This window comes from Choloepus didactylus, chromosome X, assembly GCF_015220235.1.
Source record: "Choloepus didactylus isolate mChoDid1 chromosome X, mChoDid1.pri, whole genome shotgun sequence".
In the NCBI taxonomy this organism is placed as follows: domain Eukaryota; kingdom Metazoa; phylum Chordata; class Mammalia; order Pilosa; family Megalonychidae; genus Choloepus; species Choloepus didactylus.
In genome coordinates, this window is record NC_051334.1 from 38747276 (window position 1) to 38819364 (window position 72089).

Genomic DNA, 72089 nt, shown 5'->3' on the forward strand with positions numbered 1-72089 from the left:
GAAACTTGTCGTACCTGGAGGGAAAGTGCAACATGTGTTCATTCTGCTGGCCTCTCTCCCCCACCCCAGGGTCCACTCAGGCCTTTTGATGATTTCAGTTTGTTATATATAAGTTCCCAATTGGAAGGGAATTGGTGGTGCCACTTTGCCCAGGGACTTCAGACTAGAACCGAGATGAGAATGACAATCTCAGTTTACTTGCTGTTTCCCTAGACCAGTGGTTCTTGCAGTGTAGTTCCCGGGCAACAGTGGGAACGTGATAGAAATGCACATACCCAGGCCCTGCCCCTAGACCCACTGAATCGGCCCCTCTGGAGGTGGGGCCCAGCAATCTTTGTTTTTACAAGCCCTCCAGGGGATTTAAGTAGGAGAACTGCTGTCCTTCCACTGTGCTGGAATAAGGAGAATTAAAAAGGGAAAGGAAGGGAGGGGAGGGGAGGGAAAGAGGGGCTGCCTTTGGTAACCATGCAAAAGCTTAAGTGGGTGATGCAAAGGTCTGGGATACAGAAGGTCACGGGTTTGGTTTCCCAGGAAGCAGGCCCTGCGGCCGAGTCTAGCCTCTGGGATGTTTATTAGGGAGTGCCCTTTGGATCCATGCTTATGGAAGCATGGGGAAGGAAGCAAAAGTGGGCAGAGGGAGAAGTCAAGCTGCAGTGCAGGCTCAGGGACAGCCTAAACTGACCCCATATGAGAGCTCTGCAGCTAGAATGGCCCTTCAGCATTGCGCTAAGCTAAGCCAGGATGGCTGGACCTGTGCCCCCAGAAAGCAGCGAAGGCAGATCCTGTAGGGCCTGACAGCTGCTGACCACACTCCCACAGCTGGGCGATGTTTCCTTCCTTGAAGGGGAATCTGGTTGTCACAACACAGCATCCATCACCCTGGACTGTATCATTTTAGTTGCTGCAGGGAAACAGGAAGCCAGAGTGAGCCCTCATCTTCACCCCCTCCGCACCCAGGGGCACTGGTCTCTCCCTTCTATCTGCATACTTCAGCCACCTTAAACCACCCAGAATGAGGCCTTGTACCCAGCCAGCAACCAACAGGGGAGTGGCTGTGTCTAGTGAGGAGGACTGGGGCTTGGGTCAGAGGGCCACTCACCAGCTGGGTGACCTTGGCCAAATTTCTCTCTGCCTGTTTCTCAGCAGAGCTTGCTATGAGTATTATATAGGGTGGTTCATAAAAGACATAGGAAATTGTAAATGCATTCATTCATTCAACAGATATTTACTGAGGGCCTAGTGTACACCAGACTGGGACACCCTTCCTGCCCTCATGGAGTTGAGAATCTAATGGGAGAATCAGATGTTCAATACACAAATATTTAACTACAAAATGCAGTGTTGCAAAGGAACAGAAGAGGATGCTGCCAAAGATAATCCAAAGGGGACTGATGGGGGAGGAAGCTTCTCTCCGGAAGTGACGTTAAAGTGCATATGGTATAGTGGGAGCAGCAAGTGCAAAGGGCCTGAGGCAGGAAGGAGTTTGGCTGTTTAAGGAATGCTACTGGATGAGGTGGGATGCAGAGCCCTGCAGGCCACACTAAGGAGTTTAGATTTTATGCAGAGTGAAGTGGGAAGTCACTGGAAGAGTTTAAGAAGGGGAATAACGAGGATCACTCAAGTCGCTGTGGGGAGAGCCGGTTGTAGGAGCAAAAGTGAGCCCAGTTAGGGGCTGTGGCCGCATCCCTGCAAGAGACGATGGTAGCTGGGACCAGGCGATGGCACGGAAGTGGAAAGCTGTGGATAGGTTTCAGCTAGACTCCGGTGGGAGCACAAACAGGACTTGGTGGTTGTTTGGAAGTGAGGGATGATGGAAAGGAAGGTGTCAACTTCAGTGCCTTGGTTCCTGGCTTGAGCAGCTAAGTGGCGGGAGGGGCAGTTCCAGACAATGGCCAGGGAGTGCCAGGTAGAAGAACCGAGAGGAGGGTGCTCAGTGAAGCTCCCACCCCTTGGCTAAATTTCTGTTGAACTGAACCAAGGAGGTGCCCTGAGGAGTCTCAGGGGCTGTTGCAATCCAGGCAGCAAAGAGTTGGGAAGCCTAACAGGAAGGCCCCTCTAGTGCACAGTGAGAAGCAGAAAAAGAAGGGAGAAAAGAGAGGGAGAAGACCTCGTAGCAAATCAACGACAGCAAATTGTGCTTACAATGGGCCAGGTGCTATTCTAAGCACTTTTTAATCTTCTTAATGCTGACAATCACTCTATGAAGCATATAAAATTATTTTCCTCATTTTACATGCAAGGAACTGGAGGACCAGAGAGGTTATGTAACTTGCCCAAGGTCACACAGCCAGGAAATGGTGGAGCCAGGATTCGAACCAATAAGGTTCTAGAGTCTTTGTTTGTACACACAATTCCTTGCTGCCTCTCACAATATCAGCCAATGCTGAACAGGCATCTACAGGAGCCTTGTGAGCAGTTTCACATACATCATCTCTACATCTTCCTCAGCCCTCATTTCACCAATAGGGAAATGGAAGGCTCAGAGGTCCAATAACTTTCCCAAGGTCACATGACTAGAAGATGGCTGAACTAGCATTCAAACACAAGCCTATCTGACTCCAAAGGCCCTGCCAACACACTGCACCTTTGCCCAGAGGTATACAGACTGTCTTCAAGAATAAGGATACAAAGTAAGTTTTCTGTATTTCATTTTAATGGCCAGCTTTTATGCCTCTGATGCTAACAGAGACTCACTGGATCTCTCTCCGTATTCTTTGATACCCTCTCACAATCTTGCTGGGATTCAAGTTTTCATCCCTTATCCATCTGGACACAAACTATATTTCCTAGCCTCCACTGCAGTCATGTATGGCCACATGCCTAAGTTCTTGTTAATGTGATATAAGTGGAAGTGTCATGTCACAGTTTCTGGGAGTTTGCCTTAAAGCCAACTGTAAGGCATCATTCTTGCTAGTTCTTTAGCCCTTCCTCCATTCTGCTGCCTGGAACACAGGTGTGATGACTGGATCTCAAGTCATCATGTTGTGCCCTGAGGACTAAGGGATGGTGGAGCAGTGGCATGGAATGAGCTTGGGTCTCAGAGGACCTTGTGTTGCACAGCCACCCATCCAGCCCTTGGCTTGCTACATAAATTTGACAAAGAAATAAACCTCTATCATACAGCATCACTACTATTTTGAGATCTCTGTTATTCACAATCAAACATAATCCTGATACAAGTTCATAGTTTTACATATGGAGTGTCGTTTAGATCAGACACAGTCCAGGCTGTAACTAAGTTCTAGATGACTGATAGCAAAGCAAATATCATAGGAGATGGAAGAAGAGATGCCTGTGGTCTGGCAGAACAGAGAAAGGGTAGTAGGTAGACATTTGGCAGGCAGATGTGAGGGGGAGGACTTCTGTATAGGGAGATAGGGATGGGTGACTGTATGCAGGGGTGTAGTGTGAGGTGTATGGAGGGAGAGAGCAGGGACATGTGCCTGGCTGGGACAGGAAGAATTATCTGGGGACAATGCTCCAGGTAAATGTGGAGAAGTCATCACGGCTGTACTGCAGCAGGCCTGCAAAGCCAGTCTGCTTCCAGTGGAGTGCCACCGAGGTTCTTATGTGAGCAGCTGGGCCTACTGGTGCTGGCTTCCTCGACTCTCCGACCCTGGCTGGGCAAAATGGGGTGTCCTGGGAGTGGAAGCCTATTTGAAATCTCAAAGCGAGTACTAAGCACACCCCTGTTTTGGAAGGTCCCAGGTGTGGATGAGGTGGTGACAATTAGGTGGTGACAATTCAACTCTAACTTATCCTGCGTGTGCAGGAAACAGCTGGTCTGTCTCCCCCCAACCCACCCCACTCCCCCCTCCACTTGCCTTGCAGGATCCTGAACACTCCCTTCCCAAATTATTAATATGCAAAGAAGAGACACACCCCTGTCCCCAACACACAGGTGCCCATGGTTGGTCAGCTCTCTCTCCTTCTCTGGCATCATGCATTCAGCACCTGGGAGGACAAAGCACTCAGTTACAGCCCCTGCCTTCAAAAAGCTCATGGTCCTGTTGCTAACGTTAGAGGGCGATGTTGGGTCACGTGGGCTGCAGGATATAGACTCAGGTGGGCATAGACCTAAATGAGAACATCGCTACTCAGAAGCATGAGACACAAGCTCTGGGCCCAGAGTTCATCCCTCATGGGGGAGACCTTGTGCAAATCACTCAATTTCTCTGTATGCCTTTTGACTCTGCAAGAAACAGAAATCATAGTGAGCCCACCAGAATGCCTTGTGGTGGTTGTGGGGTAGAAGGGATGGGTGATGGGAGACTCGTCTTTCCAACTCCAGGAGCCATGAGTTTCGATTAGATGCTCTCATTTAGCTGGAGGAGCTGACTGCCTGTGTGGAGTGTGTGTGTTTGTGTGTGTGTGAGCAGTGCACATCAGCAGGCACCTGCTTGGCTGGTCACCCTTGGGCTAATCTGGCCACAAGCAGCCTCTCCCTGCAGACCTTCATGAGCTTGGCACAGGAATAGTGATTGGTATGTGCCCAGCACTGTTTATGCATGGAAAAAGTGTTCAATAATATATATTAAAGATGGTGATTATGATGATGAGCTTTTACCAAAATGGGTGCCCTTACCTTCCCCCAGGGACCCAGCCTGTGGCGGGTCCTCATTTTCATCCCGGTTTGAATAGGCTCTTTCTGTGCATGTTTAAGTAATTAGGTCAGTGGCTTTCAAACTGTGTTCCTATGATTTGGAAGAGGTGTTTCAGGGCTGTTGTGAAGGAGCAAGATTTAGTCTCTCTGCCACTCCCACAGTAGCTGCTCTGGTGTTACATATTGGGATTCTACCCAGAAAGTCTTTCTAATGTGTGTATGAGTGCATGTGTCACTGTGAAAGAAGAAAATTATTTGAAAACCACTGATCGAGGTCTTTGATGGAAGCCTGTATCAGTCAGCTATTGTCACATTAATGTTGCCAAACAAACAGCCCCCAAATCTCAGTGTTTTGCAATAACATACATTTACTTTTCTGGCTTGTGGGTCTGCATATCTGCTGGGGTAGCATCGCCTTAGGCTGCAGATCACCTGGCTTAGTTCCAGGATGCTTGGTTCAGGTCTGTGTCATGTTTTCCTCATCCTGAGACCAGTGACTTCCTGGGGCATGCACTTTGTATGGTGGCTGATAAAAACAGAAGAGGCCAGGATAAATCACTCAACAAGTGATATTTCAAGTCTCTGCTTGAGCCATATCTACTAATATCTCTTGGCCAAAATAACTCATGGTGTGGCAGACACACACCCTAGAATGAATTCAGTGGGTCATGCCTTTTTATTTTATAATACCCTCCTCTAGAGGGCAGGTGGAATTGATTATTTGCTTCTAGCTAGTAGAATGTCGGAAAGGTGATGAGATGTCATTTCCTGATTACATAATGCTATATAAGAGTCCATCTTAGCAAATGGAATGAGACACTGTCCATTGCAGGCTTGGAAGAAATAAGTTGCTGATATTGTGAGAGGACTTGTGGCAAGGAACTGTGGGGGTCTCTCAGGAGCTGAGAGCAGCCCCCACCTGGGAGCCAGCATGAAAGCAGGGACCTCAGTCCTACAACCACAAGGAAATGAATTCTGCTAACAACCACACGAGCTTGGAAGAGGATCCTGAGCTCCAGAAAGGAATGCAGTCAGGCTGACATCTATATCACAGCCTTGTAAGAAGACCCTGAGTGGAGGACAGTTAAGCTATGCTCAAACCTCTGTCCCACGGAAATGGTGAAAATGTACGTTGTGACAAGCCGCTAAGTTTGTGGCCACTTGTTACACAGCATAGGAAACTAATGCCGAGGGACACGACATGTCCCATCCCACAGTCTCTTCTATGATGGGATCTTAGCACTCTTCCCATCAAGAGGTGGAGGAATCTAATTCCCCTTCCCTTGAGTCCATTGTCCTTTGACAATGGAGTTCAATGGAAGTGACACTGATTGCCATGACTGGGTCACAAAAGATGATGCAACTTCCGCCTTGTCACTGAATCACTTGCCCTGGGAGCCCTGGACTACCGGGTAAGAAGTCTGACCACTTGGAGCCTACCATGTTGTGAGAAAGCCCAGATTAAATGGAAAGGCTGCGCTGAGGCACTCTGGTTGGCCATCCTGATCTTCAGATTCTCCCAACCCAGGCTCTTGACATGTGGGAGAACAAACCTTGTGATGACCCCAGCTTCCAGCCATTGAGTCACTCCCAGCCTTCTAGTCTTTCCAACTGAGGTTCCAGCCACTGCGGAGCAGAGACCAGCTATCCCCACTGTGCCATAACCAAATTCCTAACCCGTGGCACCCATGAGCATAATAAAATGGTCATTGTTTTACATGACTAAGCTTGGGGACAGTTTGCTACCCAGTAGTAGCAATCAGAACACATAGCCAAACCCCAAATCCATGGGATAGAGAAGTGAGCTCTACCTACTCTAGTGCAAAGTACTGCAAATTCACACGGCAAAGAACCTAGAAGGGCATGGAGGATTGAGAGCAACAACACAATCTACTGGCGGTCTTTATATCCAATTATGTTGAAGATTCAGTTGAGGCCCAGAGAAGGCTCCTGCCCTGTCAGTGATCACACAGCACTGGCTTCGAGGCTTCAGAATCAACCCTGGTGGGCATCCAGGACTGTCTACATCTGTGGATTTGCCAGACCCTGAGCTGGGACTAGTCGAACAAACTTGACCTGAGGATGACCTTCCCAGTGAAAGAGGAGGAATCCAGCGAATGTAGACTGAGAACAATTTCTTCAGCTTTAAAAGCCCCGGGCTGGTACCTGTAATAAGTGGTTGCACAGTATCGATATTTATTGGACTCCAGCATCCTATGAGTCTGTTTTGTGGCTGCACACCCATGATGGGTCACCGTTTTTTTTTAAAGATTATAAATGTAACATGCAAAAATCATATTTGTTACATTTATACATATTTATATCATACATTTACAGTATAGAGAGGCACTCAGAATATATATTATTTATAAGCATCACTGCGGCTCAGGTTTGTTAGAAAGGCTCAGAGTGAGAGTGTGTTTGTAAAGTGCTCCAGGGTCCTCTGGGATGAGGGCAGCTATGTAAGTGTAAGTCATTATCATTAAACTAAACTGCCTGCCTCCGATTACTGACAGCACCGAAGAGCTTCTCCCGCCTCCCCGGCCCCTGCACACTGCCTGGTAATGCCGGCATAATATAAAGATAATATTACTGTAATAAGTGCTTTGCAGCATTTATGCCTTTATTAGCAGCAGCCATATTGTAAGAAAGGGAGAGGCCTGCAGAACGGCCAAGGGTTTGATGCCAAGGCTGGAAAACTCAGAAAGGCAAACAGGATTCTGGGTCCAAGCTACGAGCAGGGCAGTGTGACATGAAGTAGCATCCTCACCCATTATCCCTTCCTGTGGAGCCTAGTTCCAATTTCAGTTGATCCCCAAATAGGCTATCGAGTCCAGCCGGGTTTGGGGTAGGCTTGATAGCAGGGCGGAGGGGTAGGGGCTTCTGGACTTGTGGTCCCCAGGGCACCCCCACTGCATTTTAAGGAAACTCTGAAGTCAGGGGAGGCCCCAAATTGACTGTAGAGGTCCTCACTCTGATTGGGGTGTAACTGAGGGAGCCACGAGGCCTTGGGCTTCCCAGAATGAAATTAATCTCTGTGCCTGAACAGCCTCATCGGTTGCCCTCATTTGACTACAATGGAGCATGAAAAGAAGAAGGAGCTTCTGGGTGGTTCTGTAATTTAAAGAGGGCCTTTTCCTCTTAGAGTTGAATGGAGCTGTTCAGTGTCTGCATGTATGTAAGGCTTGTTGTAGGTGGCATATATCATATATCTTTCTTCTACCACTTACCATATCTTTTGAGGGAGACCCTCTAAAGAAATGCTATTTATAGATTTTGTATCTCAGGGCTTCGAGAAATCGAGGAGTCACCTCTGCCATTTAATTTGACCCTTCTAACATCTCTGTGAGGCGAGCCTCATCCAGGATCCCCATTTCACAGACATGGAAACTGAGGACCAGAAAGGTTGAGTGACTGGACCGAGGTGGCATGTCAGGAAGAATCAGAACTGGAACTCAGGCCTCTGGGCCTGAGCTTGGCAGCCCTTTCCTACGGGTTATGCTGCAGATGGAGGATTTGTACAGCAGAAAGGGATCTTCCTTCCATGGTTTGGCTTTATAGAAAACAAAAGGGAGGTCATTGTCCTGGTTACCTATTGCTACATAACAAAGCACCCCAGACCTGATGGTGTAGCACAGCAGTGAACATTTTATTACCTCTTACAGTTCTGGGGTGACCGGGTCCAGCGAGGCAGCTCTTTCTTGGGGTCTCTCACATCATTACAGTCAGATGACTGGGGCTGGGGGTCATCTGGAAGGTTCCTTCACTAACATGTCTGGCGCCTGGGCTGGGAAAGCTCAGCTCAGCTGGGGACTGGCACAACTGGGGCTCCTGGTCTCTTTACAGGGTCTGTCCCAATGGTCCGTCCAGCATGGTGGCTTCACGACAGCTGGACTTCTTACACGGCAGTTCAGGGTTCCCACCATATGTGTCCCAAGAGAGAAAGATCCTGGCGGAAGCTGTATCATCATCATAACCTAGTCTTAGAAGTCACATAGCATCATTTCCGCCTTATCTTATCCCTTAGAAGTGAGTCACGAAGGTCAGCCCAGATTCTAGCGGAGGAGGATTGGCTCCACCCCTTGACGGGAGGACTGTCAAAGGATCTGTGGACACGTTTTTAAACCATCACAGCTCTGTTCAGACCCTTCCTAATGGAAGCTCCTTTCAGGACCCTGACCAGGAATTAGGCAGGGGTTAATCAGCTCCTCCCAATGTTTTCTTCCACTGCCTCTTTGAGCCAGCCAAACTGGCCCCAACGTGGTCCGGAAGGTGACTGGGGCACTAGCCCGTGGCATCGTGCTCCTGCACTGATGTCGCCCAAAGGCCGCAGCCAGGCTGGGCTCCCAGGAATGACCCGTGTGCCCTGGAGAGGGTTAAGGCATCAGAGCAGCCCTTAATCAAAAGCCCCTGTAAAAGGGCCTCGGGGGTGGCAGCCTCAGCGCCAGCCCCTGGCCAGAGCTGCCGAGAAGGTGTGTTTGCCTTTTGCCTGAGACACTGTAAAACACCAGGGACTCGGTTTCATTTTGAACCTGACAGATAAAAGGCCGACTTTGACTGAGAATATTAACTTTCTGGCTCCCGCCCAAGAAAGCCGAACAGATGAGGAAATAATATAAAATAAAAGGCGTCTGCAAACACTGATTGTCAGCTGCTTTCCATAAAATACGCCCACTGTTACGTGTAACATTCTCTGAGCCCTTCATTTCTTGGTCCCCTCCCTCTTTTTTTGCTCCTGGTGCTGAAGGAACTGCCTTTTCTTATTTAGGAAAAATAAAATAAAAAGCCAGACAGAAAGTGAGGAAAGGGTGCATGTGCTAAAAACAGCCCCTAGCTCTTCTCCAGAAGGCATCAAGCAGGTGCACGTACAGGCTAATGCTTCTCTCTCCTTGATGAGGAAAGTGGATGGGAGATGCCCAGTGCCAGCCGCAGGAGAGCCCCGCCTCGAGAGGCCTGTGGAGAAGGTGGCATCTTAGGGCCTGTGCCTCCCCTGTCCCCTGCTGGCAGCTGGGGGAGCAATGGCTGTTAGGACAGGTGCTTCTGGCTGCAGGGTCTCCAGGCAGTGCAGAGGGGCCTGGAAAGTTCTCCTGTCTCATGGGCTGCAGCCACTCACCCGTGCTCTGCCCATGGCTGGCCCTGCAAGGAGAGTGGGAAAGGAGGGAGGAGGGCTGCTGGAAGGGCTCTGAGCCGGGCCTCTCTACTCCCCGCTCCCCAGTTGCTGCCCCTTAAATAAGAGCATGAGACCTGGACAAGGAGAGTCCTTGTCTGCAATCTAAAAATGTATGATAACTCCGTAAACTACTAATGAAAATAAAAATAGATCCATGCCCCCCGCCGTGTTTCAGAACATTCCAGACCCCGCACATCTGCTTCATGGGCACCTCACACTTGTCCCCCTGCCTTGGCCTGCCTTTGTGCCCGGCTGCCTCTGCTGTTTGTCCTCCTTCACCGCCTGGGTCAGCCGAAGCCTAGAGCTTGTGAGCAGGAAGTCAAGGGGCTCTTTGAAAGGCAGAATACTGGAAAGCAGCGACTTTCTGTGTCGCCACCCTGGACATGGCACAGCTGACCTGGTTCATGAGGGAAGGTCTCCGGGCTCTCCAGAAATATCAGATAGTGAGGAAAGCAAGAAATGGAAGGTGGCCGTCTGCCCTGAGCACTTCCCATGCATGGTCGGGGCAGCAGATGGAGAACTGAAATTTTGCCACCGTCTAGTTCTGGGATACTGGGCACATCTCCTTTGTTCTCCACAGCTAATTTTCTCTTCCATAAAACAAGGTAAAGGACATCTATCCATTTGTGATTGGAAACCTCATGAGTGGGTCTAGTTCATCAAAGTCTGGCTCCCTCTGATGGCTGGGCCCACGATGTCAGGGAAAAAGGTCTGAAGTTCCCATGAAGCTAGGACAGTGGCACTAGCTTGCCTCACACACTTTGTGGGCACACATTCTCACTCCTTTGGCATCCAAAAGCCAGAAGCAGTTGCAGGACCTCTGAGTCAGCCTTCAAGCAAACAGAACGAAGGGGAAATAGTATTGCTCTAAGAACATGCTTCTTAGGATTTTTTTTTTTACTATAGCCCACAGTAAGAAATAAGAAATATATTCACATCACAGCCCCTAACACGGACACACACACACACGCACACACACACACACTACAACCTGTACCTTCAAATCATGTCCAGGCCTGGCCACTTCTTACCACCTCCACTGCCTCAACCTTGGTTGACTCACAATCATCTGTTACCTGGATTCTCCCAGTAGCCTCCTAACAACTTCTCTCCCTGTTTCACCCCTTGTCCCTGATTCATTATTTCTTAACGCAGAAGTGAAAATAAGCCTGTTAAAAGGTAAGTCAGATTGTGTCACTCCTGGGCTTGAAACCTTCCCATGACACACCTCAGAGGAAAAACCCAATGCCCTCTGGGGACCAACAGGGCCCTCTGTGATCTGGCCCCTGCAACCTCTGACCTCACCTCATCCTATCTTCCCCTCACTCCTTCAGTTCCAGACACACTGGCCTCCTTGTTCTGCAGACATACCAGGTGGGAACCTACCACAGGGCCTTTCCACTGCCTAGAACATTCTTCTCCACCATGTTGGCTTCTTCTGAAAAGGTTATGAGTAGTGAGAGGGGCTCCACAGCTCTCTTTCTAGGGGCTGAGGGGAGAGTTAGAGTCCCTTCAGCCCAGGGCTCCCTGTGGCCACCCCTGCCCTGATCCCAGAATACCAAAAGGGGCCCAGTCCTTGCAACATCATCAAAAATCAATTATCTATAGGTCTATGAATTTATTTCTGGACCCTCTATTCTGTTCCACTGATCTATGGGTCTAAACCCTTCCCCAGTACCACACTGTCTTGATTGCCATAGCTATATAGTAAGTCTTAAAATCGACTAGTGTGACTTCTTTATTTTTTTACTCTTCTTTTTCAAATTTGTTTTAGTAATTCTAGTTACTGTGTCTTTCTATACAAATTTGTTTATATATGCAAAAATCCTGCAGAGGTTTTGATTGTTATTGCATTAAGTCTATAAATCATTGTGGAGAGAACTGACATATTTAGTGTCAAACTTTCCAATTTATAAACACAGTATGTATCTCCATGTTTTTTTTAGGTCTTCTTTGATTTCTTTCGTCACCATTTTGTAGTAGCATGCAGATCCTCTACATGTTCTGTGACATCTACACCTCAATAGTTCATTCTGTTGGAGCTATTATAATGGCATTGTTTTTAAAATTTTGGTTTACAGGCATTGCCACTGTGTAGAATTACAGTTTATTTTTATATGTTGACTTAATTTGTGACCTTGCTAAACTCACTTGGTTTTAGGAGTCATTTTTTAATTTAATTTTATTTTTGTAGATTCCTTGGATTTTCTATTCAGGCAATCACGTGCTCTGCAAACAGGGACAGTTTTATTTATTTGTTTATTTCCAATATACATGCCTGTTATTTTTCTTGCCTTATTGCACTGCCTAAGATTTCCCTTATGATGTTGAATTGGAAGGTAAATAGTGGACATCCTTGCCTTGTTCCTGATCAGAGGGAGATAGTATTCCATTTTTTACCACTAACTATGATGTTAGCTGTAGGATTTTTGTAGATGCCTCTTTATCAGGTTGAGGAAGATCCCTTCTATTTCTAGTTTGCTGAGAGCTTTTATCATGAATACATATTGAATTTTATCTAATATTTTTTCTGCATCAATTGATATGGTCTTGGGTTTTTCTTCTTTAGACTCTCAATATTGTGAATTACATTTATTCATTTTTAAATATTGAACCAGTCTTGCATTCCTGGGATAAACCCAGCTGGTTACAGTGTATTATTGTTTATATATTGATGGATTCAATTTGTTAATATTTTAGTGAGGTTTTTCATGTCTATTTTCAGGAGAGAGATTAGTTTTCTATTAGTTTTCAGGAGAAAAAATAGTTTTCTATTCTTGTACTCTCTTTGGTCCCTTTTTGGCATTGGTCCCTTTTGACATTGTGGGATCAGGGCTGGAGTGGCCTTGGGGGTGCTTTGGTATCAAGATAAAGTTGGCATCATAAAATCAGTTAGAAGGTGTTCTATACGCTTTTATTTTCGGGAAGCAGTTTCGTACAACTGGTATTATTACTTCTTTAAACATTTGGTAGAACTTACCAGTGAACCCGTCTGAGCATGGAGATTTTTTTGGAAGGTTTTAACTGCGAATTTAAATTATTTCTGTAATAGTGGAATGACAATTCAGGTTATCTATTTCATCTTGGATGAGTTTTGCTATTTTGTGCTTTGAAAAGAATTGGTCCATTTCATCTAAGTTGTCAAATTCAGATGAATTGAGTGTTCATAGTATTCTCTTATTATCCTTCTAATGTTTGCAGGGTCTGTAGCGATATTCCCTCTTTCCTTCCTGATACTGGTAATGTGTGTTTTCTCTCTTGTTTTCTTTGTCAGGCTTGCTAGAGGCTAATTGTTTCTATTGATCTTTTTGTTAAATCTTTTGTTTTGAAACATTTTCAAACTTACAGGATAGTAACAAAATGTGAATCCCATAAAGAGAATTCCAACATACACTTATCCCCCAGATACCGAGATGCACCAATTTTATCGTTTTGCTACATTTTCGGTATCATTCTATCTATCTATCTATCTATCTATCTATCTATCTTTCTATCTATCTACCTATCTATCCATTTGTCTATATGTTATCTATTTATAAATCCATTTTCTGGACACTTGTGTGTAGAAGTGTCATGTTCCTTGAACACTTAATACTTCCATGTATATTTCCTAAGAACAATGATATTCACTTATGTAACCACCTTAAGTGCAATTATAACATTCAATAAATTTAACATCAATATAAAGCTTATAGTCTGTATTTCAATGTTTTCTTATACCCCAATAATGTCCTTTTCAGCATTTCCTCCTCCCTTATTATATCCTGTCCAGGATCACATTTTACATTTAATTGTCATTGTCTCTTTAGTCCTTCCTCCCTTCCTTCTTTCCTTCCTTCCTTCCTTCCTTCCTTCCAGCTTAATTGTTTGAATATATACACAATGTAAACTTTCCCTTCTCAGCCACTCCCAAACATGCCATTTTGTGGGATTAATCACATTCACAATGTACCCTCACCAATTTCCATTACTAAAACTTTCCTATCTTCCTAAACAGAAGCACAACACCCATTAGGCATTAACTTTTCATTCCCCTTTTCCCCTAACCCTGGCAACCTGTACCCTAATTTCTGTCTCTATGAGCTTGTATATTCTCTGATGTTTTCTTAATAATTACCACAGGGTTTAAATTTTATGTCCCAAATCTACAACAATCTTGTTTGCTTTGATAACAGCTTAACTTAAATAGCAAACACAAACTATGTTCCTATGCCCCTATGAACCCCCACCTTTATGTAGTTCTTGTCTCAAATTATGTATTTATACATTATGAGTCCCAAACCACTGATTTATCATTAAACTTTATGGATTTACCTTTTAGATCCTGTAAGAAGTAAAAAGCGGTGTTACAAACCAAAAATACAATAGTACCAGCATTTATGTTTACCCATGTTGTTACCCTTACCAGAGATCTTTATTTCTTCATGCATCTTAGCTCTATTGTCTATTGTACTTTCCTTTCAAACTGCAGAACTCTCTTTGGCATTTCTTTTTTTTTTTTTTTTTTTTTTTAATCTTCATTTTATTGAAATATATTCACATACCACGCAGTCATACAAAACAAATCGTACTTTCGATTGTTTACAGTACGATTACATAGTTGTACATTCATCACCTAAATCAATCCCTGACACCTTCATTAGCACAAACACAAAAATAACAAGAATAATAATTAGAGTGAAAAAGAGCAATTGAAGTAAAAAAGAACACTGGGTACCTTTGTCTGTTTGTTTCCTTCCCCTATTTTTCTACTCATCCATCCATAAACTAGACATAGTGGAGTGTGGTCCTTATGGCTTTCCCAATCCCATTGTCACCCCTCATAAGCTACATTTTTATACAACTGTCTTCGAGATTCATGGGTTCTGGGTTGTAGTTTGATAGTTTCAGGTATCCACCACCAGCTACCCCAATTCTTTGGAACCTAAAAAGGGTTGTCGAAAGTGTGCGTAAGAGTGCCCACCAGAGTGACCTCTCGGCTCCTTTTGGAATCTCTCTGCCACTGAAGCTTATTTCATTTCCTTTCACATCCCCCTTTTGGTCAAGAAGATGTTCTCCGTCCCACGACGCCAGGTCTACATTCCTCCCCGGGAGTCATATTCCATGTTGCCAGGGAGATTCACTCCCCTGGGTGTCTGATCCCACGTAGGGGGGAGGGCAGTGATTTCACCTTTCAAGTTGGCTTAGCTAGAGAGAGAGGGCCACATCTGAGCAACAAAGAGGCATTCGGGAGGAGGCTCTTAGGCACAACCATAGGGAGGCCTAGCCTCTCCTTTGCAGCAACCGTCTTCCCAAGGGTAAAACTTATGGTAGAGGGCTCAACCCATCAAACCACCAGTCCCCTATGTCTGTGGTCACGTTAGCAACCATCGATGTGGGGTAGGCGAATACCCCTGCATTCTCCACAGGCTCCTCAAGGGGGCACTACATCTTTTTTTTCCTTGTTTTTCTTTTTTTTTTTTAACTTTCCCTTCTTTTTTAAATCAACTGTATGAAAAAAAAAGTTAAAAAGAAAACAAACATACAATAAAAAAACATTTCAAAGAGACCATAACAAGGGAGTAAGAAAAAGGCAACTAACCTAAGATAACTGCTTAACTTCCAACATGTTCCTACTTTACCCCAAGACAGTTACATAATATAGCAACATTTCTGTGAACTTGTTCCTACTATATCCATCAGAAATTAACAGACCATAGTCATTCCTGGGCATCCCCAGCACGTTAAATAGCTTATCTGTTCTTCTTGGATTATTGTTCCCCCTTCCTTAATTGCTCTCTATTGCTAGTTGCCCTACATTCTACATTATAAACCATTTGTTTTACATTTTTCAAAGTTCACATTAGTGGTAGCATATAATATTTCTCTTTTTGTGCCTGGCTTATTTCGCTCAGCATTATGTCTTCAAGGTGCATCCATGTTGTCATATGTTTCACGACATCGTTCCTTCTTACTGCCGTGTAGTATTCCATCGTGTGTATATACCACATTTTATTTATCCACTCATCTGTTGAAGGACATTTGGGTTGTTTCCATCTCTTGGCAATTATGAATAATGCTGCTATGAACATTGGCGTGCAGATAACTGTTCGTGACACTACTTTCCGACCTTCCGGGTATATACCGAGAAGTGCAATCGCTGGATCGAATGGTAACTCTATATCTAGTTTTCTAAGGAACTGCCAGACTGACTTCCAGAGTGGCTGAACCATTATACAGTCTCACCAACAATGAATAAGAGTTCCAATTTCTCCACATCCCCTCCAGCATTTGTAGTTTCCTGTTTGTTTAATGGCAGCCATTCTAACCGCTGTTAGATGGTATCTCCTTGTGGTCTTAATTTGCATCTCTCTAATAGCTAGTGAAGCTGAACATTTTTTCATGTGTTTCTTGGCCATTTGTATTTCCTCTTCAGAGAACTGTCTTTTCATATCTTTTGCCCATTTTACAATTGGGCTGTCTGTACTATGGTCATTGAGTTGTAGGATTTCTTTATATATGCAAGATATCAGTCTTTTGTCAGATACATGGTTTCCAAAAATTTTTTCCCATTGAGTTGGCTGCCTCTTTACCTTTTTGAGAAATTCCTTTGAGGTGCAGAAACTTCTAAGCTTGAGGAGTTCCCATTTATCTATTTTCTCTTTTGTTGCTTGTGCTTTGGGTGTAAAGTCTAGGAAGTGGCCGCCTAATACAAGGTCTTGAAGATGTTTTCCTACATTATCTTCTAGGAGTTTTATGGTACTTTCTTTTATATTGAGATCTTTGGTCCATTTTGAGTTAATTTTTGTGTAGGGGGTGAGGTAGGGGTCCTCTTTCATTCTTTTGGATATGGATATCCAACTCTCCCAGCCCCATTTGTTGAAAAGACCATTATGGCTCAGTTCAGTGACTTTGGGGGCCTTATCAAAGATCAGTCGGCCATAGATCTGAGGGTCTATCTCTGAATTCTCAATTCGATTCCATTGATCTATATGTCTATCTTTGTGCCAGTACCATGCTGTTTTGGCAACTGTGGCTTTATAATAAGCTTCAAAGTCAGGGAGTGTAAGTCCTCCCACTTCGTTTTTCTTTTTTAGAGTGTCTTTAGCAATTCGAGGCATTTTACCTTTCCAAATAAATTTGATAACTAGCTTTTCCAAGTCTGCAAAGTAGGTTGTTGGAATTTTGATTGGGATTGCATTGAATCTGTAGATGAGTTTGGGTAGAATTGACATCTTAATGACATTTAGCCTTCCTATCCATGAACATGGAATATTTTTCCATCTTTTAAGGTCCCCTTCTATTTCTTTTAGTAGAGTTATGTAGTTTTCTTTGTATAGGTCTTTTACATCTTTGGTTAAGTTTATTCCTAGGTACTTGATTTTTTTAGTTGCTATTGAAAATGGTATCTTTTTCTTGAGTGTCTCTTCAGTTTGTTCATTTCTAGCATATAGAAACATTACTGACTTATGTGCATTAATCTTGTATCCCGCTACTTTGCTAAATTTGTTTATTAGCTCTAGTAGCTGTATCGTCGATTTCTCAGGGTTTTCTAGATATAAGATCATATCATCTGCAAACAATGACAGTTTTACTTCTTCTTTTCCAATTTGGATGCCTTTTATTTCTTTGTCTTGCCGGATTGCCCTGGCTAGCACTTCCAGCACAATGTTGAATAACAGTGGTGACAGCGGGCATCCTTGTCTTGTTCCTGATCTTAGAGGGAAGGCTTTCAGTCTCTCACCATTGAGTACTATGCTGGCTGTGGGTTTTTCATATATGCTCTTTATCATGTTGAGGAAGTTTCCTTCAATTCCTACCTTTTGAAGTGTTTTTATCAAAAAGGGATGTTGGATTTTGTCAAATGCTTTGTCAGCATCTATTGAGATGATCAATTGATTTTTCCCTTTTGACTTGTTAATGTGTTGTAATACATTGATTGATTTTCTTATGTTGAACCATCCTTGCATGCCTGGAATGAACCCCACTTGGTCATGGTGTATGATTTTTTTAATGTGTCTTTGGATTCGATTTGCAAGTATTTTGTTGAGGATTTTTGCATCTATATTCATTAGGGAGATTGGCCGGTAGTTTTCCTTTTTTGTAGCATCTTTGCCTGGTTTTGGTATTAGATTGATGTTAGCTTCATAAAATGAGTTAGGTAGTGTTCCATTTTCTTCAATGTTTTGAAAGAGTTTGAGGAAGATTGGTGTCAGTTCTTTCTGGAAAGTTTGGTAGAATTCCCCTGTGAAGCCATCTGGCCCTGGGCATTTATTTGTGGGAAGATTTTTGATGACTGATTGGATCTCTTTGCTTGTGATGGGTTGTTTGAGGTCTTCTATTTCTTCTCTGGTCAGTCTAGGTTGTTCATATGTTTCCAGGAAATTGTCCATTTCTTCTACATTATCCAGTTTGTTGCCATAGAGTTGTTCATAATATCCTCTTATAATTTTTTTAATTTCTTCAGGATCTGCAGTTATGTCACCTTTTTCATTCATTATTTTGTTTATATGGGTCTTCTCTCTTTTTTATTTTGTCAGTCTAGCTAGGGGCTTGTCAATCTTGTTGATCTTCTCAAAGAACCAACTTTTGGTGATATTTATCCTCTCTATTGTTTTTTTGTTCTCTATGTCATTTATTTCTGTTTTAATCCTTGTTATTTCTTTTCTTGTACTTGCTTTAGGATTGGTTTGCTGTTCATTTTCTAACTTCTTCAGTTGATCCATTAGTTCTTTGATTTTGGCTCTTTCTTCCTTTTTAATATATGCGTTTAGTGCTATAAATTTCCCCCTTAGCACTGCTTTTGCTGCATCCCATAGGTTTTGGTATGTTGTGTTCTCATTTTCATTTCTCTCTATATATTTAGCAATTTCTCTTGCTATTTCTTCTTTAACCCATTGATTGTTTAGGAGTGTGTTGTTTAACCTCCAGGTATTTGTGAATTTTCTGTCTCTGATGGTTATTGACTTCTAATTGTATTCCATTGTGGTCAGAGAATGTGCTTTGAATAATTTCAATCTTTTTAAATTTTTTGAGGCTTGTTTTATGTCCCAGCATATGATCTATTCTGGAGAAAGTTCCGTGAGCACTAGAAAAGTATGTGTATCCTGGTGATTTGGGATGTAATGTCCTGTATATGTCTGTTAAATCTAATTCATTTATCAGATTGTTTAGGTTTTCAATTTCCTTATTGGTCTTCTGTCTGGTTGATCTATCTATAGGAGAGAGTGATGTGTTGAAGTCTCCCACAATTATTGTGGAAACATCAATTGCTTCCTTTAGTTTTGCCAGTGTTTCTCTCATGTATTTTGTGGCACCTTGATTGGGTGCATAGACATTTACGATTGTTATTTCTTCTTGTTGAATTGCCCCTTTTATTAGTATGTAGTGGCCTTCTTTGTCTCTCAAAACATCCCTGCATTTGAAGTCTATTTTATCTGAGATTAATATTGCTACACCTGCTTTCTTTTGGCTGTAGCTTGCATGAAACATTTTTTTCCATCCTTTCACTTTCAGTTTCTTTGTGTCCCTGTGTCTAAGATGAGTCTCTTGTATGCAACATATTGATGGTTCATTTTTTTTGATCCATTCTGCGAATCTATATCTTTTAATTGGGGAGTTTAATCCATTTACATTCAACGTTATAACCGTGAAGGCATTTCTTGAATCAGCCATCTTATCCTTTGGTTTATGTTTGTCATATTTTTCCCCTCTGTCTATTAATATCCTTTATTGTACCCATACCGAATCTCTTTATTACTGAACCTTTCTCCAAGTCTCTCTGTCCTTTCTTTGTGTCTCTGTCTGTAGGGCTCCCTTTAGTATCTCCAGTAGGGCAGGTCTCTTGTTAGCAAATTCTCTCAGCATTTGTTTGTCTGTGAAAATTTTAAGCTCTCCCTCAAATTTGAAGGAGAGCTTTGCTGGATAAAGTATTCTTGGTTGGAAATTTTTCTCACTCAGAATTTTAAATATATCATGCCACTGCCTTCTTGCCTCCATGGTGGCTGCTGAGTAGTCACTACTTAGTCTTATGCTGTTTCCTTTGTATGTGGTGAATTGCTTTTCTCTTGCTGCTTTCAGAACTTGCTCCTTCTCTTCCGTGTTTGACAGTGTGATCAGAATATGTCTCGGAGTGGGTTTATTTGGATTTATTCTATTTGGAGTTCGCTGAGCATTTATGATTTGTGTATTTATGTTGTTTAGAAGATTTGGGAAGTTTTCCCCAACAATTTCTTTGAATACTCTTCCTAGACCTTTACCATTTTCTTCCCCTTCTGGGACACCAATGAGTCTTATATTCCCACGTTTCATATCATCTATCATATCCCTGAGGTCCATTTCGATTTTTTCAATTTTTTTCCCCATTCTTTCTTTTATGCTTTCATTTTCCATTCTGTCATCTTCCAGGTCACTGATTCGTTATTCAACTTCCTATAGTCTTGTACTATGAGTGTCCAGAATCTTTTTAATTTGGTCAACAGTTTCTTTAATTTCCATAAGATCATCCATTTTTTTATTTAGTCTTGCAATGTCTTCTTTATGCTCTTCTAGGGTCTTCTTGATTTCCTTTGTATCCCATACTATGGTCTCATTGTTCATCTTTAGTTCTTTGAGTAGCTGCTCTAGGTGCTGTGTCTCTTCTGATCTTTTGATTTGGGTGCTTGGGCTTGGGTTATCCATATCGTCTGGTTTTTTCATATGCTTTATAATTTTCTGTTGTTTTTGGCCTCTTGGAATTTGCTGAACTTGATAGGGTTCTTTTAGGATTTGTAGACCAATTGAAGTCCTTATCTCTAATTTATCAGATCTACCGCTTCGTGGAGTACAGTTTCTCTAACTAACCAGCAGGTGGTGTCCACGAGCCACCTGTTCTCCACAGGCATTTCTTAAATAGGGTAAGTATAATGATGACAAACTCCCTCAACTTTTGTTTATCTGAGAATGTCTTAATCTCTCCCTCATTTTTGAAAGACGGTTTTGCTGGATATAGAATACTTAGTTGGCATTTTTTTTCCTTTTGGAACTTTAAATATGTCATCCTACTGCATTCTTGCCTCCATTGTTTCTGAAGAGAAATTGACTATCTTATTGAGGCTCCTTTTTGTGCGACATTTTGCTTCTCTCTTGTGATTTTCAAAATTCTCACTTTATCTTTGGCATTCAACCATTTGGTTATAATATGTCCCAGTATGGGTCTATTTAAGTGTATTCTGTTTGGAGTTCATTGAGTATCTTTTGTTAAATTTGGGAAGTTTTCAGCCATTATTTCTTTGACTGTCCTCTCTGCCCCTTTCTCTTGTCTCCTTCTGGGACTCCCACAATGTATATATTGGTATACTCGATGGTTCCCGACAAGTTCCTCAAGCTCTGTTCACTATTCTTCATTCTTTTCCTTCTTTCTGCTCCTCAGACTGTGTGATTTCAATTGTCTTCTCTTCAAGGTCACTGAGATTCTTTCTCCTACCAGCTCCAATCTGCTGTTGAAACCTCATTTATGTTACTGTGGTCTTAAGTTCTGTTTGGTTCTTTTACATAATTTCCTTCTCTCTGTTGATATTCTCTATGTTTATCTTTCATTTTCCTGATTTCTTTTAGTTCTTTGTTCATGTTTTCCTTTAACTCTTTGAGGGTATTTAGGACTGTGTTTTAAAAGTCTATGTCTGTGCTTGCTTCGGCAGCACATATACTAAAATTGGAACAACACAGAGAAGATTAGCATGGCCCCTGTGCAAGGATGACATGCAAATTCGTAAAGCGCTCCATATTTTTTTTTTATTTTTCATACAGTTGATTTAAAAAAAAAAAAGTTAAAAAAAAAAAAAACAAGGAGAAAAATATGTAGATCCCCCTTGAGGAGCCTGTGGAGAATGCAGGGGTATTGGCCTACCCCACCTCGATGGTTGCTAACATGACCACAGACATAGGGGACTGGTGGTTTGATGGGTTGAGCCCTCTACCACAGGATTTACCCTTGGGAAGACTGTTGCTGCAAAGGAGAGGCTAGGCCTCCCTATAATTGTGCCTAAGAGCCTCCTCCCGAATGCCTCTTTGTTGCTCAGATGTGGCCCTCTCTATATACCTAAGCCAACTTGAAAGGTGAAATCACTGCCCTCCCTGCTACGTGGGATCAGACACCCAGGGGAGTGAATCTCCCTGGCAACGTGAAATATGACTCCCGGGGAGGAATGTAGACCCGGCATCGTGGGACGGAGAACATCTTCTTGACCAAAAGGGGGATGTGAAAGGAAATGAAATAAGCTTCAGTGGCAGAGAGATTCCAGAAGGAGCCAAGAGGTCACTCTGGTGGGCACTCTTACGCACAATTTAGACAACGCTTTTCAGGTTCTAAAGAATTGGGGTAGCTGGTGGTGGATACCTGAAACTATCAAACTACAACCCAGAACCCATGAGTCTCGAAGACAATTATATAAAAATGTAGCTTATGAGGGGTGACAATGGGATTGGGAAAGCCATAAGGACCACACTCCCCTTTGTCTAGTTTATGGATGGATGAGTAGAAAAATAGGGGAAGGAAACAAACAAACAAACAGACAAAGGTACCCAGTGTTCTTTTTTACTTCAATTGCTCTTTTTCACTTTAATTATTATTCTTGTTATTTTTGTGTGTGTGCTAATGAAGGTGTCAGGGATTGATTTAGGTGATGAATGTACAACTATGTAATGGTACTGTGAACAATTGAATGTACGATTTGTTTTGTATGACTGCGTGGTATGTGAATATATCTCAATAAAATGAAGTTTAAAAAAAAAAGTCTATGTCTGGTGAGGTGATGTCATCAACATGGTGACATAAACAGCTACTGAAAACTTCTCTCCAGAGGTTCAATGATAAAAAGGACAAGTCTGAATTGTTTGATACTCTGGAGGAGGATACAGACTGGAGAAGGACCCTGAAAATGCCAAATTGAAGAAAGAGAAGAAATATCAGGTAGGAATCTTCCATCCTGGAAGATTTTCTATAAAATCTCTCACAGCAGAGAGACATACCCCCACTGTTTGAAGACCTGGGGGACAGGGGAGGACATTTCAAGTCCCAAGTCAGTGAGGGACAAAGAGACAGAAAACTTGGACAGAGACTGTGTTTCCAGCCCTGGATCTGAAAGCCCTTGCCCCATCCTTGAGGGAAGCAGCAGCAGGTGGCTTGGCATGGAATTGGCCCAGACTCCCAGTGTAGGTTTTTTCTGGTTTGCTAATGCTGCCGTTATCCAAAATGCCAAAAATGGATTGGCTTTTATAAACAGGATTTATTAGGTTACAAATTAACAGTTCTAAGGCCATTAAAGTGTCCAAACTAAGGCATCAATAAGAGGATACCTTCACTGAAGGAAAACTGATGGCGTCCAGAATACCTCTGTCAGCTAGGAGCTTTTCTGGTTGCCTTTCTGCTATTTATTTCCAATTTAATTCCATTATGGTCTGAAAACACAGTTTGTATAACTTCATTTTTTAAAATTTGTTAAGATTTGTTGTATGTGGTCTACTTTGGTGACTGTTTCATGTTCACTTGCAAAAAGTGTGTATCCCACTGTTGTTAGATGGAACATTCTATAAATGTCAATTTGATCCAGTTGGTTGACATCATTGCCCAGTTTTTCGACATGCTTGCTTATTTTCTGTCTACCAGTTCTATCTACTGCTGAGAATGGTATTGAAAGTTTCTAACCATAAATGTGGACTTGTCTATTTCAGTTTTCAGTTGTCAGTTTTTGCTTTGTGTTATAGAAACTCTTTTGTTAGGTGCATGCATATTTAGGACTGTTACATTTTCTTGCTGAATTGATACTTTTACTGTTATGTAATGTCTCTGGTTATTTTCTGTGCTCTGAAATCTCTTCTGTTGCAAATTAATAGAGCCAATACAGCTTTCTTGTGATTGGTGTTTGTATGGTATATCTTTTTCCTCCTTTCACTTTTAACCTCCCTATAGCATTATATTTGAAATTAGTTTCTTGTAGACAGCATATGATTGGGTCATGTTTTTCTTTTCTTAATCCCTTCCATTTTCCTTTTAATGGTTGTGTTTAGACTATTTATACTAATGTCATTATTGACATGTTGGATTAATTTTACCATTTTATTATTTGATTTCAAGTTTTTTCCTTTTTTGTTCTTCTGTTTCCTCTTCCCTGCCTAATTTTGGGTTATTTAAATATTTTTAAATAAACTTTTTATTTTGGACAAATTTTAGATTTACTGAAAAGTTGCAATGATATTAGAGAGCATTTTTATGTATCCCCCTTGCCCAGCTTACCCTAACATTAACATCTTACATTACCATGGTTTATTTATTAAAATTGAGAAACCAACATTGGTATATTACTGTTAACTAAACTCACAACTCTATTTGGATTTCACCAGTTTTCTCACTAATCTTCTTTCCCTATTCCAAGATTCCCTCCAGGATTCCACATTGTATTCAATCATAATGTTATTTGAACATTGTTTTAGCATTCAATTTTAATTTATCTATTGTGATTTTGACTATATCTCATGTAGCTATTTTAGTGGTTGCTCTAGGGAATAACAAAATACATACTTAACTTTTCACAGTATGCTTAGGATTAATATTTTGCCACTTCAATTGGAATGCAGAAAATTTACCACTTGATAGGGTTCTTTAACCTCCTTCTTTTGTGCTATATTTGTTGTATATATTCCATCTATGTACACTGAAAATCCCAGCAGACAATGATATAATTTTTGCTTTAGATGATCAAACATATTTTAAATTTCTCAAAAGAGAAGAATAATCTAGTATATTGACATAGTCATCGACCATTTCTGTTGCTCTTCCTTCATTTCTGGTATTCCAAGTTTCCTTCTGTTATCATTGCTTTTTGCTTGAAGAACTTCCTTTAGAAATTTTTTCAGAGTAGATCGACTAATTACAAATTCTCTCAGTTTTCCCTCATCTGAGAATATCTTTATTTCACCTTCTCATTTCTGAAGTATATTTTTGCTCGATTTAGAATTCTGTTTTGACAGTTCTTTCCTTTCAGCACTTTAGAGAAATTTTGTGTCACTTCTTTCTGGCTGCCATCATTTCTGGTGAGCTATCCATAGTCATCAAAATGGTTGTTCCTCTACACATAATGCAGCTTTCAAGAGTTCTTCTTCATCTTTAGTTTTCATCAGTTTATGATGTGTCTGCACATGGATTTCTTTGGGTTTATCTTATTTGGTGTTCTCTCAGCCTCTTGAATATGTATGTTTACTTCATTTGCAAACATGGGAAGTTTTTCAACTATTATTTCTTCAATTTTTTCAGCATGGCACTTTCTCCTCTCTTCTTGGTCTCCAATGATTTTTTGTTATTGCCCCACAAGAGACAGAGGATTTGCATTTTTTTCAGCCTTTTTCCTGCCTTGTTTCTCAGACTGGATGGCTTTCATTGATCCTTTCTCCTGTTCATGAACTCTTTCCTCTGTTATTGAGTTCATCCCACAAGTTTTAATATTTCAGTTGCAAAACTTCCACTGGTTTTTCTTCGTATCTTCTATTTCCTTATGGAGACTTTCTATCTTAACATTTGTTCCAAGAGTGTTTGCAATTGCTTGTCTTAACATTTATTCATAGCTGGTTTAAAATCTTGGTCTGATAATTCCAACAAATGTGTCAACTCATCTTTGTCATCTATTGATTGTCTTTTCCCATTTGAGTTGAAATTTTCATGGTTCTTTGTATGCTGAATACTTTGGAGTTGGATCCTGAATATTTTGAGTATTACATTATGAAATTCTGGATCTTATTTAAATTATATGGAGGATATTGATATCTTTGTTTCAGCATGCACTTCATCTAGTTAGGTACAGGCTACAAGTTACAATCCACATTCTGTGGCCTATGGTTCCCATGGCAGTCCAGTTTTCAAAGGCTTTAGATCTGTGCTTTTCATATCTGTCCTGGGTATGAATCACCCAGTGGTTAGACCTAGGCAGTGCTCTATCTCTTGGTTCAGATTTCAAAATCTTTGGAATGCAGCTTAAGGGTGATTAACAATAAACTTTTGAGAACTTTTTGGTGGGGTGGTGGGGGTGGCACAATGAAGTAGGACAGAATTCTAGGGAAAATGTATCAGCATCTTTAGATAAAACAGGGCCACACCAGGGAGTTCGGAACCTCAGAAATGGGGGCTGCTTTATCCCCATCACAGGGCATACCCTACTGACCACCAAACAGTGACACCAGAGGAAGTCCTTGGCAACTGAATGGAAAAAGGAAAAAATTAATTCTCATAGAAAAACAGTAAAATAAATTCTTCCATCCATAGATACCAGGTCAGGGTTCTTAAACATCTCTCATGCTGCCATCCCTTGGTTGGTTTTCTCCTTGTAGCCTAGGTAAGCTGGAAAATAAGTGCTACCCGACTGTCAGTTATCTTCACAATTACTGCCATCTGAAGATAATTTAGCATGTTTTACTCTGGCCACTTGTTTGTCTGTTTGTTTTTCAAGAAAAAAAATATGCTCATTGAAGGGATTTTCTTAAGAAAATATTTTAACCATTGTGGTAGATTGAGTTACATGCCTCAGAGAAAACATGTTCATAACCTTAATCTGCATTCCTGTGGGTGTGAACCCATTGTAAATAGGATCTCTTGAAAGTGTTTTTCTTAGTTAAGATGTGGCACAACAGAATGAGGTCTTAATCTGGATTACTGAAGGCCTTATAAAGAGGACCCGGAAGTCACAGAAATAAGAGATACGAGGGGAAAGCAGAGATATAATCCAAGGAACCCCAAGATTGCCAGCAGCCAGCACTAGGATGCTTCAGGAATGGGGAAAAAGCAAATCTTGTCAGTATCTTGATTTTGGAGTTCCGCTAGCCTCAGAATTGTGAGCCAATAAATTCTCATTGTTTAAGCCAACCCATTGTGTGGTATTTGTCCCAACAGCTCAAGCAAACTAAGACAGCCATTTAATATTTGAGTGACACAGGTCTGAGTTCTCGGTCCTCCTCTTCTCTATCTCCATTCACAAACTTCATCATTCAAACCAGTCTCATGACCTTAAATATGTCAGTATTATACCAAATTTATATCTCTGGCCCAGACCTCCCCCTTCGACTTCAGAACTGCATATCCAACCCCCCTACTCAACACCTCATTTGAATGTCCATTAAGTGTATCAAAATTGAAATGTTCCAAATTGTAGTCTCCCTGCTTCTGCCATTGCCCCCCACCTCCACCACAGTCTGTTCTTAGCACAGCAGCCAGAGTGGTTCTTCCAAAGCCTAAGTTGGAGCAAGTCCCTCCTCTTCCTAGAACCTTCCAATGGTGCCTGTCTTGATTTGCCTGGCTGCTATGACAAATACTACACAATGCGTTGACTTAAAAGCAAGAACTTTTTGGCTCACTGTTTCAGAGACCTGAAGTCTAATCAAGGCATTTTCTAGAAGGCTTACTTCTTTCTGGGGTTGGTAGCATTCTGGTTGGCCAGAAATCCTTGGGTTCCTTGGGTTCCCTGTCACATGGCAATGTCCTCTCCTTTTTCTTCTGGTTTCCTGCTGACTTCCAGCTTCTCCCTGTGGCCTTCTCTGACTTTAGCATCTGGTTTCTTTCTCTTTATAAGGCTTCTAGTAACCTGGACTAAGATGCAACCTCATTCAGTTGAGCCACACGTTAACTTAAAACGGCATCTTCATGAGATTCTGTTTACAATGGGTTCACCCCCACAAGAATGTGGATTAAAGTTAAGAACATATCTAAATTGGTGTACATAATTCAATCTACCGCAGTGCCCATCTCACTCATAGTAGAAACCTAAGTCTTTCAATGGCCTGCAGGGACCTAAACAATCTGGCCCTTATTTCATCACTATTTTCTTCTCACAGTTCTCGTCCCCCTTGCTCATTTGGTTCTAGCCACATTGGACGGTTTGCTGTTTCTTGAAAACTCAAGCATGTTCCTGCCTCCTGGCCTTTATACTGCCTAGTCTCATTCCCTGGGAATGTCTTCCCAGATATTTACAGAGCCAACTCCCTAACCTCTGTCAAATCTTTGTTCAGGTGTCCCCTTTTCAGTTAGGTTTTCCATGACAACTCTATCTAAAAATGCAGCTCTTCCTTTGCCTTTCTCTGCTTTATATTTCTACTACTATGCTATTATCTAATATAATATGATTTACTTATCCATTAATCCTCTATAATGTGGGCTCCAAAAGGGCAGGGAGTTTTCTTTTCTGTTTTGTTTCCCAATGTATGCCCAGGGCAGACACATAGTAGAAGCTCAATAAAGATACGTTGAAAGAATTAATGAAAATATTCTGTGGGTATGTCTTAACTGTAGCTTCTAGAAGACAGACATTTTAGCTCTTTATTGAGTGTTTCCTGTGTGTGGACATTGAAACGTTCCTGAGTATGCAAGAGGAGATCTGATGTCACTGATGGCGTAGGCTCTTTTAAAAGAAATCAATGGTTTTAGGTACCTGCTGTTACTGCATCCTCCTAGAACTGAGTATCAGAAATGCCAAGAGCGTGAGGTTCTGCACAGATTGACTCTTTGCAAGGTGTTGGAAACAGGTACCAAATTAGCAACCGAGAGCTTTGTACTTGGATTGATTCACAGGTTTCAGCTTTTCAACTTACCAACTGCTGCAGCGGCTGCTAGTTTCTAAACTATCTGGCAAACCTCCACCACAGCTCTTGCTGGGGTGTGCACGTGCATCCACAGGAACACACACATGCTTTCCTACACCAGGTGCTGCTCCCGACACAGCCCATTCCTGTCCCGGCTTAGGTCTGCAGTGCTGAGACGATTGTTCAAGGAGGCTCTTGCCAGGACAGAATTTCCCAAGCTCCCCGGTTCCCGAGGGACAGAGATGTCTGATGCTGTCCGCAGTTCCCTCCCACATCTGTCAGCACAGTAATATATGGTACATAATAGGATTTCACTGCGTCGTGATGATTTAAACAGGCATTACAAGATTGTGATTTCAAACCTGTGTAAGTTGTAGGCACCTGAGCGACTGTGGCTTCTCCTCCAAGGTTAAAGAGCCTGGTGATTCTTCAGTCTTAGAAAGGGTCCTCGACCCTTCCTTCTCATCCACTGTGCAAGGCTGGCCTTTCAGAATCTTCCTCCATTTCCGCCATGACCTGGTGTCCCCAGGAATCTAGCCCCCAAGGGCTCCAGAGTTCTGGGAAGGAAACCGTCTGCTGGATTTGTAACACAGGTTGGTTATTTGAGATGCTGCGTTTCTTGTGTGTTTATATTAAGTGAGTTGGGGACACTCTTGTAGAAGTAGATTCTGAGGAAAAGTCAAACACTTTTTCTGTAAAATGCACCCAGGCTCACAAGGGTGCATGTAGTTTTATGGATGCTTGAGACTCCTGGAACTCCAGGTTAAGAATATCCAATCTACTGTGTCAGGGACTCACTTTTTGGATCAGCTTGATCGAAGTATAACTAACATATGACAAAATGCACCCATTTTAAGGGTACAGTTTGATGAGTTTTGACAAATGCATACACCCATGTAACCGTCACCCCCAGCAGAACACAGAACATTTCTATCCTAGAAAGTTCCCTTGCACTCCTTTCCAGTCCAAACCTCACCCCATCAAGTCAAACACTCTTCTGACCCCTATCCCCATAGATTAATTTTGCTTATTCTAGAACTTCATATAAATGCAATAATACTGCATGTATTCTTTTGTATCTGGCTCCTTTCCCTCAACACGGTTGTGAGATTCATCCATGCTGTTGCATGTATTGATAGTTCCTTTTTATGGCTGAAAACTATGGATATACCACATATCCATAGTCACCTGTTGATGGACATTTGGGTTATTTCTAGTATTGCAAATAAAGCTGCTATGAACATTTATGTACAAGTCTTTGTGTGGACGTATGATTTCTTTTCTCCTGGGTCAATACCTAGGATTGGAACTGTAGGTGTATACTTAGCTCCTTAAGAAACTGCCAAACTGTTTTCCAAAGTGGTTCTGCCATTTCTCATTGCCACTGGCAGTACAGAAGAGCCCCCAGTTGCTTCTTTATGCATGCCAAAATAAGATTCCAGGGAGAGGGCAATGATTAGCTTTCAGGGCTAACTTAGTGGCGAAATGTTAGATGTTAGTGATGGGGGTGGCACATAGAGCTTAGGGTGCTTCCCAGAGCCCCACAAATCACATCACATGAGTAATCTTCCAGTTGGTACCCCTGATGCCTCCAGGAAAGAACTTCCGGATACACAAGTGCAACAGGAAGGGAGCCAAGGGAAGAAGGTGGCTGCAAGGAGAGAAGGGCACAGGGGAAAGAGAGTTCATTACTGGACTAAATTCAGCTCTGCCATGTACCAACTGGTGATGTTGACCTGTACCTTGTGCCTGTGTTTTCACCTGTGAAACAGGGATAAGAAGGCCCATTCTGTCTGATTCACAGACTACAGTGAGGCTTTAATTGTGAAAGCCGGGCCACATGTGCAAGGGATTTACCAAGGATACGGATTGGGATGGTGTTGATGGTGCTAGTGCAATTGTCCCTCCCCAGATCTTAGAAATCCCAGATTCTCCCAATTCTGGAGACTTGGGGTTCTGGGAGAGAGGTAAAGCAAAGGTGCCAAATGGCATCACTTTCTGGGTAGGGGCAAAATGTTATAGAGAAGAGCATCCTGCCCTGCTCCCAACTAAAAGGCCTTGGCTGGTGGGAAATTGGGGTGGGCAATTTCAGGGCATTGGGCTTAGAAATGGAAGATCTGGGTCTGAGTCTCTGCTCTGTTACCAACAAACAGGGCAACTCCTTGTAACCTCCCTGAGTTTAAATTTCCTTGCTGGCAAAACGGAGATAGTATTACCTTCCTTTCCATACCTCACCAGGAGTGGAAAGAACTCCATGAAGTAGGAGCATCTTTGCAAACTGCTGCACTGTCACATGGATGGGTTGGCTTGGAGAGACAGCTGGGGCTGGGGTTGAAGCTGCCAGAGAGCCAGGGCTGTGGGGCCAGAGAGATCCACGCTCAAATCTCAAGCCTCAGGTCCCCAATATGTAATATGAGGGTAGTGATACTGCCAATGTTGAAAGAGTAAATGAGTCAAAGCATTTGGATAAAACTCCAGGCCCAGGGTTGAGCAGAGAGAAGTTGCTCAGTAAGTGAGGTAGTGGCCACTGAGTAAGGAAGTTAAAAAATCCTCCATCGCCCACTAGCCATGTGATCTTGGCAAGTTTTATGTTACTTAAACCTCCTACGTCAGGGAAACCTGCCCTGAGACGGACATATGAGTGCAAGAGGTTTACAGAGGAATGCTCTCGGCACCAACACCAGTGGGAGAGAAAAGGACGCCAGATTGGGCTGCGGGAGAAGTTGAGGAGTGATGCAGGCGCAAAGAGGGCTTCAGCTGAGCACCTGGAGAGCTTCAGGACTGGGGTGGCCCTGCCAAGTTCTCTCAAATTGAGGGAAGGGGGCTGGGCTGGCCCTTGCATGGTCCCATTTCTGCAAATGGCCTGCCCCCGGAAATGGAGCATGACTTTGAACAAGGCAGTTCCGTTTCCCGGTTTCTCTGGAGGGGCATGCAGTGTGAATTGTCTCCTGCCCAAACGCCCAGCCACTGGGAAGAATGTGTGCCTCAGACCTGGGGGGCACCTGGGCAGCACACCACAGCATCCATGTGACCCACTGTGTGCCTCCGTTTCATCCTCTGCAAAATGGGAATAATAGTAGTGCCTAGTTTATAGGGTTAACATGAGGATTAAAAGAGTTAATAGATATAAAGTGCTTAAAACGGTGGTTCGTGCATATTATTAGCAGTACAGGCATTTTAGAAAACATTCAATAAATCCTTCTTTAGCAAATGAATGAGCTCCGGAATTAAAAAAAAAAAAAAACAAAAAAAAAACACTAGCCAGGTGTCAAAGCATTTGGCTGGAAATATATATTTTGAACCCTGAGACTCATGCTCAGAGGGCATTTAAATCTCCTTTTCAAAACACTTGCTGCACCTGAGGGTCCGGTGTCCCCCAGGTGGGCATTGCCAAAGTCCTTTCCCTTCAATGTGTTGAGCTGCAGGATAGGGATTTGACAGCTAAAGACAGCTCAGCAGGGTGTGGGAAAGCAGACATTTAATGTGCTTTGACAATACAAAGGGTTATATAAACGACCCAGTTTCTGTAATTTTGCTGTAACTGTCATGAGAATTGCTATAGACAGATACGGAGCAGGCCCTGTTTATGCACTTAAACTTTAAAAGGTTTAACCACTAAACAAACAATCTCTTTCTCTTTGCCCTCCCCTCCTCACAATCCTGCATTTAAATTGCACTGTAGTGGGGGGATTGGTGGAGGGGGGCAGGTGGAGCTGGAGGGGAGAGGGGATGGGGCGGGAGAGGGGAGGGACTGGCAGTTGAAATAAAGGGTTGACTTTATCTGCCATTACCCTGAACCAGAGCCCCACTTTCTGCCTGCCCCTGCCCAGCCTCCTCTGGGAGATTTCCCTACCTGCTCTCAGCAACAAGATGCCCAGGACGGGTGTGTGTGTGTGGGTGTGTGTGTGTGTGTGTGTGTGTGTGTGTGTGTGTGTGTGTGTGACAGGAAGTGAAATGCACTCACTCTGAGCTCATGGCTTTTGCCCAATTTAAATCTGGTTCCTGTCCCACTGTTCAAAGCACGCTGCTGTTTGATTCTTGCCATCTCATCTTGGGAAGACTTTTCCCAAGATGGGGGTGGGGATAGTTCTAAAGCCAGAGAGGCAGGAGGCGGGAGGGTTTACACAGGCAGATACCACAGGCCTCCAAGCTAAGAGCCTTAGTGGGGAGAGCTCTCGGCCGCCGCTGCTGCTGCTGCTGCTGCTGACATTTCTCAGACAGGAGATCGATAAATGGGCAGAGCTTGAAAAGCAAATCATGCTTTGACCTGCCCTGGGGAACCCTCAGCAACTGTCATGGCAGAGGAGGCGTCCCAGAGGAGGCCAGGAAAGACAGGGGGACGCAGATATCCTTGATACAGCTGGGGGGTGGGTGTCAGGGAAATCAGGACTGCCCAAGGAGATGAAAGGGGCAGATGCTATGATCCCCCCACCTCCTCCTTCGTGGTTCTTGCTGAGTGTGTTAAGAGCCCTGACTTCTGCCTCTCAGGTGAAGCCAGACACTTAGAGGCAGTTTGCAGATGGTGTGGCATTTATAGCCCAAACCAGCCTGGCTTGAGCATGGAACGCTGCCCCAGCTGGAAGACCCTGTGTCTGTGGCTGGGACCCTCCTAGAGACGGAGGCCTAAGTCCCTGCCCCACCAGCATCCATGAGGAGTTTAACTCTTGGCTCAGCACATAGCCTCGAATGTACACCTGTAGGTTTGCAGACATCTCCACTCTTCACTCAGATGTGCAAAGGAATTTTCTAAAGCAGACCCGAACTTTCTCATGAGTTCTACCTGCCTCTTGCAGACACAAGGATGTGCACACACATACACACACATGTGCACATACACACAAGGAAGTGGGCTCTTTCTGATCTGTTTAGACCGGTCTACTCCAATAATTTAAACAATCTCTCTAGAAACTCAGCTTCTTTTGCTTTAAATAGTCACTCTTTGCATTTTGTTCTCCTTCCCTCGATCTTCTCCAAGATGGCACCTGAGTATGGGTTGGGCGCCCTGCATGTCACCATGGCAATAGAGGTTCACAATGCTGGCAAGCACCAATGTCTACTGTTCATGAACTTGTGCTGTCCTTTCCCAGGGCCTTGAGGTCCTCCCTGCTGATTCAGCCTCTCCTCAACCCAGGCAGCTACTGAAGACCCCTGAGGTATGGCCATGACCCCTATTTAGTCTCCCCTCTAGGTAGCCCAATCAGTTCCCTTGGCTCTAGGATCCTTTTTACTCCATGGTGGTAACTCCTTCTGGTGAGTTCTCCAGCCAGTTTCTTGCCAACATCTTTGTTCTCCCAAGGGCCCATAGACATTTGGGGGATCTCTTGCAAGCCAAATGGGAGTCCAGGCTATCTCAGGAACACTAACGCAGGCTTGCTCTCTGCCTGACCAGCAGCTGCCCTAGGTTATCGCAGGCGCTCCCTGCTGGGCAGGCTCCTCCTGGAGTCCCAAACAGAGAGCAAGGCGACTGTGCTTCCACCTCTAGTGCTTCCTTTCACCCTCATCTGACAACTCCCCACTCTGAAGCTTTGGCACAGAGAGGGCCAGGAGGAGCAAGCTTTTCCTGCCTAATTGGGACAGTCCCTGTTCCAGTTTGCTAATGCTGCCAGAAATGCAAAATACCAGAAATGGATTGGCTTTTACAAAGGGGACTTATTTGGTTACACAGTTACAGTCTTAAGGCCATAAAGTGTCCAAAGTAAGGCATCATCAATAGGGTACCTTCACTTGAGAAAGGCCATTGTCATCTGGAAAACCTCTGTTAGCTGGGAAGGCACGTGGCTGGCATCTGCTTGCTCCCAGGTTATGTTTCAAAATGGCATTCTCCAAAATGTCAGGGTCAGCTTTCAATGGCCATCTTCAAAATGTCTCTCTAAGCTGCAGCAGCGAGCTCCTTCCGTCTGAGCTTTTATAGGGCTCTGGTAAACTAATCAAGACCCAGGCTGAATGGGCAGGGCCACACCTCCATGGAAATAATCTAATCAAAGATATTACCCACAGTTCCATGGGTCACATCTCCATGGAAACAAACTAATCCAAAGATTCCAACCTAATCAACACTAATACATCTGCCCCCACAAGATTGCATTAAAGCGCATGGCATTTTGGGAGACATAATACATCCAAAACAACACATCTCCCATGTCATATTCTCTGTCTTCCTGACCCAAGCCTTTTTGTGGGATAGTTTTTTTATCCTTCTTTTTTTATTAGAGATGTTGTGGGTTTATGGAACAATCATGCATAAAATATAGGATTCCCCTATGCCACCCCATGGATCAGTCTTAATGGCAAAACAATGGGCCAGGAAAGAAATGTCTTCCCATCTTAGTTTGGGTTCTCCTGAAAGCAGAAAATGACACAAGGTTTTGAGTGCAGGCAGTTTATTTGGGAGGTGATCCCAAGAATCAAGAGGGTGATGCAGGGATGAAGGAGTCACCAATAGAAAGGAAGGAAACGGGCTGATTTCAAAGGGATGTGTAGAGAATGCCTTGCAGAATTGGTCACCAAAAAGACAGACAGCTGGGGCATTTATCCACCAACTGCCAGCTGCCATTGGTTGAGATTGCCCCTGGGGCTGTGAATTCCCCCATGAAGCAGACCCAGCAAGCTGCCACAGCGGTGGAGAAGGCCCCGGACAGAAAGCAGACAGACACTGTCAGGTTGAGGTGAGTCTGTCCAGTGCAGCTGTGGCTGAAATTAGAACTGGATCAAAGCAGTGTGACGAGGGTCACCAGAGGAGTCCAATAAACATTCCCAAAAGGAATTGAAAGAAGGGATTTATTTTTTAAGAGCACATTGCTCATTACAGTAGCATTGAAGATCTTCTAGTCCAAGCCCCTTGTTTTAAAGGAGGAAAATTAAGGCCCAGGAAGTTATGGTTTTGCCAAGGCTAAAATGGGTTGGCCCCACTGAGCTAAAACAAGAACTTGAGTGCCAGAGACTCACCTTGATCCATTCAGCCAATGATTGTGTATTTTTGCTTTTTTTTACTACCTATGGAGTTCACTGCATGGTGAAGTATATGGCATAGTTCCTGTTTGTGCTGGTTTGAAACTGTTATGTACCCCATAAAAGACTATGTTCTTTTAATCCAATCTTGTGGAGGCAGACCTATTGTGGGTGGGACCTTTTGATTAGGTTATTTCAATTGAGATGTGACCCACCCAAATCAACGTGGGTCTTAATCATCTTTACTGGTGTCCTCTATGAGAAGATAAAAGGCAGAGACATTTTGAAGGAAGCTCAGAGTTTCTTAGACAGAAACACCCTGGGAAAAACAAGCAGAGAAGCTGAAAGAGACATTTTGAAGAGAAGCTAAGATATGTAATTCAGAATTTGCCCCCGGGAGAAGCACAGAAACTCAGAGAAGCTAAGAGAGACAAGAAGCCCAGAGACATTTTGGAGAAAGCCATTTTGAAACTAGAACCCAGGAGAAGAAGGACCAGCAGACATCGCCATGTGTCTCCCCATGTGACAGAAGAACCCAGATGCCATTGGCCTTTCCTCAGAGAAGGTATCTATCTCTTGATGCCTTGATTTGGACATTTTCATGGCCTTAGAACTGTAAATATGCAACTTAATATATCTCCATTGTTCAAAGCCAATCCATTTCTGGTATTTTGCACTTTGGAAGCTTTAGCAAACCGGAACACTGTCCTTAAGGAATTTTCACTCTGGATGTTGAGAGAAGTTTGGTCTTTTACTCATGATACATACTGGCTAGAAAGATTTGCAAGTACTAGCAAAATATAGGTGCTAGAAAGGCTTAAATGCCCTATTTAATCAGATGGTGCTCCAGAAATATAAGGAAGAAACAAAAAGGCAAGCATTAAGTATTCATCTGAACTAGGAAGGTGGGGTAGGAAGCCTGGAAGATACCTCCCAATGACCCCAGCCTCCTGGTATTTGTGCCCTTATGGAACCCTCTCCTCCTTGAGTGTGGGCTGGACTTGGTGACTCACTTCTAATGGACAGACTTCCAAGATTAAGTTATAAAAAGACTATAGCTTCTGTCCTAGGTGCTGTCGCTCACTTGCTCTGTGTTGCTTGCTCTGGGGGAAGCCAGCTGCCGGGTCATGAGGCAGCCCTGTGGGAAAGGCCCATGTGAGCCAGCCTGGGAGCAGAGCCTCCCCAGTTGAGCCTTGGTGTGAGTGTGACTGCAGCCCCAGCCAACACCTTGATTGCAGCCTCGAGAGAGATGCTGAGCCAGAGAACCCAGCTAAGCTGCACCCAGATCCCTGATCCTCAGAGACTGTAAGATAATACCTGGTTTGGGTGTTTAGCTGCTAAGTTTTGGAGAAATATTTTTACACAGCAATAGATAGCTGATACAGAAGGCATTGCTTTAGGTGTTGACAAAGAAAGAAGTAATGTGTGAACTTAAGAGCAAGCAACAGAAATCTATGCACACTCTCTTAAGCAGAAAGGAGCATGTATTTTAAGGATATGTGGTTGTCTCCCAAAACTCAAGACTCGTGAGGACTGGAATCAGAATTTATAATCCCTTGGGAACCTGGTAGTGAGTCACTTTCTTCCTGACTCTATCTGCGAGGACATAAAGTCTCCTGAGATGGCCCTTCTCCCTCAGTGACTGGAATTTTCTGTTTCTCCAGGTGCATGGGAAAAATCAGGCACCCAGGGAGCCTTATATGCCCACTTCAACTAGGCCCAAGAGATACTTGAGATGCTGTGATCAAATTCTTGATTTCTGGAAGGGAATGTATCAATTGACACAACTTGAGTCAGCTGTTTGGTTTTGGTGCCCCCACAGAGGCTAGCAAATCGGGTTATAAGGTGCCTAGTCGGAAGGGACTTTGAAAAGAACACATGAGGAGTGCAGGCAAAGCAACTAACAAGTTGCTTGATTGAAATGCCCTTAAGGAACTTGCAATTTATTTGGCTGGTTAGTGAAGAAAGCAATCAGGACCATGACATATTTTATTGGCACATTCTTAACTGGAGAGCTGGGAGTCTAATAATGAGAATTTGTAGGGAGGTCATCTAGCTGGGTGGCTTCTTGAGAGTCACTACTCTTTACTTGGTTTCCGTTTCTTTGTCTATATGAGCAAGGTGACCTTAGATGAACCCTAATGATCCTCCCATCTTCGAGATTCTGGACTCTAAGGAAAAGAGAATGCAGAGGTGGCATCTCCAGATGTCCTTATGGAATTGTGGTACTTGGCATTGCATAGCCTGATGGCTTAGGTCTACAGCATGCTCTGGAGGTACTCAGCACAGGGAAAAGGGTAGGGTAAGGGCACCTAGTCAACACTGGGATAGCCTTTAGAACAACCAAACCACCAAGCTCCATCTTTTAGACCAAAAACACATATTTGGGGGTGAAGATGCAGTTACACAGAACAACAGAAGCAGCTCAGTGGCCTTAAGCCCTTGTATAGTCAATGGCTTCCTGGAGAAATTAAAAAGCAGAGCATTTTAAAAATAGAAAACTAATTTTACCTCCAAAGCTGTGCCATCTATCTTGCAGAAGGGAGTTGGGATGACCGGAGTTGATTTTCAAATGACAGGCTGGGGCACACTCACATGCAGTGTTGGTCTTGTGCACTGGCCCTCCCACTTCCCCTTTACACACACACACACACACACACACACACACACACGTGTTCTCCTGAGTCTTGATTTCAATACTTCCTGTCAAGGCTTTATCCTAGCCACTCAGAGCTCAGCCTGCTATTGATGTCAACAAATCTGGAGAGCCAAACCCATCAGCCTCTGCCACGGGCCTTGGGCCAATTTGCATGTCACTTCCAGTGCTGCTGGATATTTGGGATTTTGTTTGCTTCATCTCAGTGTAGGAACGCCCTCCTACCCTTTGCAATCCCATGAGCTCAAAGGAGAAATGGATGAAAATAATCACCTCTCTTCAATTGAAGCCTGAAACAGAAGAAGGTGTGACTGAGGTCTGGAATCTGACAAGGGGGTGCCTTTCTAGGAAACAGGGCTTGCATGAGGGACACCAATATAATGTGGCAAACACGTTCCTCCCCTCCCCTCCCCTTGTTTTTCTGCTCCTCTCATAAAGTACAGCATGGAGCATGCTAAGGGGCTGAGAACTGGCAACATCTTTGTGATAGTGGAAGCCACCTCCTCACTAGTGAGGATGTAATAGTCAATGCCTGTCAGATGCTTTGAAATGAAATGGCTCCTGCACCCAAATACTCAATGTGATTATAGCCCTAGGTCTGGTACCACAGGAGACAAATGTAGTTCCTGGCTGACATCACAACTGTCAAAGTGGGCCTTTTTTGTATGTGGGAGCTGTGATTGTGGCTTCTTCCTAATCAAAGGATGACATATGGGAGAGGGGAAATGACACCAGGGCCTTGTGCACTGGTGAGGGATGGGATAGGAGGAGGGCATAGAGAGAGACATGGGGGGAAGATTGTGAGAGAAAGGAGGTGCAGGTGGAGTAAGAGAAAAAAAATTCCAATTATTATCAGGATCAGGGAGTTGTGGCCTACTCTTATATTTTCGTGACACCTGCTGAAAACAAATGTAGTTTTGGAAAACATAAGGTTTCCACTAAAACAAGGAGACCTGCTTTTCAAACTTAAGTATCAAGGATTGTTCTACTTGGCTTTGCTTGATCTGTTTGCTTATTTGTTGAGTGAGTTGCTTGGTTGGCTGCATTTTGTTATTTTAGTTTAAAATCCAGCAAAACATGACTCTTTTGTATTGTTTGCCAAGGTGGCCTTTTCTTTTTTGCTTTTAAATGTGCCTCATCTCCTGCCCCAGTTGTGGGAAGACACAGGCCTTCCCTCATGTTAAATGGCAGGTCCTGTTTGCCTGGCCCCTCTTGGATTCTGTTCCTCTCTTCATCTGGCTTGGACAGAGCTGTGCCCAGGTCATTCCAGCTGCCCTCGGGTTGCCAGCAGAAGCTTGCTCTTACCCGACAGTCATGCTGAGCTGGATTCCCTTCTTTATCTGTAGGAAAGAGGACACAAGGCAACTCAGAGAAAAGATAATGAGGAATGACACAGAGGGTTCCTGTCAGGGAAAATCTGACAGAAGATGTGAGTAATGCTGAGTCTGGGAGTTCTCCACCGTGAAGGCTGTCAATACTCAGGCTGGTGGATGCTCACCCAGAATGCTCTGCAGGATGCTGAGCATTTGCTTGCCCTTCCTTCCTTTCTGTGCCAGTTTGGATGTATTATGTCCCCCAGAACGGCATGTTCTTTGATGCAGTCTTGTGCAGGCAGACATATTAGTGTTGATTAGGTTGGAATCCTTTGATTGAGTGATTCCATGGAGGTGTGACTCAATCAACTGTGAGTGAAACGTTTGATTGGATAATTTCCATGGAGGTGTTACCCCACCCATTCAGGGTGGGTGGTAATTAAATCACTGGAGTCATATAAAAGAATTCACAAACAGAAGGACCTCAGAGCAGCTAAGAGTGACATTTTGGAGAGCAAATGAGAGCAGCTGCAGCTGACACAGACATTTTGAAGATGGCCGTTAAAAGCTTATGCTGACATTTTTGCCATTTTGAAACGCAACCTGGGAGCAAGCAGACACCAGCCACGTACCTTCCTAGCTAAGAGAGGTTTTCCAGATGCCATTGGCCATCCTTCAGTGAAGGTACCCTATTGTTGATGCCTTGCCTTGGACACTTAATGGCCTTAAGACTGTAACTTTGTAACCAAATAAACCCCCTTTATAAAAGCCAATCCATTTCTGATATTTTGCATTCTTGCAGCATTAGCAAACTGGAACCCTCTCTCTCTCTCTGTATTCTCCTTTATTTTATTATATGTTCAGCCATTCCTTCTGCATTCATTAATTATAATATTTATTCATTTTGCCTTTGTTATATATCTATTCTTCCAACAAACATGTATTAAGTATCTTGTATTTGCTGGGTACTATTCTTGATCCTGCATTTACAATTATAAATATGACAAGGATTCTGACTTAAAGAATCAAACACATACCCAAATAACCATAATGTAGGTTAAACATAACACTTGTCCTAATATAGGGGTACCAACAAAGTTCTCTGGGTACTCAGAGGAGAAGGGTTAGATCAAGCTGGAGGGTCCTCAAACTTCTGTAGAGGAGGTAGAATTCGAATTAAGCCTGGCGGGATGGAAGGGATTTTCCCACATGGAGATAGGAGGCTGACAAGAAATACAATTGGCAGCAGGTCCAGCTCAAGGAAAGGCACAGAGGCAAGAAGTTGGATAAACGGCAGGACTGGTAAGCCATGCAGGATGACTGGAGCACTGAGCAGAACAAGTGGGAGACAGGAGATGACACTGAAGGCTAGGGAGAGCCCCAGGAGGCTGCACCCCTTTCCTCACCAATGCGGCCCATAGTATCTAGTATTAAGGGTGCACTTTCCAGATGGGCAGAAGTGTTTCCAGAGTTTAAACATGGTCGCTTGAGAGAAGCAAGAGGGAAGACGGTGTGGACGGTGGGTGGGCCTCCTGGAGTCGTTTCCCATTGGCAGTTCAGCCTAGTTGAGCTGATCACATTTGCTAATTTTTATCAAAGTATCATCCTAGCCCAAGCTTGCATGGCAAAATGATTAAGAGCAGTGGGTCTGGATTTTGGATTTCACAGATCAATACAATTTTTTTTTAATCAGAGGGACTGCCATAATAATGTCAACTTTTAATTTTGGCAAGAAAGAATATACTCAGAATTTGCCCATTTATCAACACCTGCGGCAAAGACTGCTAATTGCCTACCAAATATCCATTCTCCCCTTCTTCCTGACAGATTCCTCTTTTATTTGAGGTGGCAATATGGCCAAATCAAAACCCCATTTTCCAGCTCTATTGGTTACCTGGCAGAGCACCTGAGAAAGCTCTAAAAGGGGACTGATTTTGGTGGCATGTGTCTTGCTCCCCTCCCCTCTTGTTCCTTCTTCCAATTCCAAACTGCCACCTTTGTGGAACCACGATGTCCCAGCATCATGCTGATTATGGGGCTCACTCTGAGAGGCTTGAAACTTTCTCCAGTAAGCAAAGAGAGCTGAGAGTTCTCCAAAGCTCTCTGTTTCCATCCCCCTCCATTGCTGCCCTCCCCGTATTTGGCCCTTGCGGGGATGTGAGCTGAGCGACCTCTGGTCATTCTCTCTCTAAGACTCCTCTTTCCATCACCACGTGAGCCTTCGTTTGCTCCCCCCCATCTGGTGCCAACTGTATTTGAATCGCGCCCTTCTCATTTCATGGTGGCACTATGCCCTCTGCGCTTTGTATCAGTTAATGGTCAGCCAGGAAAGCCTAAGCCACTCTAGGTGTTTCAAAACAGAAGGGCCCCCTTCTCCCCAGTGGTTAGTGCTGACAGTGTGGAGTGTGTGTTCTGGGCTCGGAATACACACTTATTATTTTAAAAAATCCAAGAAAATCTTTTAAAAATCTTTTAAAATATCCAAAATTTTTTACCAAAAAAATCCACGTCTCCCCCACCAGAGACTTTAATGTTTTCCTTCCTCTTTTTATAAAGTAACCCAGTGAAGCAGCCAAGACCTGCCCGCCCGCCCGCGTCTTTGCAGCAGCTCCAAGAAGGAATCAAGGGCCCGAGGCCTTCCCGCTGCCCGGACCCGACACCGAGACCGCCACCCCCGCTCCGCAGCTAGCAGCCAGGGACAGGGGATCCGCCCCGTTCTGAGGCCGAGTGGTTTGCGATTCCGGCTGATGTTTGTCCCTCTGCGCTTGCCGCCCCCACCCCACCCCACCCCACCCCCGCCCCCAGGCTCCGGCCCCGCCCCCAGCCCGCGCTCTCCTCTCGCGGGAAGGTCGGGCCTGTGGCCCTGTGGGCCGCCTTGCCAAGATGGACCCCATTGCCCCTAAGCTACCCTACCGCCTCGCTCTACGTGGGGGACCTACACCCCGACATGACCTAGGCGATGATCTACGAGTTCAGCTCGGCCGGGCCCATCCTCTTTATTCAGGTCTGCAGGGACATGATCACGTGAGCTCCTTGAGCCACACGGATGTGAACTTCCAGCAGCTGGCGGACACGGAGCGTGCATAGACACCGTGAATTTTGATGTTATAAAGGGCAAGCCAATACCCATCTTGTGGTCTCAGCGTGATCCATCGCTTCACAGAAGTGGAGTGAGCAGCATATTCATGAAATATTTGGACAGATCTGTTGATAATAAAGAACTATAGGATACGTTTTCTGCTTTGGTAACATCCTTTCATGTAAGGTGATTTGTGATGAAAATGGTTCCAAGAGCTATGGATTTGTACATTTTGAGACACAGGAAGCAGCTGAAAAAGCTATTGAGAAAATGAATGGGATGCTTCTAAATTATCTCAGAGTATCTGTTGGACGATTTAAGTCTTGTAAAGAATGAAAAGCCGAACTTGGAGCTAGGGGAAAAGAGTTCACCAATGTTTACATCAAGAATTTTGGAGAAGACATGGATGATGAGTGCTTTAAAGATCTCTTTAGGAAGTTTGGACCTGATGAAAGTGGAAAATCCAAAGGTTTTGGATTTGTGAGCTTGGAAAGGCATGAAGTTGCACAGAAATCTGTGAATGAGTTGGATGGAAAACAAGCTTAGTTTGGTTGAGCTCAGAAAAAAGAGGAATGACAGATGAAACTTCAGCACAAAATGAACAGATGAAGCAAGATAGGATCACCCGATACCAGGGTGTTAACCTTTACGTGAAAAATCTTGATGATGAACATCTTTGGAAAGAGTTTTCTTCATTTGGTACAATCACTAGTGCAAAGGTTATGATGGAGGGTGGTGGCAGCAAAGGGTTTGGTTTTGTAGGTTTCTCCTCCCCAGAAGTAGCCACTAAAGCAGTTGCCAGAATGAATGGTAGAATTGTGGCGACCAAGCCATTGTCTGTAGCTTTAGCTCAGTGCAAAGAAGAACGCCAGGCTCACCTCACTAACCAGTATATGCAGAGAATGGTAAGTGTAAGAGCTGTGCTGAACCCTGTAATCAACCCCTACCAGCCAGCACTTCCTTCAGATTACTTCACGGCAGCTATCCCACAGACTCAGAACCATGCTGCATACTATCCTCCTAGCCAAACTGCTCAACTTAGACCAAGTCCTCGCTGGACTGCTCAGGGTGCCTGACCTCATCCGTTCCAAAATGCACCCAGTGCTATCCACCCAGCCCCTCCTAGACCACCGTTTAGTACTATGCAACCAGCTTCTTCACAGATTCCACAAGTCATGTCAACAAAACGTGTTGCTGATACATCAACACAGACAGTGGGTCCATGTCCTACAGCTGTTGGTGCTGCAGCTACTACTGCTGTCTGCACCGTTCCATGGTATAAATATGCTCTGTGAGTCCGCAGTCCTCAACATCTCAGTGCACAGCCACAAGTTAATTTACCACGCAGCAGCCTGCTATTCATGTACAAGGTCAGGAACCTTTGACTGTTTTCATGTTAGCATCTGCCCCTCCTCAAGAACAAAAGCAGAGGTGGGGTGAATGGCTCTTTCCCCTTATTCAAGCCATGCACCCTATGCTTGCTGGAAAAATCACTGACATAATTCAGAACTTCTTCATACGCTTGAGTCTCCAGAGTCTCTCCATTCTAAGGTTGATGAAGGTGTAGCTGTACTACAAAGCCCACCAAGCTAAAGAGGCTGCCCAGAAAGCAGTTAGCACTGTCACTGGTGTTCCAACTGTTTAAAATTGGTCAGGGACTACGAAAAGAAACTCATGCTTCACTGATGAAAAATATTTAAACATCAAAAACTTAAATATTGTGGAAAAAAACATTGCAAAATATAAAATAAAAAAAGGAGAGGAAACTTTGAACCTTATGTACCCAGCAAATGCCAGGTCTAGCAAACATAATGCTAGTCCTAGATTACTTATTGATTTAAAAACAACAAAATACCAAAAAATACAAATAAAATATAAAAACAAATTAATGTTTTATAGACACTGGGAAAAAGAATTTTCAGCAAAGTACAAAAATTTAAAGCATTTCTTTCTTTAATTCTGTAATTCTTTACTGTGGAATAGCTCAGAATGTCATTTCTGTTTTTAGATAACAGAATTGATGACTGAGTGAGGAAACATAATCGGGATTATAAAATTCTTCCTTTAATAAAAATTCCTTAAGCCATGAAAAAAAACAACAGAGGGAATTTAATACATGGAATTGATTATGAAAGTATTGGATGGGCAGGGGGATCTGAAAGGGGAAGATGAAATGTGGTGGGTGCCATGATGTGCCACCCAGATCCCCCTTTGAGGAAGGACTTGTCTCAGCTCCTGAGAATGTTGCCTTGCAAACAGCCTCCAGCTGTCAGCCCTTCAGTGTTTGTCTCAGCTGCAGAAAGTACCCAAGGTCACACCTTCCTAGAATGGTCCACATCCAATGACTGATGGCAGTGGGAGTAAAAAATCTGGCCAGTTTGGCCCACTGCAGGACAACTCTGATGGGGCCTGTATACTCCGGATCTCCCTGTGGGGTTGGCCAAGGTTCTGTCAGACCCACATCACAGTTAGACTTCTTCCTCTACCCAGTCTTGTTTCCTCCTGCTCCCTTCCACAGATGTTGAGTCTTAATAAGCATCCTCCATGCCAAATTCCCTCTCAGCATCTGCTTGCAGAAAAGCCGACCTGCGACAGGAGGTAACCAGAGATTAGAAACTAACTGCAGGAAGTCACAGACTCCCCTAGGCTGCAGGAATAGAGGACAGGAGGCATGTCACCAGAGCCCAGGGGCCCACTCACCACCGGCGTGGCTGGAGCATTTGCTGGAACAGAGCCCTTGCTGAAAATGCAGAAGCCCCTTTGGAATAACTAAAGTCACTCAAGCCTGGAGCTACCCACACTGAAAAAGATGCCACCAGAAATAAAAGAAAAGAAAAGAAAAGAAAAATGTCTTCTATCTTCTCATCTTCCCAGTCACCCACCACTTCTTCCCATTAAAAGGACCTGCCTAGAAGCCAGCTGGCAAAGGAGTCTGGGAAACATTTTTTTTTTACGGGGTTACAACCCTGAAACAGAGCAGAACACATAAGGGCAAGAAGGGAACTGAGAGAAGGCAAATGACTGCTAATAAGCCCCAGCCTCAAGTCCTCGTCTTATGGCAGAAGGGCTGAAGGGCGAAGCATGGGTTTTTAGATGAGGCCCCAGGCCTGGCTGACACCTTGACTGCAGCTTCATGAAAGACTCTGAAGCTGAGGACCCAGGGAAGATGTGTTGGGATTCCTGACCCACAGACAATGAGACAACATGTGTCGTTTTAAGCCCCTAAGTTTGTGGCAATTCGTTATGCAGCTATCAATGACTAATACAGTAGGTGATTAACCATGTGGGGTGAAGGAAGCCCAGGAAAGCATCTTAGAGAAAGTTGGGAACCAAGAATAATGCAAAGAGAGAAATAAAATTGCAAGTAGAGAGAACAAGTGCCAGTACTTGGAAGTATGAAAATGCATAGCTTGTTCCAGGATCTGTAAGCAGTTTCATATTGCTAGATTGCAAAATGTTGGGGTGCATGGCAAGAGATGAGGCCAAGAAGGTAAGAAAGCCAGATCAGTGGTTCTCGACCTTGGCTGTGCATTAGAATCAATTGGTGAGTTTTAACAATACTGATGCCTGGGTCTCACCTCCAGAGATTCTGTTGTAAAAAGTGAGGGTTGCTGCATTGACATGGGGTTTTCTAAAAACTCTCCAGGTGGCAAGGGAGATAATAAGGTGAAGCGAGTGAGGTACTTGCTTTGGGTACAAAATTTAAGGGGGTGCCCAAAATCTCAGTAATCAAGATAAATAATATTTTAATACAATATTTAAAAATAATGCAAAAATTCCACAATGAACAAAAATAAAAATTTTAAATAAAGGCACAACTCACAGGTGGTTCTAACATGCAACCAGGGTCGAGAACCCACTGCTCTAGACCTTGAAGGAGCTCCTGTGCCTTCCTGTGAATCTTGGACTTTGTACTGGGTAAAGCAACTGGGTGTCAGCATCCAGCAGCAGGGAGACATGGTCAGGCTTATGTTATTTGGTAAGTTCCTTTGACTCCTGAGTGGTAAGTAGGCAGAGAATGGGGCCGGGGGGGGGGGTCGGTGTGGTGCTGGTGGTGGTGGGTTTATGAGATAAGAGACCAGCTGGGAAGATACCACATAAATCCTACTGAGAAATGATGTGGCGGAAACTAAAATCAATAGTAGCAAGGAGTGAGAGGAGAGGAGATGTGCTGGAACTGGCTGAACCCACTTCCAAGAACGAACTGTGCACATCCATTCCCAAAGCCACGTTCAGTGGCATCATGTTGGTGATATTGGTAGCTTGAAATCGGTTGTGGTGGAGGCATTTACACCACAAAAATTGGCAAACACTACAAACAGTACAAATCAGCACTTTTTTTTTTTTTTTTTGGTAGAGCCAGTTGTTAAACATTTACCTGTACACCCCTGGACTGAGAAGCATGTTTAGTAAGACTATAGAGGGGCAGCTGCAGAGAGGGAAGGACTAAAAATGACCCAGGGGGTGACTGTATGGAGCCAGCAACCAAATTATGAACTCTAAGAGGAGGAAACTGGCCCCAGGGTAATCGTTGGTTGTAAAGAGCAGTATGCAGGGAGGCATCTGAGGTCAACCTTAGTCTTATATGCTCAGCAGCTGAAAGGAATATTCTGCAGTGCCTTTTAATATAGTACAAAGCAGCTCTAAATAGCCCCAAGCCCTACAAGGTTTAGGGTGGGCCAAGAGGACACTGAGAGGCAAGCTGACTGGGAAAGCAAGCTGAAAGAACTCAAGCATCCTCTTTTCCATCCCTCGGTCTGTGATCTTTAGGAACCAATGTCTGGGAAGGAACCATGAACGTCTTTAATACAGGGCCAGTGTTGACTCAGACACTGTAGAAGCATTTGCAGGGTTAATGTTCTCTGGTTATCTGAGAATTAGACTGGGAGTGTTGATTTTAGGGTTCTGATCTGCCATTACTTTGTTAGCTAGCCTAGTACAATTGTTTAAACCTCTTAGTGCCTCAGTTTCTTTATCTGGAAGATGTCATATGTGCCCTTCCCACTTTATGATATGATTATGAGGAGAAAATGAAATAGCTCTTAAGATTCCTCTAAAAATTTACAGGAACTCTTCAAGTGCAATATATGATCACGCAGTTATGAAAATCATTATGCCATTATGAAAATCATCTGATAATTGTCGAAAACCTGGATGGACCCCTGTGAAGTCATTGAGTCCACACTCCTACCTCTAGGAGGATTTGGAAAGCTGGTCAAGTTTAAATTGTATGAATGGTATCTTAGTTTGCTGGGGCTTTCGTAACAAAGTACCACCATCTGGATGGCTTAAAATAGTGGCAATTTATTGTCTCACAGTTTTGGAGGTCAGAAGTCTAAAATCAAGGTGTCAGCAAGGCTATGCTTCCTCTGAAGTCTGTAGGGTCCTGGTGGTGGCTTGCTAGCAATGCATAGCATAACTCAATCTCTGCCTCCATCACATGTCTTTCTTCTCTCTGTCTGTCTCTACTGACTGTGTCCAAATTTCCTCTCTTTATAAAGACACCCATCATCTTGGATTAGGATCCACCCTAATCCAGTTTGGCCTCATCTTAACTAATAACATCTCCAAATATCCTATATCCAAATAGGGTCACATTCATGGGAGTGGGGGTTAGAACTTGAAGTTATCTTTTTGGAGGACACAATTCAATACATCTCAGATGGCAACTCACTAAAATTTTGGTGTATTTTTCACTCCCTACTTCCTTTCCTTTGGAATTTGAGAAACTAGTGCTCTGCCTCAAAGAGAGGAAATGTATTTGGTTTCATGATAAGAAATTTCAGCTTAGCTTGCCTACTTGCATTTGGGTTCAAAGTTTCTCTGGGTATATTATCATTTAAACTAGAGGGAAACAATCTTCCTCAACTAGAGCATGGGGCCATGACCTTGCCTACATGATGGGCAGCTAATCCACTTAGAACCAGTGACTCGCTTTGTATAATTTATAAGACCCCATGAAAAGACAGGCCTCCATAGATTAATATTTCAGCTGTCTTCCCTTCCATTTCATCCTCTGGATGTGGCAGCAACTATCACATGAATCATTCCTGAATTGAGTCGATATCAAACATCCAGAGCCTCATCTGCATTCCATGAAGGTCCAGCTCATTCAAGAGAAGTTCCTATAGGGGTTTCAAGTACATGGATGATTTGTCTTTGACACCTCTTACCCCAACCTGGCTGTGATCACTTAAAAGGAAAGACCTTCAAGTTCTTTGCACTCTTCTTATTTAGAGGTGGGGACCCCTCCCCTTGAATCTGGACAGGCTTGTGAGTGCTTTGACCAAGAGAGTATGGCAGAAGAATGTTATGTATGTGACTGCCGAGGCTAGGACACAAAAGACCATACAGTTTTATCTGTGTCTCTTTAAATGCATACTTTCTGGACAGTCTCTTTCCCAGAAACTAGCCGTGATGCTAAGAGAAGCCAAAGCCACAGGAGTGGCCATACGTAGGTGCTCTGGGCAACCATCCCAATGGCGCTCATCCTTTGAAACATCTCAGCCCAGGTACCAGACATATACATGAAGAAGCCTTCAGAGGATTCCAGACCCCAGCCATGGAGTCACCCAGCCATTGGAGTCTTACCACCTGTGCCTGTTTTGGATTCTTGGGGGCTGACGTATTAGTGTTGATTAAGATGGAATCTTTGGATTAGGCTGTTTCCATGGAGATGTGACCCACCCAACTGTGGGAAATACCTTTGATTAGATTATTTGCATGGAGGTGTGGCCCCACCCATTCAACGTGGGTCTTGGTTAGTTTACTGGAGCCCTATAAAAGCTCACAAACAGAAGGACCTCAGAGCAGCTGCAGCTTAGAGATACTTTCTGGAGAACACCATCTTGAAATGCAATCTAGGAGCCAGCAGATGCCAGCCACCTGCCTTCCCAGCTAACAGAGTTTTTCCAGATGCCATCGGTGTTCTTCAGTGAAGGTACCCTACTGTTGATGCCTTTGTTTGGACATTTGCATGGTCATAAGTCTGTAACTTTGTAACCAAATAACCCCCTTTATAAAAGCCAATCTTTTTCTGGTATTTTGCATAATAGCAGCATTAGCAAACCAGAACACCACCTGAGGCACATTGTGGAGCAAGGACAGACCGTCCTTGCTGTGCTCCATCTGTGTTCCTAATCCACAGAATTGAAGAGCATAATAAGAGATTGTCATTTATACCACTAAGTTTGGGGTGGTTTGTTACACAGCAATAGAGAACTGGAACACTGGCTGACTAGGATAATGTTCCTTTTCCTTCTCCAGGTCCATATGAAACAAAACAAGTAGACTGTTCTGTACCTCTGGCTAACGTACCAAAAAGCCTCTCTGTGGGAGCTCTAGATTGTTCTTCCCTGTGTATCAACTTTTTGGCAGGAAGACCAGTTCTTGGAGTTGAATTTCCTTTATGTGCCCCATGTAAACAGGTTTTTGATGATTCATTCACCAGTTTATTTATTTATCCAACAAATAGTTCATGAGCCCCAACTATAAAGCAGGTATTCTTCCAGGTTCTCAGGATGTGTTGATGAGCGAAACCCTCATGATCTCCATCTTTGTGGGGACAGAGTCCAGTGCAGAGGTCTTCATCTTTTTCATACCATGGACTCCTTTGACATCAGGTAAGGCCAGCAGACCCTTTCACAGATGAACATCTTTAAATACATTAAAAATATAAAATACATATGCTTACACAGGACTTAATTATATTGGAGTTACTAAAATATTTTTAAAACACATTTGTGATATAATAATATAGTATTTGTTAATGCATTGAACGATAAGATCTAGTGGTGAGTCTAATAAATTTTGAGATAGTCATGAGTGGAACTAATACATTGAGATATTTGCAACAACTGTCTTATGAAAATATCTGTGATTTCCATTGATGACAGTCACAGATACAAACAAGTCTACTGTGGCTTGTTGCCTACATACCTAGTAGAAGGAAAAGATAATTTTTAGAGATTTAGTGAAAATAAATGTGAGTTGTTTTCTTATCCTAATTCACAGGTCTTCTATATTCTGGGGGTTCATACTTCCCAGGTTAAGGACCCTGGGTCTGGGGGCATAAACAGACATCAATCAAACAATAACACCAATGTATAATAACAAACTGTGATGTCTGCTTTGTGACTATATTATTTCCTATAGCTGCTATAATGAATTACCACAAACTTGGTGGTTTAAAACAACAGAAATTTATTTTTTCACAGTTTTGGAAGCCAGAAGCCCGAAATAAGTACCACTGGGTCACGGTCCCTCTAGAAGCTCTAGGGGAAAATCCGTGCCTGGCCTCTTCCAGCTTCTGGTAGATGCCAGCATTCCTTGCCTTGTGGCTGCTTCACTCCAGTCTTCAAAACCAGCATCTTCAAATCCTTCTCTGCTCCATCTTCACATCGCCTTCTCCTCTGTGTGTGTGTCTCAGATCTCCCTCTGCCTCTCTCCCCTGAGATTCCAGAAAGATCCTCAAGCAATCTTGATTGCATTTAGGACTCAACCAGATAACCCAGGATAACCTTCCACCTTCTCAAGATCCTGAACTTCATCACATCTGCAGTCTCTGCCATATAAGGTAATGTGTACAGGTTCCAGGGATTAGGATGTGGATATCCTTTTTTTGGAGGGAGGGGGAGGGGTGCATTTTTCAGACAACCACAGTGACCAAGGTTCTTGATCCAACCTGGAGGTGGAGGGTGAGGGGTGATGTGCCGATGATGGCTCTCCTGAGGAAGACACCTTTGAGCTGATAACTGAGGAAGAATAAGGAGGGGTGGGCAAGGCATGTGAGGCCCTTTCAGACAGGGGGACCAGTGCATGCAAAACCCCAGTAGTCAGAGGGTTGATGCCACATTCGGAGTATGGAAGGCAGCCAGTGTTTTGGAGCCCAGAGGGGACCCAGGCAGTGTGCTGACAGATGACCAGGAGAGACTGGTGGGTCCCACCATTGTGCAGGGTCTTGTAGGATTTAGGGCTTTACCTAATAGCAATGAGAATACGTTGGAGGGTGTCATCTGATCAGAGCTGGGGTTTTGAAAGATCACTCTGGTTTAAGTGAGGAGAACAGATTATGAAGTGGGGAGTTGCAAGGATGAGTGGTGTTGGCAAACCCATTTAAAGGTTTTGGCAAGGCCCCAGCAAGAGATGACAGACACTTGGTCTAAGGTGGAGGTGATGGAAATACAGAGGATTCAAGAGATATTTAACGGTTTAAATCAATGGCCACTGTACAAAATCCAGCAACTCAGGATGCAACATAATTTTGGACGAAATGTGGACAATGTAAATTTGTCAGTGTGGGAAAGGTAAGAGATTATTTTACAAATCTGGAGGCAAGACGTGAAATGTACCTTTATTTTATTAAATTTAACTTAATTGCTCAGTTACTACTGAGAATTCTATGCATTCCCATCCCCAAGGTTGTGTGAAAGACTTGACTATTTTATACAGTCTGGACATTTTAGGAAGAACCCTGGGAGTGTGTTTCGTTCTCAGCGTTATTCTTTGTTGAGGGCCAGATGAGTTCTTGAAGTCTGTTGTGGTATTTTAGGGACAAGTTGGGCCAGGGTCTTGTGTCCTTGTTCTCAAAGCCCCTACTCTTGGTGTTCAGGAACCTGCAGTTGCAAAGCAATTTATGCCAACATGCCCAGCTCTTAGGTTCTTTTTGGTGGATGATTGTAGCCACCAAGAACTCTAAGATAGGGAGTGTTAACTGCTCCGCTATAACCTTTCTAACAGAATACAAGTCTTAGAACAAATTCTGTCACTTGCATAAACTTCGTGAACCTTTTTCTTTTTTTCTTTAGGAAAGCACAAAAACAGTTCATATGACCTGTAGACTCATTTGTCCTTTCAGGTGCTTCAACCACCACCTTGCTTGAAAGATTAGCTTGAGGATCTTTCTGGAATCTCAAATTCCAGAGGCAGAATGCTCAAATTAGGCAGTTGGTTCCCCCCGTTGTTCAAGGCTGGATACACAATGGTTTGGAGCTTGAGCCTAGACCTTCCTGTGGATCTGGACTACAGACCTCGCTAGCTTGGCATGGCATGCTCATGCTTCAAATTTGGTTCTCCCAAAAGTAAGGGTTTAAGTGCAGGTAGGTTATTTAGGGGGTGAAGGAACCACCAGTGGAAGAGTGGATAAATGAGCCTAAGGAAGAAAAGTCAGCCAGTGAAAGGTTGGCACTGTGGGCACTGGAGCTGAAATCTGCAGGAAATAGTGCTGGGAACCCCATATAAAACACCGGCCTCAGAGTTATCCCTTCAAGGGGCAAGGGAGCTGGGGTATTTACGCACCAGCTCAGTTTATTATTGATTGAGGGCTACTCAGGGAGAGTTGATTTCCTGCCACCCTTGGCCTGTCACATGGACAGCAGAGGAGCCTCCAGGAATAAGAGAGAGTCCACAGGCTAGGAAATGCAGCTGCTGACAGTTGGCAGTTGCCTGGTGTGCCCCAAGTGTAAGGGCGAGAGGACATGAGTGGGGTGTTCGCAGCATCTGCCATCTAACAGGTCACCCATTTCACCCATGAAAGCCCATTTCTGATATTCACTCTATGCTAATTAGGAAATTCTGGGGCGTTGACTGAAACCCTATGGATGGAGTACTTGGAGCAGCCACCCCTGGAAGGTGACCTTTCTGATCTAATGGCAGCTGAGCACTCCTGGAGTGGGCAGTCTCCAGGCAACAACTGACAGTCCCTAGAGTTGAAGCTCAAACTACAGCATGCAGAAAACCACATGGGTGCTGCTGAAAGAATTTAGAATGAATTACAGACATCCTAATACCTGCCACCCCAGAGTCCCTCCTTGGGAGGAGTTGACCCTACTGAGCCACCGTGCATGGGAACAGATCTCATGTCCCCACCACTGGTAGGATCTGCAAGAACCCAGTCCCCTTCCCCCAAACAGCCTCAAACATTCTCTACCTCTCCTCCATTTCTTCCTCTTAAAATCCTTGGGTTCCAAATATTCTCCTCCGCTTTCTCCCAGCCTCCTCCACACACAGAGGCCCACTTGGTCAGGATAATTCCTTTCAGTGGCTTTAGGGTTCTGAGAAAAACAGGCTGGAGTTGCATCTCCTAGTCTGTGTTCCGGCACCTGGGACTGTGGTTTTCAATCATTTTATTGCAAAACCGTTGAGGCAAAGGCAAAGGAGCACATAGCTTGTTTTGGGGTTTGTGGGGTGGGGGGAATGAGGGAAAAGAAGAATACTAGAGCAGCAAGATCAAACTGCAAATTAATATTTTAATAAATTATTCGGCCACATTTGTGGAAAACTTGCACTCTATGCTTTCATTAAAAAACGAACAAACAAACAAAAAAACAAGGTAATTAAAAAATGCACAATGTAGATTGATGTGACCATAGCATTGGAAGTCTCACATGTTCAGGGTCTATGGCAAGACCGGCTATACATTATATCTTTGAATTCTCCCAGATCTTCTGTTGGGCATGTTTATCCCCTTTGTACATGTAAAGAAACTGATTTTCATAGGGATTCTTTTTTTCAAAAAAGACACTTTAAAAACAATATTTCCACACAAAATAATGTTTGTTGGCAGACACTTTGAAAAATAAAAATGCCCAAAGATGAAAATAAAAATCCTTATGATCCCTCTAAGCATAGATTACAATTTATAGTATTCTGATGACAGCCTTTCCATCTTTTTTTAAGATGTCTATTTGCACGTATATTTAAAAAAAAAAAAAAAAAAAAACTAGGCCCTTTCTGTAGCAATCTTTTTTATTTACCCTCTGAGAATGCTGAAGAACTATTTTCAGATCTGGATTTTCATGAGTGGGAAACTAAATCTTCACCCAAGCAATCTAAAACATTCAGCCTTCAAATCATTCATGGCGTGAAGAGATGTGTGCTGAAAAGGGGAGGGGGCTAGCTTAATTGTGCATTTGTGTGTGTGTGTGTGTGTGTGTGAGTTCATCTCTTGGCCTGCAGCTTACAAAACCTTTGCTTGGTTTGCTAAATAGCCCTTCTCTCTTGGCCCAGGAGCTTCCATGTGATTGAGCATCTGCAATTTGGATTGTGTTACTTTGAAATTTGAGGGCATTCCCTGTAGTCATCGGGGACCATAACAAAAATCCACACATTTAATTCTTTCCCTTTTCTACTTTCTCAAATACTGACTAGTTTGAGAACTCTAATTAAGTAGAAAACACCATTTTAGAGTGGCCCTCAAAGGCCTTTAAAAGGAAAGAAAAGAGAAATCCTTCTTGAGTCTTCTCACAAGCCTGCGATTGTCTTGAGTTTGAGTCCCAACAGAGTGAACACATTCCCTGACCATGGCAAAGACGGGGCTTGGCTTCTTCCCAGCCCTCTTCGTTGTGATGGGAGACTGAGACATGCCATTGTTGGAGTGGGAGGAATGGGGATGACTGGGAACCTCTCGTAATGGGGAATGGGTGGCCTCACCCCTGGCAACCAGGCTCTCTGTGGCCCAAGTTCCTTGCAGAGGGACTTGCAACCACCCTCCCCCCTCTTTCTTCCTTGCTACAGACCATAACCCAAGTGACGAATCCTTTTGGGAAAGGGAGCCCTATTTTTGAATCCCTAGCACCTAGCAGTGCTCAAAGACTATTTATTGAATGAATAAATGAATGAATGAATGAATGAAGATCTAATTTCCATAACACCAAGGCATTTCCCAGAGGCGGCAGGCCCCTTGAACTTCAAATGAGCCAGATGTGCAGAATATATTTCACGATACCTGCCTCTATTAGAACAGTGGTCCTAATGCCAGATGTAAACAAATCCCTTCCCCCAAAGCCAGATCTAACTAACCAGGGCCATAACCCCCCATCATGCTTGACTTCCCTCTTTCATCTCCCCATATCCAATCTTCCACCAGCCAAGCTCAGAAGAGGGGTTCAGATTGGTCTCTGCTTTCTTGTCCACCTCATTAGCTAAGACCCTCGCCCCATCCCTCCTATCACTGCGAGATCTAACCTCTCTTAGCAGCAAAATATTTCCATCAAATGAAAGTTTGTACAAAAGCCCAAGGTATAAAACTGATGAGAGCTGGTGCTCCGGATAAAGGTGAAGGTACTCCCACCCCCTCCCACCCTAAACACGCTGTCACATGGAACCTCAGGCTCTAGGGGCACACTTTGAAACTAGGTCACCAAACCTTCTACAACAGACTTGAACCTGGTTTACCTGCCTCAGCTTGCTCAAAGAAACATCTACTCATGTCGCTTACTGCTTAAAAGCTTGTATTGCTTCCTGTTATGGATAGGAAAATACCAGAAGTCCTTAGCTTGCACACAAAGTCCTGAACCGGGCCCTAGCCTGCGTTTTCAGACCTATCTCCCATCATGCTGCCCCGTGTTCCCTGTATTACAACCTCTTGAAACATCTCACCCTTCCTTGTACCCCAAGACTTCTCGCAACAATGCACCTTTGCATGACATTTCCTCACTTGAGGATGTTCTCCACTTCCATTTTTTTGAGTTTTGAATTTAACCTATTTTTCAGGGTCTACTTCTAGGGCTGTTTCCTCCCTTCAGCCCTCTGAGAACTCTGCATGTTTCTTTTCTTCCCTACTAGATTGTGAGTTTCCTGAGGGCAGGGACTGTGTGTCATTCAACTCTGTACTCGAAAGTGCCTAGCCCAATGTTTGGTACAAGAGTTAATAATCAGTAAATGTTTGTTGAATGAATGAATGGATCAATAAATGCAAGAATAGATCAGTGGTGGAAAGAGTCCTCAGAGATGAATTCCCAGGCAAGGTGGGACTCAAGCTGAGTCCTGAAACACAGGAAGGATTTATCTAAGTGGAAACTAGTTGGAGGATTGTAATCCATTGCTGACTTTGGCTGAGGGAAGTCAGGTTCATTGCCCTGGCTGGTCTTCATCAAGGGAACCCCTATAGGAACTGAGCTAGGCATCCCTAAGAAATTTATTTACCTGGTGGGCCTTGGGTTGAAATTTCCAGATTGACTCTCATCCCCACTAAGCCAAGCCATACTCACTATGCTAGTTATTCTTCATCTCCACAGCACCCAACCCGACACTTATCCATTTCCCACTCTTCTGTCTCCTGGGGACTGCATCCCTGGATCCCTTACAGGCTGATTTCTGATTAGATTCTGCCAATTGGAAGCACTGGCAGGAGATCTGGAAGTTGGGAGGAGAGAAAAGTCAGAGTGTTTCTTCCCCCCTCTCCCTAGTTCCATGTCTTCGGCAGGAGCTGTATCACTCAACGACTGCTCTGTGGTGGGCTGGATAATGAACCCCCAAAGATGTCTACATCCTAATCCCCAGAACCTGTGACCATGTCACCTTACATGGCAAAAGGGACTTTATCGATATGAGTTAGTTAAAGATCTTGAGAGGGAGTTTGTCCTGGATCATCCAAATGGACCCAATCTGATCACAAGGGTCCTTATAAGTGGAAGAGGGAGGCAGGAGGATCAGAGTCTGAAAAGGAAATGTGATGACAGAAGCAGAGTCAGGGAAGGAGATGTGATGATGGAAGCAGAGGTGGGAGTGATGTGTTTCGAAGATGGAATAAGGGGCTAGGAGCAGGGAATGCAGGTGGCCTCTAGAAGCAGGAAAAGACAAGAGAATAGATTGACCCTTGGAGCTTCCAAAGAGAACACAGCCCTGCCTGATGACACCTTGATTTCAACCCCATAAAACTCATTTTGGACTTCTGACCTACCGAACTGTAAGATAGTGAATTTGGGTTGTTTTAAACCACTAAGTTTGTGGTCATATGTGACAGCAGCAATAGGAAACTAATACCAGCTCCTGTTAGATCACCCCTCTTCTGTGGCCCTTTGATGGCTCCAGTTCCTGCTGGGTACCAACAACCCTGATTCTTCCCCTTGTTCTTGTTTCCTGCTTCCTGCTGTTATTAGTCTCTGGGTCTCTCAACATTCCTCATTGGTTCCTGTAACCCTTCCCATGGCTCTGTGAGTTTTTCCTTCATTTGCAGTTGTTTGAACCATATGATCCAACTTCTGGTTCCCACTAGGACTGTACCTAACTCACCACCTCTGAGAAACATGGCAAAATGATTCCTCAGGCCAAAGTCGGAGTTCTGGGCTGAAGGGGCCATGCACTGAGGCCAGAGTGCCTTCTGGGTATTGTCTGACTTTCCCAGAAGCAAAATTCCTGCCAGTCTCCACAAAGAAGTCTGCCCAACTTTGAAGGCATCCAGATAGCCCCTCCAGCAGTGAAACTTGGAAATAAATCCTACTCTTCTTCTGGAGTAGGGAATTTGAACCTTGATGGTCCTTGGATGGGCTTGGGGGTGGGCTCTGTGAAACATCTGGACTTGTGCATTTTGTGTGCAATTGTGTGCATACGGGCATGGGGAAGAGAGGGGGGAGCCCATAGTGTTCAGGGGGGGCCTCTGCTCGGCTGCCTGGGTTTCCCTCACTGTTGTGGATGTAGCAGGTCAGGTGTAGCAGATGCTACCTGTGCCTCATGTCACAGATGCTTGGTCCACCTCTGATCACTGCAGCTATGGAGGACAGCTCCTGTGAATTCTCTCTCCCTCCCACTTTTCTACCTCAGATTTCTCTCCGAAGCTGTGGAAACCTGTTCAGCCTTAATGCAGGAATAGCCTGGAAATTCAGGGGAGAAGTCAGTGGATAAATGCCTATAAATACATGTCCCAACATCTGCTGTTATTATGACTGGAACACCTCAAACAGATCTAGCACATGTCATGGGTGGGAATAATGTGACAGAGAGAAGATAGGAAGGGCTGAATCTATTTTTTTAATCCAGCTGAGAGAAGTCAGGATCACCACTGTTTTAGTTATCTATTGCTGTGTAACAAATTGCCACAAATTTAGAGGCAAACAAAACCCATTTATTACTGTCTTAGTTTCCTACCTGCTAAAACAAATGCCATACAATGAGTTGGCCTAACGATGGGAATTTATTGGCTTATGATTTTGAGGCTAGAAGTCCAAAATCAAGGCATCAGCAATGAGATGCGTTCTACTTGAAGGCTGTGGCATTCTGGAGCTGGCTGCCAACCGTTCTTGGTCCTTGGTTCTTCTGTCACATGTTAGCATCTTCTCCTTTCCCTTCTGAGTTCCTCTGACTTCAACCTTCTGGCTGCTCCCTGTGGTTTCTCTCCATGTCCAATCTCCATTGCTTATCAGAACTTCAATCATACTGGATTAAGGCCCGCCCTCATTTAGTTTGGGCACATCTTTAACTAATAACATCTTCATAGGTCCTGTTTACAATTAGATCCATACCCACTGGATCAGGGATTGAGACCCAAACAGGCCTTTTGTGGGGGGCATGATTCAGTCCCCAAAAATTACCTCACAGTTTCCATGGGTCAGGTCTGAGAGCATCTTGGCTGGGTCCTCTCCTCAGGGTCCCACAAGACTGGAATCAAGGTATTGGTTAGGGCTCAAGGTCCTCTTCTAAAGTCACATGGTTGTGGGCAGACTTCATTTCCTTACAGCTGTAGAACGCATGGTGGCTTTCTTTTTCCAGCCCAGCAGGAGAATCTCTCTGACTTCTTCCATCTCTGACCTCTAGATTCTCTTTTAAAGGACTCGCCTGATTAGTTAGGACCAACCACACTCAAGGGGAGGGTATTATACAAGGACATGGGTCATTGGGTTTCGTCCTAGAATTCTGCCTCCCACAACCACCATGACTGGCCTCCTTTGAGAAATACAAGATAGAGGAAGGGGTCGCATAAAGAGGAAGAAGCTGATCTGACCTTAGCTATTTTCTCTACTTGTTTTCTTCTATGAGTAATGCATTCTTTGAGAAAACATTTTTCATGTTGAAAAGTAGCCATCAAATGAGAAAGGAAAGTCCAAAGAATTTTGAGAATACAGTGAACTTATTTGGCAAGGTTAGGCATAAAAAAAAAAATGTGGCCCTCTTTGCCTTTGCCATTACCAATTCCTCAAGTCCAAAATTGGGGGTCACCCTTGATTCCTCCATTTTATTTTTCTACCATATAAGTCACCAAATTCTGCTTATTTTTACCTCTTAAATGCCTCATAAATTGATCCCAGGTACCATTATTACTTGTCTAGACTGCTACAGAGGCCTCCTAACTGGTCTATCCTCTTCCACTTTTTCCCTCTACACCCTATCTACAGTCTGAGCTGGGGGATTACACTCTTGACCCAGGGCAGGATGATGTCCTGTGATCATCCTTCCAGCCTACATAGTTCAGCTCCCTGGGAACAATTCTATGGGCCCCTCCATCACTGAGGTAGAAATCCAGGCATCCCATTCACCTACAGTTGTCCTTTCAGGGCAGTTGGAGATGGAAGAGCATGGATTTGAGGATAGCCTAGCATGGCTCCCTCTGAGGCGAGACCTGGATGGCTATAGACAGAGCCAAGTTCCCACTCTTACGAAAACTGAAAAGTAGCCTGGCTCAAGCCTTAGGTGTGGGTGGTGTGACATTCTCATTCAGAGGAAAATGAAAGTTTTGGCTGGCAAGGACATTAACCATGCCTCTGGCAGTGGCCACCCAGGCATTGTACCCACCCACTCTTATGCATTCTTCAGACCTCAGTTAGAGCTATCCTTCTCCAGCAAAGTCAACCCTGACACCCAAGGCTGGCTCAGGTCTCTTGTCACCTGCTTTACCAGCTCCCATTTTCCTCCTTCCCAACAGCCTCAGAGCCTGTAATTCCACATTGGTGTGATTGTTGGATTCATATCTGCCTCCCTCCCTAGATTATAAGCTCCATGAATTCAGGGCTTGTGACTCTTTTGCTCAGTTTTGTTTTCCTCCCCAATACTTAACATGTACATGACAATGAGAAAGTATTCCATAAATATTTGTTCAATGAAGGAACGAATGAATGAATGCTAACCAAACCATTTTGCTTCCTGGACATGAGGATGAATGGCAAAGAGATGAGAACAGTCAGAGAGCCATAGAGCCCTGATATTTATGATGGATGCATCTTTTATGATTCCCCAAGTCTCTGGAAAAAGAAGTGTTGGTATGGGCATTCTCCGAAATTACATTTACATGGAAGCCAAGTGACTTCCTCACACTAGCCTCAAAGTAAGCGTCATTTAAATATGTCCTACAAAAGAATGATACAAAGTAATGGGCCTTAAGGGCTGCTGGTGACTCCTCATGTTAGTCCTGACGCTGGCCAGGATCCACTGTGGCTCAGTACAGAGGGACAGCAGGGCCCACTACTCAAGAGTGTGGTCCTGGGATCAATAGTGTTGGCATCATCTGGGAGCTGGTCATAAATGCAGACTCTCAGGCCCTCTCGCTGTGTAATCAGGATCTGCATATTAACAAGATCCCCAGGGGACTCATAAGCATGACATTTGGGAAGCATTGGCATAAAGTGCAGGTGGCCTCGCTATGTGTCTTGGGTTACTTGTCACATAGCATCAGGGTTCGGAGAGACAGCATCCAAAGAGGGAGTGTCTAGACAGCAAGTGTTCCAAGAAGCCAACACAGAAGCGGCAAGACTTCTTCATACCTCGCCTCAGATGTCATACAGCATCACTTCCACTGCATTCTCTGGGTTACAAGTCACTAAGGCCAACTCGAATTCAAGACATGGGAAATTAGACCCCACCTCTCAATGGGAAAAGTGCCAAAGAATGGGTGGTCATCTTTAATCTGCCACATGCCTCTTCTCTCCATGATTCAGAAATTGATGTCTGCTGAGGCACTAACAGGCACATGGCACAGGGGTCCTGGGACTGGAAGTGGAGGTGATGAGTTGTATTCCTCTTATCCACTCTTGGTGGGCTCTTAAGCACATCCTTTAACCTCTCTGGGCCTGTGTCCTCATCTTTGAAATAAGGAGAATACCTTTATCAGGGGCTGATGGGAGTATTTTAAATAGGAAAGATCTTCATAAAGCATGAAGTAGTATATAATTGTTGGTTACTGTTTTTATTAATAGCCTTGATTATGACAATAATGGAACAGGCCTATGGTTGCCTACTGCAATGGGATTCCTAAAAATGATACCATAAACCCAAAGGGTGGATGGCATGAAGAGAGTTTCAGGAAGCATGGAGATTTAGGTGACAATGTTTCTGGGGACTTGGCCGACACCAGGATTGGGTTGTTTCTGCCATGTTCTGCAATCTGGATTTCCCAGGAGTAAGAATAGCATCAGATGTGTTGGACATCCTCACCTGGACTGGTGTTGATGTTGTCACAAACATTGGGACTGGCGGTTTGATGTGCTGAGCCCTTGAGCATGGGACTTGCCCTTATGAAGCTCGTTACTGCAAAGGAGAGGCTAAACTTGCATATAATTGTGCCTAAGAGTCTCCCCCTGAGTACCTCTTTGTTGCTCAGATGTGGCCCTCTCTGTCTCTAACTGAGCCATCTCGACAGGTGAACTCGCTGCCCTCCCCCCTACGTGGGACCCGACTCCCAGGGGTGTAAATCTCCCTGGCAATGCAGAATATGACTCCCGGGGATGAATGTGGACCCGGCATCGTGGGACTGAGAGTATCTTCTTGACCAAAAGGGGGATGCAAAATGAGACGAAATAGCTTCAGTGGCTGAAAGATTTCAAATGGAGTCGAGAGGTCACTCTGGTGGACACTCTTATGCACTATATAGATAACACCTCTTAGGTTTTAATGTATTGGAATAGCTAGAAGTAAATACCTGAAACTACCAAACTCCAACCCAGCAGTCTGGACTCCTGAAGACAATTATATAATAATGTAGATTACAAGGGGTGACAGTGTGATTGTGAAGACCTTGTAGATCACACCCCCTTTATCTAGTGTATGGATGAGTAGAAAAATGGGGATAAAAACTAAAGGACAAATGGGGTGGGATGGGGGGATGATGTGGGTGTTCTTTTTTCACTTTTATTTTTTATTCTTGTTCTGGTTCTTTCTGATGTAAGGAAAATGTTCAGAGATAGATTGTGGTGATGAACGTATAACTATGTTATCATACTGTGGACAGTGGATTGTATACCATGGATGATTGTATGGTGTGTGAATGTATTTCAATAAAACTGAATTTAATAAAAAAAAAAAAAGAATAGGACTACAAAGCAAAGTGTCCCTGGTTCTACCCTCACTCACTCTTCAGGGACTAGGAGTCCCTCAGATTCCTTCCAAGCAGTTCCCAGCTTTCCTTCTGTGCTCAGCAAGGTCATGCTTTGGGTGGCCTGTGCCATCACCACCATGGCCCCCTGTCCCCTGCACCTGCTGTGGCAGAGTCTCTCATTTCTGCCTAGGCAGAATGACCCCTTCACCCCCAATGCCTGCCAAAGGCACTGTCACAGCTGCCAGACCGCCGCCAGCAGCCACCACTGTCTGATTGGGGTGCCACAACCCCACACCAGAAGGCTTGTGCCTGGTCAGGGGAACCACCCCTCTCCATGAGCCACAAAGAGGGTTGCTATTAGCACTGCCAGGCTCTCCCCATACGCTCAGAGCCCCACCAAAGGTGGAAGAGGCTTGAGAATTTTCTTGCCCTTTTGTCACACATCCTCCCCCCTCCTTGCCCCAAGGCTTAGGGGCAACCACATCTTAGTGAAGGTTCCAGATGCTGGCCAGCTCCAGACCATTGTCCTAGAACCAAGGCCGAGGTTAAGGGGGTGGGCTCTGGAATCGGTCTGCAGGGAATGAAATCCTTGGCTCCACCCTCACTAGCTGTGTGACTTTGATTAGTAACTTAACCACACCAAGCCTTGGTTTTCTCACCCGCAAAGTAAAGATGTTAAGGGCACCTACTTCTTAAGATGGTGTTCCGGTTTGCTAAAGCTGCCATTAAGCGAAATACCAGAAATGGATTGGCTTTTATAAAGGGGGTTTATTAAGTTACAAAGTTACAGTCTGAAGGCCATGCAGATGTCCAAATGAAGGCATCAACACAAGTATACCTTCACCTAAGGAAGGCCAATGGCATCTGGAACACCTCTGTTAGCTGGGAAGGCACGTGGCTGGCGTCTGCTAATCCCGGGTTGCATTTCAAATGGTGTTCTCCAAAGTGCTGCTCTTGGAGCTTTTTGTCTTCTCTTAGCTGCAGCTGCTCTTCAAAATGTCACTCTCAGTTGCTTTGAGTTGCTCTGTCTGTGAACTCCTTTATAAAGACTCCAGTGATCCAATTAACACCTACCCTGAATGGGCGGGGTAACACCTCCATGGAAATTATCCAATCAAACTTTTCACTCGCAGTTGATTGATTCACATCTCCATGGAAACACTCAATCAAAGAATTCCAATCTAATCAACACTAGTACATCTGCCCCCACAAGATTGCATCAAAGATAATGGTGTTTGGGGGGACATAATACATCCAATCTGGCACAGATGGTCATGAAGCATAAATGAGATAATCCATGTAATACACTTAGTAGAGTGCTCAACACATTATAAGTATTCAATAATTGCAATCTATTATTGATTATTACCACCCTTCATACTTAGGGTGAGTTCTTTCCCTTGATCTCAAATGCTAATAGATGGCTGGCAAGGCTCCGTCACCCCCACAATCCTTACAGACATGATTGGACAAGTTTGAGTCCAACTGTGACCATAGCTTCAGGGTCAGCCTGGGACAATGACTATAGTCACAATCACTGTTCTTGGAGTCAACAAAAAGTTTGTATTTATTTCACATAGCATGGGTATAATAGTAATAATTATAGGAGCTAACACTTATTGAGAGCTTGCTATATGCCAGGTATTAGGCATACAATAAACTCTTAGTTTATTTAATCCTTATGACAACCCTATGGAGTAGGTGCTATTACTATTCCCATTTGACAGACGGGAAAACTGAAGCACAGAGAAATGAAATAAGTTTCCCAAGGGTACATAGCTACAAAGTGGTGGAACCCAGACTCAAGCCCAATTCTCTGGCTCCAGAACCCCAATTTTCATCCCAAACATAAGACTTGTAATCCCTTCTTAATGAATACATAAAATTTGGATTCAAGAAAGCAGCAAGTGTCTATTGCTGTGTAACAACCCTTCCAATGCTGCTTTGCTACATGACTTGAAACAACAATGTATTATTCTCTCTGTGGGTTGGCTGACAGTTCTTCTGTTGGTCTTGCCTGGGCTTGCTCCTGTGGTTGCATTCGGCTGAATGGTTTGTTGGGGTTTGGGCTTAGTGGACACAAGCTAGGACAGCTGATCATCCCTTTCCATGTGGTCTTTTCATCCCAGGTTTCTTTAAAGAATGGTGGTCTTAGGGTTCCAAAAGAGCAAGAGCAGGGATGAGGATCGGGGGTTGATGGTGGAAGCTGCAAGGTCTCTTGGGGCCTCGCCTCAAAAGTTGAACAGCATCACTCCCACTACACTGTATTGACCAAATCAAGTCACAAGGTCAGCTCAGATTCCAGGGAGGGGGAACTAGACTCCACCTCTTGAAGGGAGACTCTGCAAAATCACATTGCCAAGGGACAGGCATACTGGAATAAGAGGAATTTGCCGCCATTAAACTATCTACCTGGACACTAGATAACATCTAATGCATCTCTGTTAGTGGGGACTCTTTTGGTTGCACATGACAAAGCTCCAACTCAAACTGGCTTATCAAGTAAAGAGAGAGAGAAATTTATTGGGTCACTTTCCTTTTAAACCTGGGGGTTGATCTGGCTTAGTAATCAGTCTTTGATCTCCTGTTCTTTCCTTCTCTCAGGTGGGACCACCCCCATCAAGTGATAAGATTGACATTAGCAGCTTCATTCTGACATTCGACTAAAAAGTACTTTTTCTTCTGAGTTTTCCACCAAACATCCCAAAATTACATCTCACTGGTCTGGCTCTGGACATGCACCCATCCCTGAACCAATCACTGAGGCCAGTAATGGCTTGATTCGCCATTCTTGGGTCACATATCCATGAGAGGGGTATAAGCCCAAAGATGTGTGGAGAGGTGGGGGATAAAATGCATAACCAGCTCTTGGCTGGGGAGGGTAGGAGAAGCGGGGTGGGGCCTGGGTGGGGGGAGGTGGCTCATTTCTCATGTCTGCCAAGTTCAGTGGTATAAATACTTCCACCATGGCTGATTTCAAGCCACCAGCATGATGCCATTGAACATGCAGTTGGTAAGAGATCGCCCCCAGAGCTCCAGTGCACCACTCTGGACACCCCATCCAAACCACAGGACTCTGAGTGGGGGAAGGGTGGTACCCCAGAGGGAAATCAGGAAACGGAAACGAAATAGACAAAAACAAAGGATGTCCAGTCTAATTCCTTTCTTTTCTTTCCCCACCATATTTAAGGGACTAGTACTTTGCCGGCTATTCTGCTTGTTTAAAATAATCACAGCCAAAAGGAGGTTTGGAGACAGTGTGTGTTCAACATGACAAAATGCTGAAATGAACCGTTTGCTCAGCATCTTTTCATGCTAAGTCAGTTCCTTCTCAACACAGTAAGTCACCAGCCTGCCTGACCTTGCTCCTTCCTCATATGGAGCGTAGATCGATGGTGGGTTCTACAAAGCACATTTCAAGTAGCAGCTAACCTTTGGAAGAGCTTCCTCTGTGCCAAGCACTGTGCCAAATGCTCTGTCTGGAATTATCTCATTTTGTCCTCAAGTCAACCTTTTGAGGTAGTTGTGATTATGATCCCATCTTACAGGTGTGGCAACTGAGGTACAGAGACGAGCAGTCACCTTCTTAAGGTCCCTTGAATCAAGGGCAATCTCGGAATGGGCCTAAGGCTGTCAACCTCTCTGGGTGATGGTCGTCACCCCTTCCTTCTACTGCTTCCTTGCTCTGAGGAGAGGTAACTCACAGTCCACAAGAGTTCTTTAGTGAATATTTTACAAAAGCTGAGGATCCCTTCGTCCTGTGTCTGGGACATCAAGTCCCGAGTCTGAATATGGGTTTCCATTAAAGAGAGAAAGACAAGCCTTTAGAAGGAACAGGTTCTAGACAGCTTCCCCGGGAGCGCAAAACTCCGTGGGAGACACGTGGGCAGGTTGTGGCTCTGGCTGGGTCCACTCACAGTGGGAAATCTCTGGTCTGTGCTTGGTGGCTGTGTGAAATCTTCTGGCCTCTGCCCCAGGAATTGAAACCCAACCTTAGCTCCTTCGGGTCAGCAAGCTAGTAGTTAGCTGCCACTAACCCACAATTCCAAGTAAGACCAGAGGTTCTCTTAGAGCCTCCTGGGCCGTTTATTTGACCACCACTTGTGGGACAATCTGAGGGGTGTGGAAACGAAAGGGCCCTGGAGGTGGGGTGGGGAGGGTTACTCTGAGGACTAACTGTGTCCAGGGAGACCTTGGCTGGGTTGCATGTCTCCCTCAGGCTGGAAACAACAATTTGTGGGTCTGGGAGTTTGTATTCTTTGACCTGAATCTTTAGCCTTTCTGGGGCCTGGGAGAGAGGCCCAAGAGGAGAAGTTGCCAGAGGCAATTAACGTTTGGCCTTGGTTTGATTTGTTCTAGTTGTTTTGCAGCTGTCCCTCAGTGTGTTGTCAGAAATCTTGGGGCGGCGGTGGAGGGGCCCCTGGATACCCCAAGCTAGAGCCAGGGTTGTAGGTAGGAGAAGGCAAAAAATTGAGAGGGTTAGGACCCTGATTTTACTGCTTTCCAGAGTGCAGAAGACAGGAAAAGGGGCATAAGAAAGAAAAATTACAGAGATGCAGAGAAAAGAGGCCTGTACATATTTATGACATCTCCTCAGGGACCCCTTGTGCTTAGAGGCTTTGGATCTCCGTGGCGGCAGTGAGGAAAGGCTTTTTGGAGGAAGGGGGCTTCCTGCAGCTATTCTTGAGAGGAAGGCAAAAAGCATTCAAGGTGGAGGAATGGCCTGAGGGAGGTAGAAATGGAAGGTTCTGGGCCTGAGAAGGAAGTAGGAGACAGGGCTGGGCGGGGCCAAGCCACTAAAGCTAAAGATAAGGACTGCTCCAGCCCGAAGCAAATAGGAACAGCCCAGGGTGGAGATAATGCAAGTGTAAATGTGAATAGGATCCCTGTTTCCCAGGAGCTTGCAAATGAATCCCTGTCGCTTCCAGAAGAATCCATGTCATCCGGGCAATCTGGGAAATTGAAGAAATTTAGAAAATGCCCACAGAAGGAGGCACCATCCAGCCTCTACAGTACAGTAAGGGTCTAAGTTGCTTACTCAGAGGATTTCCGCCACCCAGACAATGTTTTTCTTCTCCCATAACAACAAGCCTACAGCTGGGGGAGGGGGGTGATTTAAAAAAAGAAAAAAACGTTCCAAGAGATAAATCTTGTAATAGAGACCGTGGAACAGCTGGCCCTTTAAAACATAGAACAGCCATTTAGCCATTAATCCATCCCTTTAAAATGCAGAGCCATCCCACCCCCAGTACACACACATACACACACACACACGCATGCACACACGTGCACACATACACACGCAAAAAGGGTAGTTCAATTTCATTTGGTGCAGCTACAGCGGCTGCTCCTGTACTTTTGATGTTCACAAATGCAGCCCTGGCTCCAGGTTCAGAGTCAACAGCACAGGAATCAGGAGAGGAAGCAAAAAGGAGTGACCATTCGAAATACCTTTTTACCAAATTCCTCATCAGTGGTCCCTGTGATCCTGGATCCTGAAATATCAGTATCTTGTGCCCTTCCTAGATTCTCCCACCTTCCCCAAACCTCTCACTCCCCTGGAGGCAGTCCGCAGGGGCTGCCACGGCTGGGCCTGCAGCTCACCAGACACTCACCAGATCTGCCTCTCGGGGCCCACGCTCGCCGTTTCTCCATTTTTTTCACAACGGCCCCGTGAGGGATCTAGAGCACATGTTGTCCTGATTGTGCCTAGCTGCCATAGGACTTTGATGAGGCCATTCTGTTGGCCCCTTCCTGCTTGCCATCTGCAATTTGTGACCTTCCTGAATGTGGGAGCCCCTGGCCCCCGAGTGTCTTGAGAACTGCACACAGCCTTTTGCTTGACCTAGGACAGCTGAGGTTTGACCTATTCTCCTTGTAATATCAGATGCTAACTGTAATATATACCCGAAACTACCTCCTCCCTGAGACTCCCTGAGATACTGTTATCTCTATAATCCTCCCCTCCTCCCTGTTGATTACAATCAACCCTTCCCTATGTTGCGGGACTCAGCTCCCTGCCTTTTGCTCTCATACCCATTGGAATGTGGAGCCCTTATAACCAGCTTATTCAGCCCCCCAAAGTGCAGACTATTTCCACATTGTGCTCTGAACTGGCCGCCATTCGGAGCAGCTCCTGAATCCATTTAGAGAAGCTCCTCATTTCAGGGTAACGTGGCTCAACATTCCCACCCTGTAGGTAAGCCCTATAATAAAAGCTCATGTCTCAGAACGTGTCCGGTGCTTTCTCTAGTCCTTTGGCTACAAAAGCCTCTTGGGCCATGACACTGAGAGGCAACAAAATAAAATTAAACCCATCACACAGACACAAACACAGAAAGAGCTGTGACTAGCAGGTTTGGAAAAGAAGAGTCTGAGTGTGTATGTATATGTGTGTGTGTGTGAGATAGAGGAGAGAGAGAGATGAGAGAGGGAGATGAGTAACTGTTTGGGGTGGGATGAATTGGTTAGCTGTCAGGTCTAAGAAAATTAAGGCCATTAGCTATTTTCAATGTATTTTTTTTTCTGTCATGTCAACAAGATTAGCAAGCCAAATGCTCAGGGATCACGTTGTGGGTAGTTCTGAGTACTCCATGAAACCTGCAAGCCTCTGGCAAGGGAGATGGCCTGGAATTCCCTCCCACTTGCCCTTTCAGTTGATAATAACAACAGAAGAATTAGTGAGCAGACAGATGCCGCGTGCACTGGTGCACGGCGCGCAGCGTTTTATAATAATGAATATATTTGCAACGGCTCTTTCAATGGCTGTTTTATCAAATGATAAAGTTAATTTTAGCTGGGCCCTAAAATTTATTTTTTAAACCTGAGCCCCCCACCCCCCCACACACACACACGCACACACACAAACACAAGAAGGAAGCTGAAATCATCTCTTATTCTTTTATTCACAATGGTTCCAATATGACATTTGGAAAGACAAACAAACAAAAAATTGTATTCTGCAGTGAGCCCGGAAATACGCACAGCCTGGTATGCTATCCCAGCATCCGGATGTCCAGCAATTTTTCCTTTGTTTTGATTTTGATCAGTGGTCAGGACAGGCAAACAGGGTCCTTGGGCAGGGAGTTGCTACTGTCATCAATAGCTGAAATCTGAGCAGAGTTTTTCACTTTCTGTGGTGCGATCATCATAAGATGTTATCTCAATAATAATAGTCATAGCAACTGTAATGGTACGTTGGGCACCTACTTTGCATCATTCAGTATGCTAGTTGCTTTGCATATGTTTTAAATCCTCGCATAAACCCTGTGAGATAGGTCTTAGATTGAACCAAAACCTCAAATATAGGCAATTTCATGTGGTTCAGAGTAATGTCATATTTCCATTTTCTAGACAAGGAAACAATCTCAGAGATGTTTGGTAACTGGCACAAGGTCACCCAGCAAGTAAAGGGCAGAGTGAGGGTTTAAAAACAAGCCTGCAAGCCCAAGGGCTCTCCTCTACGCTGAGCTCCGTGCAGCCTGCTTCAGTGGATATTATTATCATCTCCAATTACATTCAAGGACATCCAGGATTAGGAAAAGAAAATGACTTGTGACTTCCCAGGAAGAGGAAAGGCAAAGCTCAAAGCCTACTCCTTAGAGGAGCCCATTAATCTTTCCCATTTTGCAATGAAAACCCAAGAATTGGAGAAGCTCCAGCAGAACTGCAATGAAGAATCAGCTGGCGCCTTCCCGTTTGAGAATCAGTGACCTGGGTGCTACCTCCCACACCTCATTTCCACACCCGCCCTCACGCACCCATACTCCTATCCTGAGTTCTTCTCCCACGTTTTAGTCAGAGCATGCTCACCCAGGAAGTCCCATTCATCTCTGAACCCCTGAACCTTTGCCTGGAGTGGTGGCATTTTCACAGAGGACGTTTTGGGTGTTGATTCAGTTTGGGTTCCCCCAAGAGCAAATCCTAAGACAAATACTTGCTTGTGAGTGCTTTTTTTGAAAGTCTAGTCTAATACTAGGAATCGCCACTGGTAGAGGAGTGGAGAAGCAAGACAAGGAAAAAAGGACACCAAGACAATGTGTGTTATCAAACAAGTTACCATTGCAGGCAACTGAATCGCAATCCTGTTGGGGAACACTTGGAGACAGTGTGGACCATGCCTCAGAGTTATCCCAACCAAAGGGGTGAGGGGATTGCTTCCCAGGGCATTAAATCTCTGGTACTTTCAGCTTGTCTTGTTTGAGGCCAGAACATTCTGCCTTGGCCATGATAAAAGCCGGTCAGGCAGAGAGCAGCAGGGGTGCATGGTCAGCAGCCTGCAGGAAACAGGAGTGAGTGCCAAGGGGATTGGGACGGGGCATTGACAGCATTTGCTCCAGGCACCCAAACACCATCTGAATGTAAAGCAATGAGCCTGTGGCCATGGGTGTCTAAGCTCAAGGACAGTCAGTTGGAGAGGAGCATGCTGAGACATGGGCCCTGGTGCCCCTCACCTGCCACTGCAAAAGCCATCTACTCACAAGGCGAGCCCTAACCAAAGTAGGACTTCCAGAATTTCTCTTCCTTCTTGTTTCCAGAGCCCCTCACCCACGAATGTGGGAATTCTCTGCAATCAGTCTTCTTCCTGCTCTGTAAGTCAGCTATAAAAGCCATGATTTTTCAGCCCGTGGTCCCCTTTGGGGTCACCTTCACCCTAATGCAGTGGGTGATTCCTTGGGGAGACTGGGAGATGGCACCGTGCAACTTTCAGAACTTGATTGGTAGAGGAATTTTTTTCTCTCTTCCCATCTTTAATGTGGCTCTAATTCTGATCTCATTGCAGAGCTCTGAAATCAAATTAGGAAATGGGAGGAGACGAGCAGCCCCTTCAAGCACAATCAACTTCTGATGGCTTCCCCAAAGCTCTAATGAATCTACGTAGTCCTCCAGTGACAGAAGTTTGCTTTTTGCAGCACTTTGCTTTTCTCCCTTTCTAAAGAGCAAAGGAGCTGGCTCCTAGGTAGGCAGGTACTTAATGCAACAAGGTGTTGGGCAGCCTTGACTTTCTACAGCTGAGAGGGGAAGTCTTGGGGGAGGTCAAAGAGACCCATTAAAAGGAAGGAGAAAGCACGTGCAACAGCAGAAGCGATGGCATCCAATCCCGATGCTGGGCCTGTTATGTGTAGACCAATGTGCTAGACACTGTATGAAAACACAGGGGTGAAAAACATAATTCCTGACTTTATATGGCTAGCAGGCTGTTTGCTCAGGGCCTTGCTACTCAAAGTGTGAAGCAGCAGTTAAGAGAAACTACATTGGAGAGCGTGTTAGAAATGCTGAATCTCAGGCCCTCACCTCAGACCCACTGAATCAAAATCTGCATTTTAACAAGACCCCCAGGGGATGCCTGCGCACATTACAGTTTGAGATGCACTGGCCTATGGGATTCCAGATCTGATCATGTCAGAACTCCATGCTGAGCTCATCCTAACTTCCCATCCTCAGCTCTCACCCCTCCCTACCAGCCTTGGAACCCTGCACTCTAGTCTCACGCTGACCGACAGCATGCCCTTCCAGCCATCCTCTAGTCTTTCCTCATGAAGTTTTCTCCAAAAACAATGCCCCAACCAGCCTCTATGTCTATCAAAAATCCTCCTCATCTTCAAGCCCAGGTATCTCCTTTTCGAAGCCTGACCCAATCTCCCAACCAGAACATGTCATTACTATTCATTTGCCGCTGCCTGGTTTTAGTATCCGTTAAGCTGTTTGCATATAGCATTATGGT

General features: G+C 44.3%; 1 non-coding gene and 1 pseudogene across 1 annotated transcript; both read left to right on the forward strand.

Annotated features, from left to right (window-relative positions):
• Positions 1-21414: 21414 nt before the first annotated feature.
• Positions 21415-21521, forward strand: LOC119523921. Its single transcript, XR_005214722.1, has one exon. It is a non-coding gene; the product is annotated as a U6 spliceosomal RNA (small nuclear RNA).
• A 13416-nt stretch (positions 21522-34937) lies between these two features.
• Positions 34938-45257, forward strand: LOC119522085 (annotated as a pseudogene).
• Positions 45258-72089: the final 26832 nt, after the last annotated feature.